This window comes from Ascaphus truei, chromosome 4 (assembly GCF_040206685.1).
Source record: "Ascaphus truei isolate aAscTru1 chromosome 4, aAscTru1.hap1, whole genome shotgun sequence".
Lineage (NCBI taxonomy): Eukaryota > Metazoa > Chordata > Amphibia > Anura > Ascaphidae > Ascaphus > Ascaphus truei.
This window is the reverse complement of record NC_134486.1, coordinates 117,004,767-117,076,855: the sequence shown is the minus strand read 5'-3', so window position 1 is coordinate 117,076,855 and position 72,089 is coordinate 117,004,767. Positions and strand designations below refer to the sequence as shown.

Genomic DNA, 72,089 nt, shown 5'->3' with positions numbered 1-72,089 from the left:
ACCTAGCTCAGCCAAACTCAGACACAGCTCTGCCCAACTCAGACCCAACACAACCAGCCATCAAGTACCAAGCTCCAGTCTAGCTGTATTGGTGTAAAGATGAAAAAAGAACTGGGAGCACTGCTAGAAAAAGGAGAGAACTGGAGACCACATAGAAAAATAACAAAAATGTATTGAGACATAAAGCCTAGTTAAAAAGAGACATCTATAACACGTTTCTCTTTCTAACTAGGCTATATGCCTCAATACATTTTTTGTTATTTTACTGTGGTCTCCAGTTCTCTCTTTTTTTCTAGCAGTGCTCCCAGTTCTTTTTTCATCTGTACCCTGCTATACCATACCCGAGGACGCATGCTGCATACCGGACAAGTTTGGTTCATCTGCTGATGGTTTAGTGAGTACGCCGACCAGTTACTGTTTATTGCTGCTTTATTTGTCACTAGGGGAGTCTTTCTGATGTCGTGCGGGTCTGCTGGTTCCCGTCGGGGACCTCAGGATCGCCGTGAGTCAGTCTGTCCCAATCTATGTGATTGCCTATTCGGCTCTTTATATTGTGGCTGCAGTTTACATGTTATTGCTTAGTGATCCTCACTCCGGTACTTATAGGGTTAACTGTGGACATCTCCGCTTAGCCATATGTTGGTCTCAAAGTTTTTCAGCACCTACCATTGAGGTGTTTTCCTCTTTTTTGCTAGCTGTATTGGTGCCTTGGTCAGGTGCAGCTTGGCAATGTCACTTGAATTTGTAATGGACAATTATCATGCTGCTACATAATATACTTGTACACCTTGGACCTGACCTGCCTTTGAACATGCCCTGCCACCACATCTTGAGCAGAGACTGAACACAATGGTCCAAAAAAACTAAAATGTACTTTTTGTTGGAGAGGATGGACTAAATGTTGAGGCACACAGAGGATCTCTTTTCAACTATGGGTAAACAGCAGCAAGAGAGAGCAAGACAACTAGAGAAAAACTATTCTCCCCCCTCACCTCCCCCATCTGCCTTATGCAATTCAGAGATGGTAGGAAGCACACACAACAACTCATACAGCGATAATTACTGTGTGGCAGCTATGAGCCCCATGCTACTGAGATCTGTTTTCCAAAGGACACCTCCAGTACCATTGAAGCATAGACACATCGGTATCTCTGTCCATGGGTATCCAGTAGATGACATTCCACTTTCAATAGTACATAGTACCAGGAGAAGTATTGCAAAGCTATATTTCACACAGAATTGGACAGCCGAGTCGATTTGTCCAGCTAATCTTCAAACCCTATGTGACTTTTGAATGATATGGCCAGTGGGCTAGACGTGATCTTTGATGGCTCCAGGGGTAAGAAGGTTATTCTTAACAATTTGAGGAGAGCTATTTAATTGAACTTGAGAAGCAGTATAAATACACTACTGCAGAATTCTAGACCGTGACAAACACAATCAATGGACTTTAACGGCATCTGAGGACTGTGGGCTGGAGTAACCAGTGAATGAAACTGACGGACTAATAATGTAAATTTTTGAATACATACAGTTTTAAATACATTAATTTATTTTTGTAATACTTAATTGGTGTGCAATTGTTAGGGGTGTTTAATTATTGATTCATCCTTTATTGCAGATTTTTTAGGTTGATCAATGTTAACACCTTGTTCATGTAGGAAACACATCCATTGATATTCATTAAAATATTTGTATCCCGCACTCAATATGAACAATAATTCTATAAGAAGTCAAGACTGTAATAGCAAAGGCAGAATTTCACTCTTTGTGCCACATATACATAATATTAAGAAAAATATTAAAGAAAAAACAGCATGGAGCTGTGATATAAAGATTAAGACATAAGTGAATAATAATACTTATACACAGCTCTATACACAGCTGAGAACACAGAAAAACAGGGTTGGCAAAGCGTGACGATAACACAAGTTCTAGCTAAAAAAAAAATAAAGAAAAAATGACTGGAACACCAGTGTTACAAAGTATGTAAAAACAGAAGTTGTTCTAGAAAATATTATAAGGGGGAAACGCTTCAGGGGGAGCCCCATCTTCAGGACTGTTCCCACCAGTGGTAACAACCTTACTACTTCCCTTAAAAATTAAAATAGCTGAATACAAAAAATCATAATAGTAATGAAGTCTTTATCCACTCATAGTCCGAATGTAGCTCACGTGTCTCACCCAGCACTAAGACAATCCAGCAATAATGAATAATTAAGATAATATATGCATTTAATTCAATTGGCATATATCTGTACCGCGCACAAATTCAATGAACGGAATATGCATATAAATTTCACATAGAATACACATGCAAACCAAAACCGCAGCACAGTTTAATTAATTCATCTACAGTATTTCTTATTTTACAGGTGAAACTTTACAAGGGACAGTCAGAAGATGTCAGTGGAAGAATATTGCATTATTGTAAGAAGATGGTATTATTTCCCAAAGTCTTTGTTATTTATCCCTGAGCTCTAGTTTATTTTAATTTAATACAAATGTCATACTTTAAAAATCCTTTTTTTTTGGATTGAAACAGTGCATGGGAATAAGAAATGGAAGGAAGCCGTAAAACTCAATTTTGCAGCCATGGCACAGTCGCGGTCCTTTGTCAGTAACATGCAAATAAATATCGGGGATTTACACTTGGTTTTACGCGGTTAAGAATACAGTAAGTCTGGCTATAGTACATCTATACTATACTGTACACATGACTACTAACACAGATACTGTAGGTGAAAACTTAAACAGAAAGTATGAAAATAGTACTTTTAGTCTATGTTTTTATGCATCTCTACAATGGGTAAATATTAATATAGATAATTTTGCACATTTTAAACTACACTTTTTAAATAGAAATAAATATATTAAACTGGTATATTTCCCTAAAATATCAACGTTTCTGATCATTAAATGGAAGATTGACTGTTGAATTACAGTACATAGAGTTAAATATAGAAATATTTAATCAGGTTCTGTGTGCATTAAAACTATTTTACAACAGTTCTAAAATACAGAAGATTTGATTTAAATACCCTTCAATGCAGATTATCACTTTTTTCGGTGGCAATGAAAGCAGACTAAAAGAATGACAGTAATGATGTGCTACATTTTCTTACACTTCATATCACAATGACAAATTAAAATATTGCAATTCAATCATTTTCATGTTCCCATTGCAACAAGAAAGAATATTTTGCTATGCTTGGAAATGCAGCAATTTCCAGTCATAAGAGACCTAGATTTCACTTTTACTATATACCTGGTGAAATGGAATTATAGGAAAAAACTATTGGAGCTGCAGTAAATTATGATTATTTTTTTTTTTACAAGAAGCCATTGGGAACTGATTATGCTTTTGTTTCTTCATTTAGAAAGCAGTACTTTCATTTGTGGCACAAAATAATGGTTACCATGAGAGACAGACAAGACTTGTCTCATTCAAGGGGAAATAATAATTGTACCATGAGAAATAATATTCGCTACCTGCTAATTGTTTGAGAGACATACAGTATATCACATGTATTTAATTGTTTTAGCTGCCATAATACTAAAGTTAGGTGAAAATGACAGATATTGAGGACCATTATTAGTCACAGGCATGGCTGTAATAATGTAACATCAATGACAAATTCCACGGAACTCAAGAAATATATCCTTGGGAATAAATATTGTAAATTGCAATGAAAGGCATGAAATGAAGAAAAACATAGACTTGGATGTAATTTTTTTATGCATTTTCAGATTTGTGTGGCTTCATTATGCCTTATCATATAAAAGAGGTGGTTTTGTCATTTTCCCTGAAGAGCTAGTAGTCTCAAGGTTTAAGCCATTTTAGCCAGAAAGAAATCACAGGTCAATTAAATAGGATTCAGAGAAGAAAGCACCAATAATGAGTTTCAACAAAACACTTCTTATTCTACATGTGCTGCAGAATCAGAGAAGGACTTTTATTAGCTCCCAGAATTCATACTGTATGAGGAAAATGCTCTTCTTCTGCATGCTGCTTTGCACTTTTAGTATATCGCTCCGGTAAATAAAACCTCATTACTTAAAAATTCACATTTACCTTAACAGAACTTGTATCCAACCCATATCTAGTTATCCATGGAGGTTTAGCTCCATTTCAAACTAACCTACCAAGGACTATTGCTTAGCAGAGCATGGAGATGGTGCTAAATCTTGGTGCTTCCGGAGAGAAGACTGCAAATCATATTAAATACAGGTTATATCTAATTAAATCTATAAAAATGCAAGTACAAAAGTTCTTAAGCTTTGGAGATTAGACGCAAACAGTAAAAAAGGGAGCATGGGGCATGTTTCTCAGTTTTTTGAAGGACGGGAAAGGAGAAAGGACCCTATCATATGGTGACATGAAGATAGCAATCATACTCTGAAGTAGTGGATCTTCCTCCTCAGAGCCTGAACATGATAAACATAACCTAGTCACAACTAAGGAAATGTGTTCTTTATATATCAGAACTCCAACTTATATTTGAATATGCACTTCAAAAAGTGGTGGAGGAGCTCAGACATGACCTGTCAACCATTGGAAATAGCACTGAAATACTAGAATATACAATAGAAAACATGGGGGGAAAAATACACAGCAACCTTGCTCCAAAAATATCCTCTTTAGAAGAATTACTTTTCATTATTATGAATAAGCAAGAGGATCTTGAAAATCTCCCCAGGAGGAATAATCTCTTGGCCAAGGGGATATCTGAAAAACAAGATCCTAGAACCTTACGATCCATCCTAAAGGACTTTATTCAGACTATTCTCCCATCAGGTGAATCCAAATATCTGCTCCTAGACTGTGAACATCGCACACCCAGGATGCTCCCAGGCATTTATTGGAACAAGGTAATTTCTCTCACATTAGAGAGTAAATGCTAAATGCAACACGGATGGAAGTAGACCTCGCTGAAACTTTCAAACAGTTAAAGATATTCCCTGACCTGTCTTCACTAACCCTGTGTCTCAGTGAAGAGGAAGCGATACGATGGTACATCTGAGCAAGGCTTTAAGCCAAAAACAAGTAGAAAACAAATCAGCTTTGTATCACCATTAAAAAGGTTACATCATATAGTTTTAAAAGGACTGTTTCATGAGGGTCAGTATTTACTCCCTTCTGATCAGGGAGTGATGTGGGCATTGTGGCCTTTGTTTGCACATCCTAATACTGTACACTTCTTAAGTGACAACAATCACGAATAGTTCAAACTTCTTACATGTACAGTAAGACCAAGGTTACAGGTGAAGAATAGCAATCCCTGTGTGAGTGTCCTCCCCCTCAGACAGAGAGACAGAGAGAACCACCTACTACTAGCAGTTGAATTGTTATAAAGCTGCCTAACAGCTACATTAAATTAAGGCCTGATTTTCCAGCTAAACTCTGGCTGAGATAACACTCTTATTGCTGGTATTAGCAGTCAGAGGTATGCTTTCCAGGCATAGCTATTACATAGTGACTTCACACTGTCACATTCCTCCCCTGTTTGTGTGTGGCTGGAGCCCCACACAGCTGAAGTCCGACCCTCCACTCTTCGTGACATAAAGCCTGCAAAATGTGCATGCTCCTTCCAAGGCCTATGCTGGATGTCAAAGGAGAAGGGCTGGAGGGCCATATACAATCAAGTTAACCTAGGATTTGTGTCATTCATGATTTATAGCCATTTTAAGGGTGCTTGATCCGTGACCAGGGTAAAATGAACCCCTGCTACATATTGCCTCAATGCCACAATTACCCATTTTATGGTGAGGCACTCCTTTTTGATAACGGAATACCACGCTTGGGAACAGCTTGCAGGTTATCAACCTGATGGGGTGGTCTACACCCCCAAATTGTTGGGATAAAACTGCTCCCAGTCCTACCTCTGAGGCATCCATTTGTATTATAAAGGGCTGATTAAAATTTGGGCTCCTAAGGGCGAGGCCCTCTGACAGGCACGTGTTAATACATCAAAGGCTCTTTAGCACTCCCAGGACCACTTCACCCGGGCCGGGGCACTCTTTTTTGTTACAGTAGATCTGTTAGTAGTAGTTGGTAGTACCCTGCTAACCCAAAAATGGAGTGTACCTGCATCTTTGTGTGCGAGATTGGGACTTCCCTTATGCTGGCAACTTACTGGTCAGTGGCCTTAACATCCCGCCCCAAATGGCATAGCCCAGATATTTGGTAGTAGCTTTCCTATGGCACATTTCTTTGGATTTGCAGTAAGCCCGTAAGGACGCAAGCACTGCCCTTAACCTTTTTAAATGAAACTGCCCGTGCTTACTATAGATGATGATGTCATCCATGTAGACAGCAGCATATTCCTTATGGGGTCATAACCTCTTGTCCATTAGTCTTTGGAATGTGGCATGGGCTCCATACAGACTGAAGGGCAGAGAGACCAATTGGTATACACCCAGAGGGGTGGCAAAAGCAGTTTTACACTTGAATTCCCCCCCTAAAGGTATTTGACAATATCCTTTCATGGGGTATAGAGTAGGTATGTACTCCACCTACCAAGGGAGTCAAGGGAGTCAAGCAATTCTTCCACCCTTGGTATTGGGTATGCATCAAATCTGGACAAGGCATGTACATTTCGGAGGTCCACGCAAGACCTCACATTTCCATCTGGTTTAGGGACCAAGACTATGGGGCTACAATATTCACTGAAGGACTCCTCAATCACATCCAAGTCCAACATTTCTAGTATTTCCCTCTTCACATGGGCTTGGCGGCCTTTTGGCAGTTTAAAGGAACGGGACCATACTTTTACCCCGGTTCTGTCTCAATCATATGGGACACTAAATCTGTCTGCACTGGATACTCAGAAAAAATATCTGTGAATTGGTTAAAAATTTCAATTAGCTGGGTCTAGGCCACGAGATGTGATCACTCGCTTACACTATTTCCGTATTAAAGAAGAAATACTGAGAGTCGCTAGAACCACCCCAAAGATAGAGCAGGATAATGTTCCACTCCTCATCTTCCCGACTTGGCTCAAACCACGCTGAATAAATGGAGAATGTTCACGCAGATCACCAACTCACTGCGGAACAATAAAATCCGCTATCGCTGGGGTTTCCCGTGCAAAATTTTGTTCACCCATCAAGAGACGATGTACATCCTACTTCACCTGAAGAAGGTGAGGAAAACCTACGATCATTGGGCTTACTCGAACCAGAGGATCCGGAGGCCTCTCAAAAGCCTCGTCATTCACCTAAGGCACAACGCCAGGCATGGGTGAAAACACCAACCTCTGGGCGAGCAAAGACCCAACCCACTTGAAGAACTAGAGCTGGATACTTACTTAACACCCATTTAAGATGCCAGACAAGCCACAACGTGGTCTGGACTTAAGGTACTCACCGAGACGTGGCCCACTCCAGTAACTCACCTAAAAACTAACCAACATTTGAGGTACCTGGAACACATCGACCAACTCGGTCAAGCCACAATGACCACGACAAGTCCCAAAATATAGGTTATTTCCTTGTTCATTGTGAAACTATTCTCCCAAGTTACCCACAAGTTCGAATCATTCAAAGTTGGACAATCAGTTTGAACTAACCCGAACACTCAAAAGGACTGACATACAATGTTTGTTTGGAACTGTTTTCTAGACAAAATTGTATTTGTAATATAAGTTTATATGTTGTCTATAATTGAATTGGTCTCCAAAAGTTCAGCTACCAATTCTCTATTACAGGTTAAAATATTAAAGGTTACGTTTTAGGTAATTTTTCCATGTTATTTATCCCTCTCCCCCTGTAAAATACGAATGCAGAGTCTGCCAAACTATAGTTGCCAGTCAACCCTACTCAATGCTTTTAAAATTGAGAAAAGACATGTTGCTGTAAACAGTTATAACGTTTAATGCCCCCCATTCTTGCTTTTATTTCCCTGATGTGTAAAATCACACACACAACCCACCCCGTACTCTATGGGGTGATTTTGTTTTCCCTTTTCGAAAGTTTAGCTCCTAAACAACGGAGCACTGCGACGTCAAGCCGCTGGGCCACTGCCCGCCCCCCTCACGTTCATTTAACCTGTGAGTGCGAGAGACTTGCACCATGCGTCCTACCATGGCTGGTCCCCCCAAACAATGTTTGGAAGCCGGGGTCCTCGGTTTACCCCTCCCCTCCCTCTCTATCCCTCCCCTCCTCCAAGTTTTGCAAGCATTTGCCACTACCATGTAATAATATGTTTATCTTTCGTTGTATATGTTCCCATACCAGATTGTTTCCAAAGACGGATGTACTGACTCTTCAGCTGTATGTAAGTTATCACTCTGTTCATTTGTATTATAGAACCTTGAACAACCACCATGCCGATTAATATAATATCCCAAAACACCAAGGGCTTAAACACCCCCCGAAAGAGACGTATTGCTCTCTCGGAAGCCAAAAGACTGGCAGGAGATATAATCTTGCTACAAGAAACTCATTTGAAAAAAGAGGATCAGTCGCTGCTGTTCAGCAATGACTACCCCCTAATCTACCACTCATCAGCTCCCACGAAAAAAAATGGCGTAGCAACACTTTTCCATAAAAATTTAAACTTCAAAGTAGACAAAATTAAAAATGATCTCGCTGGGAGAATTCTAATTATCACAGGGTCACTGGACTCCACTGATGTAACAATAGTCAACACTTATGCCCCCAATGAAAATCAAGAATCCTTTTTCCAGGAACTAACAAATTTAATTCTCTCTGTCCAGAAAGGTCTTTTAATTTTAGCAGGCGATCTAAACGCAACTATGGACCCAAATCTAGATAAATCTCCCAGTCCCCCCCCCCGCCACAAAAAATAGCCCCCCCCACTCGGGGACTTGTATCTATGACCAAGGATCTATTGTTGGTAGACTCCTGGAGATTAATCAATAGCAATGTAAAGGATTTCTTGAAAAAAATATAGAGCCCCTGGAAATTATGGAAGCAATAAAATCCCTGAAAATTGGGAAGGCCCCTGGTCCGGATGGATTCTCTAATCTTTATTACAAGAAATATTCCACAACTCTCCTCCCATTTCTTACCAAAGTCTTCAATGAGATGACACTAGGCGCTCCCCCTCCTAGAGACATGCTTCAAGCTACCATAGTGGTAATCCCCAAAGAGGGGAAAGATCCCCTGCTGTGCTCTAGCTACAGACCTATTTCGCTATTAAATACAGATTTAAAACTATACGCAAAGATTCTGGCCAACAGATTAAATAGTATCCTCCTTAAATTGGTTCATCCGGACCAGGTGGGGTTTGTCCTGGGCAGACAAGCCCTTGATAACACAAGGAGGACAGTGAATCTAATACACGTAGCAAATCTCACGAAGTGCCCATCTCTATTACTTTCTTTAGACGCTGAAAAAGCATTCGATCGATTAGATTGGCAGTTTATGTCAGCTACGCTTTCGCAGATGGGATTCACAGCCAAAATTTTAAATAGTATAAACACACTATACTCCACACCAACGGCCACTGTAAGGACGAACAGCTCTCTGTCTGACCCCTTTCCAATATTAAATGGAACCAGGCAGGGTTGTCCGCTCTCACCTTTATTGTTTGCCTTAGCCATAGAACCATTAGCATGCCAGATAAGGATGAACCCCAATATTGCAGGTATTTCTGTTGGCCAGGAAGAATTCAAAATAGCTCTTTTTGCGGACGATATTCTATTGACACTTTCAAAACCCCTCACATCCCTCCCTAACCTTTTCCCTGTATTATCAGAATTCGGCTCACTTTCAGGTTATAAAATTAATCATTCCAAATCCATGGCCCTTAGTTTAAACCTCCCTAAAGAATTAGTAAAATTACTCCAACTAAATTTTGACTTTAAATGGAATGCGAACCATAATAAATATCTAGGGGTTCAACTAACAAAACATTATTCGACTCTATACAACGCAAATTTTAAACCCTTTTTTGAGCAGATAGTCAAGGACTTAGCCAATTGGAACCCATATATAATATCCTGGTTTGGGAGAATAACCACTATTAAAATGAACATTTTACCTCGACTCCTCTACCTCTTCCAAACTCTCCCGGTTAAAATCTGTCAGAAAGATCTAAACAATATTCAGAAGAAAATTTTGAAATTTGTCTGGCAAAACAGGTGACCTAGAGTCCGCAAAGATATTCTTTATAAGTCCAAATTAGAAGGAGGCTTAGCTCTTCCGAACTTACAAAACTACTATAGAGCAGCTCAATTAGGGCAACTTGTTAGCTGGCATTCAAACCCAACCGAAAGGAGGTGGGTCGAGATAGAGGATTTGATCTGTTCCCCATGCAAAATAAAAAATCTTCTCTGGCTCAACAAAAAGTCTAGACCACCCGAGAGTCTCAAGAACCCGGTGATATCCTTTGCCTGTAATCTCTGGGACTCCCTCAAATCCAAGTTTCAACTAACTGGTTCCACTTCCCTCATGCAACCCCTATTCTCGGACCCCTCCCTTCCTTTTTACACAGAAAACCCGCTCTCCCATACCTGGGTTCAAAAAGGACTCACGAGAGTCAAGGATATTCTCACTCAAGGGAAAGTCCCCCCATTCGCTTCTTTACAAATGAATTATGATATCCCCACGGCCGACTTTTTCAGATTTCTCCAGGTTAGGCATTATATCCAATCAGTCTACAAATCAGGTCAACCCCAGGCTTTGACTTTATTTGAAGACTGGTGTCTACACCAGCCCCATATGAAGGGCATTACCTCCAGAGTATATCAAAGTTTATCCTCTATCAAGAGCAACCAAACCCCCGATAACTATATGGTACCCTGGGAAAAAGATCTTAATGTCTGTATAGATCTCGATACTTGGAAAGACATCTGGGAAGCTGCCTCCAAAAATTCATTGTGCGTTGTAATAAAAGAGAATATTTACAAGTTAATATACAGATGGTACATGACTCCTGCCAAACTGCACTCTTTTCTCCCAGGGGTTTCCCCACTATGCTGGCGTGGTTGTGGCAAAGTTGGGGATATTCTGCATATATTCTGGTCATGTCCCAAAATCCAACAAACTTGGACAGAAGTGTTCACCTTAATACACAAGATCCTAGAAATCACTGTCCCACATGACCCAGTATATATATTGTTAGGCAAGCCAATAGCCAATATTCCCCGAAAAAAAGCTAGAGTACTAACCCAAATGTTAAATGCTACATGGTGTACAATTGCCAAAAATTGGAAACAACCTGCCCCCCCATCCTTAAACCAAATAAACAATAAAATCTGGCATATAGTTTATATGGAAAAACTCTCAGCCTATCTGAATGGCTCGACCTCACAATTCTCTGAGATTTTGGCTCCTTGGTTTCGCCATGCAGGTATATCCCCATACATAGATTAGAATACTTGGAACAGAGTGGTATATGTGACAGTTAAATTATTGTGTACAATGCTATATTTTTACAAATGCTATCCCTTCCCCCCCTCCCCTATCCCCCCTTTTATATGTTATATGTTTTGTTAATTTTTCTTTTGTATGAAAAAAAATGTTTAATAAAAATTTAAGTAAAAAAAAAAAAATTTTCAATTAGATCTGCACTTTATTCTGAAGTTAACTGACCTCCACGATGTCCCTTACAAGTATTATCCTGTGAAGACTTTGTACCCATGTCTGTTTCCCCTTCCAGAGGGTGAATGAATAGAGATCTTATAATTTTCCAGGGTTTCAGGAGGTTCATGATAGAAGTAGAGAAAAAAACAAGGAGCACTGCAGTGGAAGAACTGGAGTCAGATCAAGAATGTATAAAAATACAAAAGTTTTATTCAGCAAACAATGCCCATGAGAAAGCTAAAAGGCACTCTGACGCATTTCCCGCCGACCTGGTGCTTTATCAAAGAGTGAAAGGTTTATCAAAGGTTCATGTTGTAGATTTTTTACCCCTCCTGGACCCTGGTTGAGAATTTTCATAGTTCACCTCTCGTGTGCGGCTGAGAATTTGGAATGGACCTTGCCACTTTGCTATGAGTTTGCTCTCATAAGTAAATAATGGCAACATCAGTTCATCGCCAGGTTCAAAGACCCTCATGCAACCAATTTGGTTATAATGTCTCTCTTGATGTTCTTGAGCAGACCTATGATTTTTCTTAGCAAACCGACCTACCATGTCAAGGCAGTTTCTAAGGTCTATTACGTATTGGAGGGCATTCTTTAAAGGGGAGATCTCCTCCTCCTAGGATTTCTTTAGGAGGTCCAGAATATCCTGTGTTGGCATCCATATAGTAGCTCAAATGGGGAGAACCCTGTGGAGGCTTTGGGAACCACCGGAAATAGCAGGAAAGGGATAAGTTCATCCCGAGCTCTCTTTCCAATGTCAACAAACTACCTAAGCATATTTTTTTAAAGTTTGGTTAAACCTCTCTACCAATCCACCAGTTTGGGGATGGTAGACTGAGGCCCGAAGGGATTTAACCTCTAACAATTTCAGGACATCCTGTATTAAGTTAGTCATGAAGTTTGTTCCTTGGTCGGTCAACATTACCTGGAGAAGACCAACCCTGGAAAACAGACTGTGGGCCACCTATTTAACAGTTGATTTTCTCAGAGGGAAGAATATCTAGCGGCATACTCCACAACAACTAGGATGAATTTGTGTCCCTTCTCAAAGGGTTCTAAAGGTCCTACCAGGTCTATGCCAATCCTCTTGAATGAGACTGAAACCATGGGCAGAGGAATTAGAGAGACCAATGTATGTCCTTTCTGGCTGGTCAACTGACATTCAGGACATATCTCACATAGTTTCATGATATCACCATGTATTCCTGGCAATTAGAATGGGGACAAGATGCGGTCCTTGGTTTTATCGCCACCTCTCTCACTCACGCCCGTGTGTGTGTGAGTATATCTGAAGTCAAGGCTGCTGGCAGCTTTCCGAAGGCCCAGGACTAGAGTTTTCACCACTACCCCACTGTTGGTGGCCTTGCGAGGCCCCCTCTTTCACACCTCCTCACTCTCACCCACTCTATTCCCTCCCTGTCCCTGTGTATTTTTCTCCTGCCTCTTTCACCTCACTCTTTCCACCTCACTCTCTTACCTCCCACCTCTCTCCCTCACTTCCCTCCTCTCTCACTCCTAACCTCCCTCCTCTCACTCAATCCCCCACTACCCCTTCTATTTCTCTTCCTCATTCCCTCACTCCCTCGCCTTTACTACATCTCTCTTCTCTAATTCTCCCCCCCATTCACAATCACTCAAAAACACTCTCTCACTCAATCCTGCTCCCCCATTACCCCCCCTACAATCCCCCACCAATAACCATACAAATCTCCCCACAATATCCACACAATAATTCCCCCCTCACAATCTACACACAATAATTACCCCACTAAATACACACACATTCATTACCCCCCACAATATTTTCCCTCCCTCCCACAATACATACAACAATTCCTTGATATTACTCTCCCCTCTACAGGGAAGTCCTCCAGATGGACCTCAAGGTTTGGCAGGGTGTCCTCTATGGAAGGATGACTTAAAGTGGGCCAGTCGGGTAAGGGTAGAATACTTGAAACAGGACCGTCTCAGATGGGTAGCAGACTTGAAACATAACTGTCTCAAATGGATAGCAGATTTGAAACAGGACCATTCCCTTGTGACTGCCACCTCGGACGGTTCTAGAAATGAAGTTAAAAAGGACGAGGTCGGTAATTGATAAGTAGTTTCTGATTCATCAGTATGTCAAACAAAGCAAGCTAATCAAACAAAGTAGACTAGGAAAATGGTCAGCTGACACTTCTGAGACAGAAAGCATTGGTTATGTACATTTTTAAATGCAGAATGAATCAAAAGAATTGAACTCTTGATGGTATTCTCGATTTTTTGGAAACCAAAGACAGCTGTCCATGAATAGTGTCCAATGAAGATTCAGATTTGATAGCATCATAAGAAGACTCTGATGACAGAACAGGTATTAACTCATGCGATTGTATATTAATAAAAACAAGATCATGATGAGAATCTGAATACTTGGACATACCAATTGTTAGTATGGCTGGGGACGCAGGCACATGGTGTATGAGCCCATTGGAAAACCAAAAGATTGATGCAAATGTATTCGTAGGAGAAGCAGAGCACGATGCAGAAAGCACAGAGGGTTGTCAGAACCATAAAGAGTAAGTTCCCAGTGGAGCAACTCTCCACTAAATCAACACGCAGATGTTTATGACAAGACTCTGTCACAAGTTGAATACAGTCAAATGACAACATGGATAGTGACTGAGGAGGCCCAAAGAAAAGCTCTGATACAATCCGCTAGTCAAGTTGTAGTCCAGTTACCCATAATCACTTATATGTGACATTGGAAGCAAGGAGATAGTTTTCTATTGTTGGATTGGTCGTCAGCAGGAGGCCAGTACTTTTGACAGTTGGGTGTCAGGATGCTTCAATACAGATGCCTGGGAATCAGTAGTGGGTACATCATGCTCTGCAAAGGAATCAGTGAGTGGACTAGCTTCCTTAACCCAGCAGAGGACTTGTCGCTCAAACTCATATTCCACTGGTTTGACAGTGAATTCTCACAGGCATCGTGCAATTTTCACTTCCTTGTTGCTGGCATGACAATCTGTGTCTTGTTTAGCCTCATTTATCTCCTGTAGCTCAAACTAGCAAGAGCTATCATCCACATTGGCTGTATACATGGCATCTGTTTCGCAGACGGCAGTCTTTTACTGTAGTTTAATGATGCTCATCTCTAAACTCAAAAGTGACCCTCAAGGATGAAGTAGAATATAGATAATTGACCTGAACCGAGAGATAGAGTCCTGCATAGAGAACAGAATAGTTGGGGTCACAGGCTGGGGTCGAGGAAGGTGGTTAAGGTACAAGTTTGGGGTCACAGGTTGGAAACAATGTAGGGGGAAGGCCAACAGGAACTAAGCTCTGGCAACATTCTGTAGGAAGTCCTGCCTCTTTATAGGTAGGATACCAGTGACTAAGAGGGCCCCTGCAGCCTCCATGTGGGCGGAAGCCAGGGAACAAGCTGGATGTCGTGTCTTCAGTGTGGACGCTGATGGCCAGGACCATACCCGTGATGGATTATGAACCTACCATTGCATTTCATCTGTATTTTATTAACCCCCCCAAAAAAACAGTTATGTATTGTTGTCCCTCCCTCCCACCAGTTCATTACTGAGAGATGTTAGAGTAACTGTGATTTAAATTAGGACATACAGAAACAACACAACAAGCCAAGTACTCTGCCATTGCCAATCAAGATGCTGTGGAATTGGTGGCTGGTAATCCTTGCATTACCAGATTTCAATTTGCAAATTCATACAGATTAGGGACAAGTGCAACACTGCATGCATAGCATGGCAGTTTGGGTGCTGCAGTATTGTGTTCTTGGGACCCTCCCCTATTAGATGGCTCAAATAATCTTTTTAGAATATATATGGAATATTTTAGGGTTTTTGGTTTTGTCAATAACATAATGTTGAAAATAATGATTGATGATATCAAGGTGGTGGTGGTGGTGGTGGTAACAGTGGCAGGAGATGAACATTTCAAAACTGACAAACCCAGACACTACTAACCTACCACTGCCACAAACTCTGTTCTGTGCCACCTCTGCTCATAGTTGTTGTACTAATTGACAACATATTTTCCATAGTGGTGGTGGCGGTATATGACCCTGATAATGGTGAGTGACACTCCCACAGCTATTTACAGTAGACAGCTATTGTTACATGGTATTTCTAAAGTGCCACTATAGTGCTGGTAGAAATGTTATAAACAATCTAGTAGTCAGAATCAGCGTCCATGACCATAACTTGAATGCTGGGTGCAGGGGCTATATATTTGGGAGGACAGATGTTTATTCATCTGGATAAAAGTGAGCCTTTCCAAGCTTCCATGAGACAGTGGCCATGGCCACCATCACTACCACCATTAAACCTACCACCACCACCACTGCCAAAAGCCACTTGTCTTGAAGCCTGAGAGAAAGAAAGCAGAGATGATCACCACTGGTTTTTTTTCCGGTTTCAGTGTACAATATATACCAACTGGGGCTGGCCTCTGAGAACCTTTATTTGCCTCCTTACTCTGCCTTTCCTTATTTTCCAACTCTGTCTGGACATAATCAATTAGATTTTCCCTGCAATGAGCCCCAGTGGCTCATTCACTAAACATCGATAAGTGGCTTAATGCACATTAAATGCCCTTAATGTGCAATATTGCCCGTTTTGCTATTCACAAACTTCGATAACAGGGCAGTATCACGCTCTAATGGCTTTTTATTAAGATTTAACATGCTGCCACAAAATTACCATACGACAAGTAAAAAAAAAGAGAAAAAAATTGCTTTTTTTTGCCAGAAACTTCTATTCACTGAGCAGTGATAAGCATATTGTGCTTTAAAATTTTGCAATATTTTGGTGCCAGCTAAAGGCTTTTGTGGTTGGTTTTATTTAAATGTCTTGGTTTTGTAGTTGGTTTTATTTATTTCTTTTGTATTTAAGATGATTGTTTTTTTTAGCTTGTCCATTTATTGCCATAGTGCAAAGAATGCCCATATTATATGGAGACTGGAGAGACTCGAAACTTGGGCAGGTAAATGGCAAATGAGGTTTAATACAGATAAATGTAAGGTTATGCATTTTGGGAAGCAAGAATAAACAGGTGACTTACAAATTAAATTAAATGGGGATAAATTGGGGGAATCCTGGATGGAGAAGGATTTAGGAGTGCTTGTAGACAACAGGCTTAGCAATAGTGCCCAACAGGGTTTGAGCTGACTGGGAATTTGTGTGTTAGCAATAGTGCCCAAAGTCATGCAGTAGCTGCAAAAGCAAACAAGATCTTATCTTGCATTAAACAGGCAATGGATGGAAGGGAAGTAAACATAATAATGCCCCTTTACAAATCATTAGTAAGACCACACCTTGAATATGGGGTCCAATTTTGGGCACCACTCCTTAAAAAAGACAACAAAGGAAAGGGTTCTTTACAGGAAGGGCAGTTAAAATGTGGAATTCATTATCCATGGAGACTGTGATGGCAGATACAATAGATTTGTTCAAAAAAGTTTGGACATCTTTTTAGAAAGGTAAGGTATACAGGGATATATCAAATAAGTAAACATGGCAAGAATGTTGATCCAGGGAATAATTTGATTGCCAATTCTTGGAGTCAGGAAGGTATTTATTTTTCCCCGTATGAGATTTCATTGGATGATATGACATTGGGTTTTTTTTTTTTGCCTTCCTCTGGATCAATAACTAAGTATAGATATAGGATAAAGTATCTGTTGTCTAAATTTAGCATAGGTTGATGGACGTATGTATTTTTGCAACCTTATCTACTATGTAACTATATAACACTGTCTCAATCAATGGGTAGAGGTGCTGATTTCTTTCTCCTGTTTTGACCAGGTATACTAATATACAGAAAACAACAGAGGAAGATGCCATAGCAGTTTAGAGCAAGAGGGGGAATAAGACTCTTATGCCGTGTGCTGAACTATGTATAGGCATTCAGATTCATACCCTCACCTATCTTGCTATTACTTATGTGTAGATTTCTTCATCACAGTATGACTATATTGCTAACATCTCTGTTCAGAGTCTATATGGGTTACTACACCTTGTCACAGGAGAACAGGTTTTTACATGTTTTTACTGGGATCATTCACTGAGCAAAACAATATAGTAAAACAAATGTTCAATTATTCCATAGAAACAGACGTACACACAATGGGTTACAAAATACAGAAGAAAACACACTTACTGGGGGTCTGGGCTAGAAATCTAGACTTTCCTAGGTGAAATAAGAGGTAAAACCATGTCTTTTTGTTCACCGGGACTTGTTCCGAAATGTCCTGGAACTCAAATCGGCATGAAGTTCCTGACGCCACCGCTGTATCTGCTCCGGATATGCTCCGGATATGCCGAAATCCCTTGACCGGGAGATAGTATCAAATGTCCTGTTACTCTTTTCTGCTACAATCCCAGCCGTGACCACTACTGTATGTTCTACTCAGAACTTGGCCCCAAAAGTGGGAACATTTCTCGCCTTGAAATTTCTGAAACCCTCGCTGCTATTTCTCTCTGAGCATCTTTTGGTGACTTCGAATTTGCCGCTGATGTTTTCACGCTTAGAATCTCTCAGATGGATTGGTAATATGATACGGCCTATTTCAACCTGTCTCTCCATCTAACTGCACAACATAATTGCACTAATTCATCTTCCTGTTAACCATGTATGGTCAAGACCAGGCAGCAATTAATTTGTTCTGATGAGTGGGCTTCAGAATAAGTACTTGCTGTCCTGGGATGAATTCTCTGCTATGGGCATTCTGGTATACCGAGTCTTCTGCTTAGTCTGAGCTTCCCTGAAATTAGCCTCTGCCAACCCCATAAGCATTTCTAACTGGTCCCTGAGATCTACCACATACTGAAGCACAGAAGCATCCATATTGGTTGTCTCCCTTTCCCATCCCTCATGGAATAGTCAAGAGGTCCCCGCACCCTGCGACCATATAGGAGCTCTTAGGGGGAGAACCCGGTAGATTCTTATGGTAACTCTCAGTATGCAAACAGCAAATGCTGTAGGTGAATCTCCAAGTAATTCCTTTCAGCCACTATAAAAAATCGAAAAATCTGCTTCAGGGTACCATTGAACCTCTCACATAGACTGTTTGTTTGGGGTGGTAAGGGGCTGTGCACTGGTGCTTCACCCCGCACGCATCCCAGAGACACTGTAGTAATTCACTCATGAATTGCGACCCTTGATCAATTAGAATATCATGGAAACCTACTCTAGTGAAGATAACTAACAATGCTTTTGCTACTGCCCTAGCATCAATGGTGGCTAGCACTACAGCCTCAGGGTACCTGGTGGCAAAGTCCACCACTGTGAGTATGTAACGCTTGCCAGACAAACTGGGGATCATGAGGGCCCCACTATGACCATAGCTACCCTCTGAAAGGGTTACCCTATTACCGATAGTGGGTTCAGGGGTGCCTTCACATAATCAGCCACCTTACCTACTCCCTTACCTATTCACTGGCAGGCATCACAGGACCAGCCAATCTCTGCCACAGCCCCTGATGCCCCTGGCCAGTAGTAATGCTACAACAGCTGGGCTCTCGTCCGAGTGACCCCCTGATGTCCCGCTAGTGATATGGCGTGGGCTACCTGTAAATGTTTCTGCCTATACTCCCTCGGTACCACTAACGGTCTTCTACCTGTCCTAACCCTTTCTGGAATGGTAGAATCCTGCTCTCTATTTAAGAGCCCGTGGTGCCATAAGAACCGATCTGACCCACTGTGCCAGGCAGACTTGGATGCCCTGAGTCTTAGTTGGGATCAGATCTCACTGATTCCCTAAACTGTGTCCCTAATTCTGGCCACCCACCCGTAGTCTCTAAGTCAGGTGGAAGGGGAACAGGTAAAAGGGAGATAAGTCAGAACCTTGTCGCGTCTCCGTCTGGCTTACCTGCCTGGTCTCTTGGGAGACCCTTGGAACTGTTGGTCCAAATGCAGGGGGACGGCTAAATCCTCATATGGAATTTCTGTGCTCTGGCTCCTAGTAATCGCTGCAAAAGGAGTAAATTCTGCTGTAAAAATGCAAGCAACATGCCCCAGGTCATTGTCAAGGAGGACCTCAGCATCTAACCTGGGCAATACCCCCACCTCCCTAATACCACGTCCTGCACCCCATTCAAGAAAGACCCGGGCAACCTGGATATACTGCGGTCCGCTGTCTGGCAGGGTAACCTGCATCCCGGTTCCCGGGAGCAAATCCTCTGGTCTCACCATATCAGGTCGTGCCAGGGTAACAGTGACACCGGAGTCAAGCAAGCTGTCAGCTTACTGATCACAGATGGTCACCTGGTGCAAATGCTTTGCCAGACATCATTGGATTGTAACCTGACCGGTGCCATCTGATATCTCCCCATATCCATGGCTGTGTCACAGGCTGCAGGTGAAGATTCTTCCATCGACATCCCTCGCTGGCCCGGCTGGACAGCTTCACTCTGGTTCTCTGGTACCCCTGCACACTTTTGACTGGCTTTGCAGCTGGAGAGCGTTGCCCCTGATGGGGATTCCAAGACTTTGGATGGTCCGGACAGTTTGGCATTATGTGGACATTCTTATTACACTGATAGCACCTCTGCTCGTGCTTAAACTCTGCAGTAGTTTTAGCCTTCCATTGTGGAGTGCTTTTGGCTCCCCTGGCCAAAGTGGTTGTCTCTGGGGCAGTCCCTTTCTTGCGTATCAGTGCCCGGCTGGTGACAAATTCATCAGCCATATTAGCAGCATCCGTATAAGTCTTTGGTTTGCAGTCAAAGACCCATTCCCTTAAGTCCAATGGACATTGCTGCATCAATTGTTCTTTGAAAAACAAGTCCAATAAAAAGTGTGATACTTTATGGCACCACATCCCTCCACCGTGTCCCATGCAATGCCATGCGGGATGCAAACCGCATGTAGGATTCCTGGTGGTGCTTTTCCTCCATCCTGAACATGTCTTTGTAAGCTTCTGGGGTGAGCGCATACTGAGTCAGTAAAAAGGCTTTCACATGGCAATAGTCCTTGCCATTCACAGCTGGGTTAGCCTGGAGGGTCTCAAGGGCAGCCCCTGACAATAACGGTGTCAGCCGCAAAACCCAGTCCCATTCTGGCACCCGGTACCGATGACACTGAGTTTCAAAGTTTTTCAGGTACACATCGATTTTGTCCGTGCCATCAATGAATTTCCTGAACCTGTGATGGTCCACTCGGGGAGCGGACTGCTCCCTGTTATCACGTTGAGGATGTGAGGCTGATGTCCCTTGGGCAGTTGTAAGTAGCTGAATGCTTTCTGCAAGGGTGGACCCCTCCCCCAAGAAGCAAGAAGTGCGGCAATTCCAGGTGTAGAGAGACCGTTAGCTGCAGGGGCTACCACGGCTGCACTCACTATAACTGCCCCCCCAACAATGTCCATGTTGTGTTTGCCTCCCTCCCCTTGTCCTTCCATGACCACCGGGGCTGGAATAACCTCCTGAACACCAGCTGGACAAGTGGACACTGCAGCTACAGGTGAGGGTTTATCCCCCTCAGGTGAAGCAATACCAGCTTCATGACTCTCAAGATCTCAAGCAACGTTTTTGACTTACCATTAATAGGAAGAGCATAACTCTCACACCGGGTGACAATTCTGGGTCGGGTCCCATGACCGGTACCAAACTGACTTTCTGTCCTTGTGCGCCTGGTGGCACTAAACTAAGTAACAATGAGAACCTGTGCTTTCTTTGCTTTGTAAAATGTGTGTACGTTACAACTTGTTAAAAGAGCTCGCAATCTATGAGTTTTTTCTCTGTTATAAGACCCCAAACGATTTTAAACCACAGCGCTCAATGATCCCACCGCTGCCACAAGTAAATATAGCCTGTCATGGGAAACCATGTATTTCAACCTTATTACCGGGATCATTCACTGAGCAAAACAAGATAGTAAAACAAATTGTAATTTATTCCATATAAACAGACGTACACATAATGGGTTACAAAATACAGACGAAAACACACTTTCTGGGGGTCTTGGCTACAAATCTAGACATTACTAGGTGAAATAAGAAGTAACACCAAGTCTTTAGGTTGACGGGGACATGACCCGAAATGTCCTGGAACTCAAATCGGCATGAAGTTCCTGACGCCACCACTGTATCTGCTCCGGAGATGCCGAAATCCCTTGACCAAAAGATAGTACCAAACTCTTTTTGGCTTGCAATCCCAGCCACGACCGCTTCGTTCTATTCTCAGAATTTGGCCCTGAAAAGTGGGACTTTCTCGTCTTGAAATTTCTGAAGCCGGCTCACTGCTATTTCTCTCTGAGCATCTTTTGGTGATTTCGAATTTGCCGCTGCTGTCTTGGCGCTTAGAATTTCTCACACAGATTGTCTGCTGGCTTTCTTATAGTATTTCAGCTTCATTCATGAAATACTCCAGCCAATCCGAGCGTGGGAGAAATCCTACCAGCCAATCAGACCGTTGACTGTCTATCTAAGCCAGGCAAGCACAGATTTGGATTCTGACAAGGGCATGCGCCAACTTGGCACCTCTGCCACTTGTAAGTCAGAAGCCACCCACGGAGTTAGGCTCATCACAGTCTGATTTGGGGAAAATGGTGGTCCGATGACTTCCATTCATCCCAGGACGTGAATACTTGAGCCCAGCCCCAGTGCCCAAATGGCTTTCAATTGGCAACCTCTGAGACTTTCATGTCCAGGACCCAAGCAGACTTGGTGGCACCAAGATTGGTAGCCAAATTGTCTCTCGGAACTATGGACCTGGAAGTCCCCAGCTCATAATACCATACACAAGCATACTGTAGTGCCGACGAGTATTCTAAAACAAATCTAGGGCAATCACCAACAAGACCCAGGTACACGCTGGGTACATGCTGGGTACATGCTGGGTACATGCTGCAACATTTCAGTGACATTTCTGCAGACAGACTAATGGCCCATCGGATTAACAGCGAGGGTCCCTGGCAGTCCCATTCAGTTTGAATGGGACTGCCAGGGACCCCCCGCTGTTAATCCGATGGACCATTAGTCTCTGCAGAAATGTCACTGAAATGTTGCAGCATGTACCCAGCATGTACCTGGATCTTGTTGGTGATAGCCCCAGATTTTCCAAGGCAAGTTTAAGGCAAGTTTTAGAATACTCGTCGGCGCACCTTTATGTACTATTAAAACACTATGAAGTCCCGAGGTATAATGAAAAAATGCTTAGGTTCATTCTCAGGGCTGTATCTTATTCATCCTTTAGTAAATGGACATAAAAACCCTTGCAACCTCATATATGGTTAGAGTACCCCCAGAACCCTATACTGGTTCTGGGTAACCGGGCATTGAACTGGGGATCCCTCTGTTACTGTGGGGACCCCGTTACTGTTCTGGGATACCTTACACTCCTATGCCCCACTTACCTTTCTGGTCTCTGTTGAAGCAGGAAGTCCTAGCGGTGAGTCACAAAAGCATTTCCAGAACAGGATTTTGACCAGAGCATTGTGCCAACATTTATCCAGGCTGCCTGACCTGACTCCCGTGTACATTATTGGGGAGCCCAGCAACTCTGGTCCCCAACTGTCTAGGCACTCTAATAAGACTTTCTCAGCAAAATCCCCCCTGAAACTCATAGCCTAGCAATCTCTGCTTTCAAGCACCCCTGGAAAGGTAAAATACATATACATTTTTATTGTTGCACAATCATATACATTGCAGATACAATACACATGTTCAAGATCTGACACTCTAAAACCCCAAATATGGATCAGAGGTAACCAGCCGGGCATAATACCTTTGTTGATGGCCTGGTTACCCCCTCACTGTCACACACCTACAATACACTGGCGACACACTTTATTCGAGCTCGGCTAGTCCCACGAATTAGGGTATACTCGGGTGTATTGAGGTTTGTGACTGTTTTCTGCCCGAGTGCATTGCGTTATTTTCCAGGCAGGGATTGAAGCATTTTATTCCCGCTGGCTGCAATACTGCACAGTATATATATATATATACTGCATTACAATTCATGAATTTCTGCCATCTGGTAGACACGCGAAGCATTGCAGCCTATTAAATCCTAATCATTATCATTTAACAGATCAGCCGCCCGTCAGCCAGGCATGAACCATGGCTGGGAAGGCAAACGCAACGGGGCTTGTCTGAGGTGAGGAGCGGCGCATTCCAGGTATCTGCCAGGTACATACTGGGTATTTGCTTGAATAAAGTGTGTCGCAGCAGTATAGAGGTTAACAGCTTTTGAGCAGAATAACTATGGGTCAATCAGATTCACCTATAGTATCTGAATCAAGCTACATACAGACAGCCTGATTCATACCCGGTCAAACTTAGTATTTGGAGTTCATCGCCTAACAAGGCAAGAGGTCATCAACTTTTCTACAGGTCATTGCTCATTATACCAACAATGTACTACCTTGTTCATTTATAGGATACACAGCCTACAGTACCTTTGATCTATCAAAGTGTTATCAGCAAGATCTGTCTGCTATTATCTAAGGTTAAGACTGCTTTATGTATAGGTCTGTCAGTTTGTTAATTTTGTCAATCTGTTTCTACGTTGCAATTTGGATTGCCATACTAGAATACATCTTCCCACAACTGTTCTCCACCTATTTGAAAGTGATCTTAAGCTTCTTGCTATCAAGGATTTCACCCTTGAAGATTTTTCCAGCTTAGAAAGCTGCAGATAGGTTCTTAATCATATAGCTCTCTCATAACAAACAGCAATTTATACACATTTAATTCATATTGCAAGGGAGAATAGCTATAATACCAGTCCTATTGTTATCCAGCCATCATAGCTTGGATCACAGGAGTATTTACATGCACTATTCAGAATTAGCCGCATATATTAATTAGTCACCCTCTCTTTTTAACTGATTTTAGAAGTTTGAGTGTATTTAATTGAATTAATCACATGATATATTAACGTCATTTTAATTTAATATTTTACAATCCTACAAATACCCTATACATCAAGGTATTTGTTCTAAACATATTTAACCCATTACACATCTGTTCGGCCATCGCTAGACATCAGGACTAGGGTTTATTTTGTGCCAAGAGACACCATTACCTGTACGATCATTTGTATAGTATATATCTCTCTACCGGTTTATATTTGGGTATATTTAGGAGTGCACCTTCTAAAAGGATATTTCTTTCTTTCCCTCCCCCTGTTGTTGTGAATTCTAATCGCAAGTAAAATAATATTATGAAATAAGCACAAAAAAAGGGTGAAAATGCTGCTGTCATTAATTTGTATATGGATTTCAAAGAGAAAGTCCAATGCTTTCTTATTTCCATACAAATGGAGAGGTTAATTAAACATTTAAAAGTTAATTAATCAGATATGGGCACATGATTCATTGTTGAAGAAGTTGGAATGGACACATTTTGTACTTTTACTTGCACAGAAAAATAAACCCTTTCAAAACCAGACTTATTGGCTCTTTAATTCTCACATACTAGTCCTTATTCAGTTGTAATGAGTAATGAGAGAAGCGGCATGGCCATGTAACCTCAATTTATTGGCCTGTCAAGTTCTGCTGAATGTTGATTTGTGGTAGAAGATTTATATTAAAACCTGATGCAAAATAACAATTACAAGTTTATAAGTAAAATACGCCAACAGAGGAAGAAATAATTCTGCAAGAGTACTTTTCCTTGGAGTTATCATGTAGAGTCCTATTGTTCAGCTTGTTACTTTAATTACATTTACAGCTTTAATTAGACTTGCAGTTTTAATTAGATCACATGTATGAGACTTCTCTTCTTATATATGTAGCCCTATTTTCCCCTAAACAAGAAGTCTACTTTTGCTGCCGCTACAGTACCTGTTGGTTCACAGAGGACCTAGGCCTCCGGCACTGGGAGCCTGGGGTATACTTATCTTTTGGTGCGACGCCTCCACCAGCGAGGGATCCCAGCGTAGTGGGAGGAGTCCCTCACCGGAAACAAAATACACAATATTTACACACAGGTATATTATAACAATGTTTACTAAACACATATGGAAATATAGCATCCCACATAACACGGCCCAGCAAGGCCTTCCCCAACCAATAACACCTCCCGGGTGGAACCCCCAAAATCCTGGAGTGCCTGGGCACATAACCTCGTAGTGTCCACAAGCCAATCCCCCCCCCCAGAGTATGTGTGGGATAGTGCGCTTCCCTTTGTGTGTTGAGGCCCATTGGTGTACGTGAATAATACCTCCCTGGTCTCAGGTCAACTAGTAGGAGACTCCGTGGATCTGAAACGTTGTTCTTCACCGGAATCCACCGGTTCATCTACTGCGCAGATCCGTAGGCGGATGCCTCTGGAGGGGCTTCCAGCTGGAGTGTACCCCTTTAAAATAGTCTCTGCTGGAGTGTCCTAGCTTTTCTCACAGGCAGCATGCCACACTTCACCTTCAGAGATAATGTCCAGCAGCTGATGCCTCTCACTAACACACTACTGGGGAAAGATCCCTATCTAAGGCCTTTCCGTGCAGCATACACAGCATACACCAGTTACAGTGACTCATGGGATATATTATGAATTTTACTTCAAACACGTTATATGGTTTTTGTGCACCTATGAATTATGCATAATATTTAGATATTTAGATCATTTTTATATTTTTTCAGATTTGCATACCCAATTCCCCCGACTTTACTTAATTTTATTTTTATTAAGTTGCATTGTTCTTTTATGCATCTTTATTTTAATATTACACAACACCTAATGGTTGAGGTTTACCATGTTTCTATGTTTATACTATCATGATTTTACCCCCCATTATAGATGTATGTGTATATAGGTCACATGTTAAATTATTTTGTCACTATTTGTAAATTGTTTGATTGCCTGATTCAAAACTAGTTGTTTGTTTAATTGGCAACATTTGTCTTACTGCGCATGCACCTAGAGCCAATTCATTACGGACGTGTCTACACCTACCAGGTGCGTAAACTCCCTCTAGACATTCTCGGGAGATTCTGCGCATGATTGGTTGGGTGACGTCATGTCCGGTTGTGTCCGGTATTTTAGGAGGCTGGGCATCGAGTATCGCTACTCTTTGACAAAGCCCTAAGTGGGTGAAACGCGTTAGAGCTGCGGGGGGGGGGCTTCCCTTCTCTTTTTAATCCATGAATTAATTAATAAAGTATTTTTGTTACACAGTCCAGCCTTCGCTATTTTTTGCATAGCAGTGCCCGCTGTCTCTCTCTCCCCTCCGGTGGGGGTTGCCTTTCCTGCTCAAATTACACAGCTTGAAGCACGCAAATCCGGATGGGTTCAAGATTTCAGTAAGTAATTTATTACTCTATCATCACGTTGGAGCTTCCCCAGGTGAACTGGTTTATACAGTAGCGGGACTTATGTATGGGGTCCGGGTGGGTTCAAGGACTTCCCCCGGATAACCCTTTCTTTGTCAGCGCCAGACGACTTCCCAACTAGGGGTTAATTCACTAAAATAAGCTCAACATCTTCATGCTTCTGAGTCCCAATATCCGGATGAAGCAAAAATACTGAAAACAGTTATCTATGAACTGTGGGATTGTATGCTCTGCAGCACCTGTCAATTGAGGGGATTGTTTGCCTCAATGTTCCTTCATAGTAGGAGACTCCGTGGATCCGAAACGTGGTTCTTCACCGCAATCCACCGGTTCATCTACTGCTCAGATCCGTAGGCGGGTGCGTCTGGAGGGGCTTCCAGCTGGAGTGTACCCCTTTAAAAGAGTCTCTGCTGGAGTGTCCTAGCTTTTATCACAGGCAGCATGCCACACTTCACCTTCAGAGATAATGTTCTGCAGCTGATGCCTCTCACAAACACACTACTGGGGAAAGATCCCTATCTAAGGCCTTTCCGTGCAGCATACACAGCATACACCAGTTACAGTGACTCATGGAATCTACCTTGGACCTGGGGGGAATCTGGCCATTACCTTCACCTCTCTGTCCAGATCCCGACTGAATCGTGTCTCCAAACGCGCGAAATGTATCTCCACCTCCCTCTTCCAGGAGCACTAGTGCTCCTCTTGCAACATATGAACAGCTGCCCCGAAGGCTGCTGGGGCTTGTAGTGCCTTGGCAGTGTTTTTTCCTATCCGCAGCTGGGTGCTTGCTGCTTCTGCGTGAGCTATCATGGCCGCCGGTTGCTTGCTATGCATCCACTCGCCTCCCTAGCAACCCGCTACTGTCCCCGCAGCTACCGGAGGTACGATGAGGGGCTGAGGAAGCGCAAAGAGACCGGGGGACCAGAGGGCACCTGGTTACATATACTACAGTATCTGTGTACTGTGTATACTATTTTATACTATGTTTGTCATAGATCATATCTGCTTTAAAAAAATAAGTCTTTTCGCAAGTTCACTTTTCAGAAATGTGTTCGGTTCGCAAAACTTAAAAAAGCCTTTAAAAAGGAGTGTGAAAGCACCCTATTTGGCCTTATACCACTAAGGTTTGCTTTGAAGAAGTTCATCTAGAGCCTGATAATATGGGGAGAGAGATACATTAAGCACTATACATTACATACTAATTAATGAACATCCAACATTTTAGTGTATAATTGATAAGTACCCTGATAGTGTGTGTTGCCTCTGCTCCCAAAAAATACACTAGTTTTCTTATGATGTGTATTTAACCCTCATAGGGGGTTATTGATAAAACTGCAAAAGTGCCAATAGGGAAACTATCAGAAGAAAACTCCAATTGACTTCAATAGGAGTTTTCGTGTGGTAGTGCCCCAATCAGCACCATCGCTGTTTAATAATTAACCCACATAATCTTATAACTATGTTTAATTCAAGAAATGTTTGTATAGTTTATTGCCTTGCTTGTGTACTCTTTTCTGCTGCCATGCAAATTTTATGCAAAGTGTATCAGCTTCACAGCTAAACATGCATAGACAAAGGGATGATAATTTGCTGTGGCTGACAAGGTTTCAGTTGCACTTCTCATACCTATACATGCTGTGACGGTCTACTTTAAATAATTCCAATTGTCTCCCAGATGACAAGACTTAAATACTTTAGAAATATCTACACTGATTTTTTTGCACTAAGTAATAACAGTATGATGCCGATATTTAATGACTAGTGATGATATGAGATATGGTCAATTTCTCTAAATCCAAACAAACATTAATAATTATTACTCGCCTGAAAAACAGTTACCATGCAAGGTCAAGAAGACTGATAAAACTGTAACCCTTTTAGTGATGAGGGTTTTTGTTTTTTGGGTGCAAGAATTGTCAACACAGAGTAATATTGTTGAAAAGGGTGGGCAGTTCAGGTAGACTGGTACCCTGGAATAATTTTTTTTTTAAAAATCCTCAAAATCCGGTATTGTTAGATTACCCTAATCTAGAGTTTAGGGCTTTCACACTTTGTTTAAATTCAGAAAACTGCACGTAACTATGGACATAAATCAGAGGGCGAAACAAATCAAAACCCCTTTTTTGTCTCAGATTCGTATTCAGTTCCCTTCCTCCTGCACCCTATGATCTGTAGTCCCCTGTGTGGCTTCGGGAAAGCCATTGTAATATCCTCCAACATGCCCTTAAAAATGTCCTCTAAAAAATATGCCCCAGACATACAGTACCTACTGTACCTTCTCCAGTTCGGCTATATGGCCTGCAGATGTTACGTGTAATTCAGAGCTGGCTCCCTGTATCTCCTGCTCACATTGTCTTTTGTAATATACAGTAAAGGATCCAAGCATCAAAACAGCTAACAGGAGTGAGACTAATCTAATATTAACCCTGTAGACAGTTACAGCTTTACCAGAGTAGTTTTTCTCCCTCATTTATCTTTCTCAATTGTCATTCTTTCCTCAATGTCACCCACTCTCTGTTCTGGAACCAGTTGCATGTTTACCTGCTCTGAGGGTGAAATCTCCTCTGTATAGTCGCAACAATGTGTCTACTCACTGTGGTTTCCCTTAGCTTCTCCCAGTTGCTTTTGCAACATCTCACTGCTCAAAACTTGAGTTGGTTTAGCCCTCTTCCCCTGCCTTTCTCTGTTTATGAGTATGCCCCATGTGCTTTTTCCTGCCTAAACAGGAAAGTGTGCTTTCTTTTACCATCAACAGACATAGTGAGTAGATGCACCTTTCACTGGTCCCTTAGAAAAGAATTCCTTTTCACCTTCTCCTGACAGCTATTTTTATACTCTCTGTACCCCACCCCCACTTCCAATAAAAGTGACAGAAAATGGAATGACTCTGTGTACATTTAAGGAGATGAGTTTTGCTACCTGAACCTACTCACTTGCCAAAGTGGGCTTGGTCCAGAATACTCTCTCTACAACCCACATGTCACATACTTTCTCTACCCCCCACCCCCATTTAACCTACTCTCCCGCTTACTCCTATGTCCTGTATTTTCTCCCTCTGCAATTCTGAGCTGGATCCAGATGGCATTTTCTCCTCTAATACTAGAGGTCCATTCATCAGAGGAGATGGGGCTTTCAGGAGCTCAAATCTAATCTGTGGTTAACCCCTGCATAATCTTACAATGTCACCAAAGGAGGTACTCGTGCACCTTTTACCCTCTACTCACCCTGATGTCACGGTCTCAACTCTCCCTTCCCCCTACAAAACCTTCTCCTTCCCCCACGTCACCTTCAGTGATGGGCGACTGTATCAATGTACACTGGCGACACACTTTATTCGAGCTCGGCTAGTCCCACGAATTCGGGTATACCCGGGTGTATTGAGGTTTGTGACTGTTTTCTGCCCGAGTGCATTGAGTTATTTTCCGGCAGGGATTGAAGCATTTCATTCCCGCTGGCTGCAATACTGCACAGTACATATATATATACTGCATTACAATTCATGAATTTATGCCATCTGTTAGACACGCGAAGCATTGCAGCCTATTAAATCCTAATCATTATCATTTAACAGATCAGCCGCCCGTCAGCCAGGCATGAACCCAGGCTGGGAAGGCAAATGCAACGGGGCTTGTCAGAGGTGAGGAGCGGCGCATTCCAGGTATCTGCCAGGTACATACCGGGTATTTGCTCGAATAAAGTGTGTCGGTGCAGTATAGCCGTGAACTTGCTGACTAACTTTTCTATTTCTTCATAAAACTATAAAAGTTTGTTCGAACATTTTGTTATTCCAAAAATTCGCAAATGTCTGTAATTTCACCTATGTCTCTATTTTGTAGTGTTTTCACTGCAGGTTTCTTATTTTCATTTGTCTAAGTGACATTTTTAAACTTTCTTCACTTTAAGCAAAATTTCACTCCAGGATGTGCTGGAAAGCTGTGTATTATGGCAGACATAAGCATAGAGGGGTTCGTGTAAAAATGGATAAAAAGTAATGAGTGACTTACACTGTGTGCTCATTTGCATGTAATTACTCAGAATCCGTGGCAGCAGTGAAAGCATTGTACAGGTAGTCCTCATTATCAAAGTTTCACTTTACAACGAATGGCATATCCAACGCATTACAATGCAACCCTAGGGACTGTTTGTCAATGCCTGAATGCGTTATCCGACGCCTGAATGAGTTATCCAATGTCACCGCCACTGATTAACATGGGACTTGCTTTACAATGGTTTCACTATCCAACGCTACTTCCAGAATGGATTCCGTTGGCAAACCGAGGACTGCCTGTATACTAAGTGACAATGGGGAAAGACAGGGCTGCAGACCTGCCTGAGACATGCAAATGTACCTAGAATTTGTATTTTTATTTGCTGTACACTCTAAGGTGTAGGGTTTTTGTCCATTTTTTTAACCACCATAACTTTTTTTAATTTCTGGTTATACTTTTGTCTAGTCAAATTTTTACATAATTATGGGAATTTTTGCTTTTTATTAATAAGAGATAACGGCAGATAATACTTAATGTAACTGTTTTTATTCATCCTTGTCACACACTGCACCTTTAGACAGTTCAGGTAATATAGATACCAGCTCATATTGTAATATCCCACATTCTATATACCATAAGCATGAGGGATTTAAAGGTATCTCTGTGTTTAAACAAATGAAATGAGCTATTTAGGTGCAGGTGAATGACGTTAGGCAATCATGTCCGCTTTCGCAGGCTTTTTATTTAAATGTCCAGGTTCAGACCTCACCTCCCCACTCAAAGACGAAGCGCTGCTCCATAGCGTGAAACACGTTGAGGGGGAGGCTATGGTGTAACCTGGGTTCTCTGTGTATGCTGTTGGAATAAAGTTTTTTCAATTGTACACGGGAAGTTGCCTGGATTTCTGCCTCTGCAGTAGCGCCGGATTCTCCTTCACTTCAGCATATGTTCATCTGCCGGACGCACGCAAGAGTAGCTGAGGAAGATCAGAGCAGGACCCAGATCGGAGACTACATGGAGGTAAAGCCATTCCTTCCTAGCCCATATTTCAAATAGTGGTCTTCATTGCCTCGTCACACTCCGCTCTCAATTGGCTATATTGACACTCATGGATGCCCGAACTCTACACTTGAGAGCAAGACAGCTTCCCTGTTCCATGTACCTTATTTGAGGCACCTGGGGTTCGGGCAAGACAATCCGTCAACACTCCAGGTATCCTCACAGAGTTTTAGTCGTCCAAGTTACACCACCATGAACTATGGAAGAAACAAGCTTCCCCCTTGTTTTAGGATAAAAGTCTGCCGGAGACTTTATTTATTGCATAGCTACAGCAAGAGATACACATGCACATCCATACCAAGGTCTGATTAACATAGGCACTGAATCGTATCCTTATATATTTATAGAAAACAAACAAGGCGTAATCATAAAGGTACACAAATTAGCATATATTCTTGCAGAGACAAGCTAAAAGATAGATATAACAGAAGAACATGTTTGTTCTATTTGCAAGGGCAAAAACCTGATTAGCGGTTTCCTGTTTAACTTTCACCGAGTGAGAAAAGAAAGATAACAGGAACCAGCAAAGAGAGAGAGAGAGTTTACAGTTAGATAAGTAAAAACAACAGTTAAGCAATTTCTGAGGTTAAAATTGAAAGGGACATAAATATTTTCTTGTAAAACTTACACATTTCTTCATACCAACATGCTTTACCCATAATACATTGCTATATTTATTTATTTATAAAATATTTTACCAGGAAGTAATACATTGAGAGTTACCTCTCGTTTTCAAGTATGTCCTGGGCACAGAGTTAAGACAAATAATACATGGTTACAAATACAGTTACATAATGAACAGGATATACATTATATACAAGACATTTGCATGCACAGTTAAAGAAAACAAATATATATTATGGGCGTATGAAACAGTTACAGACCAGATTAAAATGTGAGACAGCCTTGGAGTTGAAAGAACTTAAACTGGTGGTGGATGTGAGAGTCTCTGGTAGGTTGTTCCAGTTTTGGGGTGCACGGCAAGAGATGGAGGAACGTCCGGATACTTTGTTGAGCCTTGGGACCATGAACAGTCTTTTGGAGTCTGATCTCAGATGATAAGTGCTGCATGTGATAGGGGTGAGGAGCATGTTCAGATAGCTGGGTAGCTTGCCCATAAAGAATTTAAAGGCAAGACAGGAAATTTGAACTTTGCGCCTAGACTCGAGTGATGACCAATCTTGTTCTTTGAGCTTTTCGCAGTTATGTGTCTTGTAGTTGCATTGGAGAACAAAATGACAAATTGAATTGTAGAGGGTGTCAAGTTTGCTAAGGTGAGTTTGAGGTGCCATGCCATATACTATGTCTCCATAGTCAATAATTGGCATTAGCATCTGCTGTGCGATACGGTTTCTGACCAGGAGACTTAGGGAGGATTTGTTCCTGTAAAGTACCCCTAGTTTGGCATAGGTCTTGTTTGTCAGGGTATCAGTGTGCATCCCGAATGTTAAGTGGGAGTCAAACCATATGCCCAGGTATTTAAAACTACTGACAGGGGTTAGGGTGGTGTTAGCGTTGGTTCTAATCTGGAGCTCAGTTGCTGGAAGCTTTAAAAATTTAGTCTTTTTCCCAAATACCATTGTTACAGTCTTGTCAGTGTTTAAAAATAGTTTGTTGTGGGAAATTCAGTTTTCGAGTCTCAAAAAGTCAGACTGAAGTATGTGTTGAAGGTCAGAGAGGCTATGGCTGTGTCCATATAGGATTGTGTCATCTGCATACATGTGTATTGAGGCTTCCTTACAAGCTGTGGGAAGATCATTGAGAAGATAGGGGCCCCAGAACAGAGCCTTGTGGGACACCACAGGTGATATCCAGGGGGTTGGAGTTAGAGCCTGAGATGGACACATGTTGGGATCTACCTGATAGGTAGGACTGAAATAGTTTAAAGCATGCTTCCCTATTCCAGAGCTCTGGAGTTTGTTAAGCAGGATAACATGATCAACTGTGTCAAAAGCATTTGCAAAATCTAGGAATACTGCACCAGTGAGTTGTCCCCGTTCCATTCCACACTGGATTTCATTGCAAACTTTTAGCAGGGTAGTTACGGTGGAGTGTTTGGGGCGAAAGCCAGATTGGAATTGGCTAGGGAAATTTGTCTTGGTATAGTAATCGCTTAATTGGGAGTGGACACATTTTCCATGACTTTGGATAGAATTGGGAGAAGTGAGATTGGCCTGTAGTTTGAGACAGTGTTTTTGTCCCAACTTTTGACGATTGGGACAACTCTGGCAGTTTTCAAGGTCTTAGGGATATGGCCTGCCGACAGGATAGAGTTGACTATGGAAGCAATTGGTATGGCAATGACTGGGGCACCAAGTCGTAGGAACCTAGATTGTAGTAAGTCAGGTCCACATTGGCTGCTTAGTTTTAATTTGAGGAGCGCTTGTGTAATCTCCTCTTCGGATACTGGGCCAAATTGAAAATTGTGGGCAGTGTTCAGATGGGGTGGGGCTATGTGGGTACTCCCAGGATGAGATTCAGGTTTGTGGTTTGGGCTACGTTTCGCTAATAAGTTAGTGGCACACCCCACAAAGTAATCATTGAATGCATTTGCAATGTAAGTGGGGTTTGTCAGAGTAATATCCCCCTTAGTGATATTACTTGGTTGTTGATGGTTTGGAGGCTGGAATATATTGTTGATAACCTTCCAGAAGTTAACTGGGTTTGATGTATTCTGGTGGAGATTGTCAGACTAATATTGTGCTTTTGCGTGCCTTGTTTGCCTTGTGCACATGTTCCGCAGGCAACAAAAGTTAAGTGATTGAGATCCTTGGTAGTGCCAGTTGCTTTGTAGCTTTTCCACAAGGTATCCCTGAACTGGTAAAGTGCTATAAGGTCAGTTGTAACCCATGGAACGTGGGCCCCCCCCGTACCCTTATTTTGCGTTGTGGAGCATGGGTATCGCAGAGTTTTAAGAACTCGGATTGGAAATAGTCGAGCGCAGAATCAGGGTCGGTAATCAAGTCGATTCTGTGTCATGGGCAGTTGGTAAGGTCATCCAGAAACTGTTGTGGGTTAAAGTTTCTAAATGTTCTAGTGAGGAGAACTTTAGGGCTTGAATGGGGCGGTTTAATTTTCCTTACACAGTACACTATTGCATGGTCACTAAAAATATCAGGAAGGATGCCAGAGGATTGAATTCTGCTGGGGTTTGAGGAGAGAATCCAGCCTAGCAAGGAATGGTCATGCGATTTCAGGTTTGTCCGTGTGGGGTTGGGAAATGATTTGCGACAGGTTAAGTGACTTGAGTTGTATCTGGATTTTGTGGTTTTTAGGGTCAAGTCAATTGAAGTTGAAATCCCCAAGAACAAGCAGCTCACTCTTCTCATTCAGAGAGGAAAAGGAGCCAAGAAACTGGGTGATATCAGTCAGGGATTGTAGAGGGGCTTTAGGGGGGCGGTAGATGCCAGCAAGCAAGATGGGCTTAGAAAAGGGCGGGCAGATTTTGCCATCTAGAATTTCAAAAGAGGGTGGGCTTGGGGGGAAATTTAACAGTGTAAATTGTAAGGTGTCTGCAATATAAAATAACACCCCTCCTCCTCTCTTTGATCTATCTCTCCTAGAAATGGAGTATCCCTGAGTGGCGATATTTGCATCGGGGGTTTTAGGGGTTAGACATGTTTCTGTAAGAACGATGGCTTTGGGTTTATGCATAAGGCACCATGCCCTTAGTTCGTCCAGTTTGGGCAGCAGGCTCCGGATATTTATATGGGCGACAGATAGCCTTATTTGGAATTTAAAGGTGTAATTCTCAGGGGTATGACAGAACTGAGCTGAAATGGGAGGACCTGGGTTAGGTTCAATATCACCTGCTAAAGGGAGTAATAGTATGAGTAGAAATGTGGGTAGTTGTTTGCAAGTTGTAAATTTGTGATGTTTGCCATTTGAGTGGTTGGTGTGCTGGTTTTTAGAATTCTCCACAAATATTCAGTAGATAATGCAAGGCTTTTGAGTAGTCCAGGGTGTATGGTGATGTTGGATGTGGGCCAGGAGGGAGGAGTTTGTAGTGGGTAGAGGGAGTAACATCTCCATGAGGCCAGGAGAAAGAAAAAAGTTAAGATAGATAGCAGATTCATTATGCCAGAGGTAGGCAGTGTTGCATGGAGCTGTTGTGAGCAAAGTGAGTGTGTGCAGACTAAACAGCAGGGGTGTGTCTGTTCTTTGTCAAATGTTTTGCTGCATTATAATGCTAGAGTCAATTAAGGGTTTCAGTGGACTGAGTGGGTGTGGGATGTAATTTTGTGCAGTCAGTTTTGGGTGAGGCTGCAGTGAAATAAGTTGTAAAGGGGTGGGGGGTTAAAATATGCAAGCTGACAAGCATGGGATCATAGTGTGGTCATATAAACTCACCGTTTATTGCCTTGAGTGTAAGAGTTTGCAGAAAGATGAAGTCCCCAGTCACCTCTAGTCAAACTATAGTCTAACTATATATTGTCACTTAAAATGATCACTTTCAATGCTTCACTCTTAAGATGCCAATGCAATCCCTGCCAATGTAGGGGGATAATTGTTTTATACATCTAAAGCAGTCACATGACCCTCCCCCCGCCCCAATAAAACAGCTTGTTCCAGTTGGTCAATTAGCAGCACATAGTTAAGAGGGGAAAAAAATCCACCTTTTGATATTCAAACATACCAAGAGGGATCAATAGTGCAAGCCGGGTTGGTAATTCTTTTAAAACAGGACTTGCAGATCAGGGACATACCAAGAGAGATCAATAGTACAAGCCGGGTGGGTAATTCTTTTAAAACAGGACTTGCAGATCAGGGACATACCAAGAGAGATCAATAGTACAAGCCGGGTGGGTAATTCTTTTAAAACAGGATTTGCAGATCAGGGACATACCAAGAGAGATCAATAGTACAAGCAAGCATATTAGAGCAAGACTATAAAGTTTATTATATTCCTGTCACGGTGGAATAGAACTTATACCTCAAACACTCTGGGTTTAGATTGAACAAGACTTTTGGTAAAATAAACTTGCAGGTTTATTTTGTTTTTAGTACTAGTAGAGAAACAGAACCCCAACGGAGAGCACTCAACAGTGCACAATATACAGTGAATGAGGTAGTGTGGGATGTAATATGTATAGTTAGTTGATTAAAAAACCATTTATTGGAGTCTTAACTCAATTAAAATAAAACGGACGCTAAGTACCAGGGTGATAGGTGCTAGTAGGCCAGAAAAGCGCAGCGAAAATAAAAAGCACCAGAACTCATGTGTAAAGTGTTGGCTGTTACCCTTGATGATATATGCAGGGTAAAGTCAGATGTTATGAACAAACACAGGTGTCTGTGTATATAGTAGGTAAATCACAGATACAGCCACCTGTATTAATCAAGTGTCTAGCTTATAGGTGATGGTGACTTGTGTTATATGTACCAGATCGTTATATACTCAGGTAAGTAAACCAAGTGAGTACACACCTCAATAGGTTTATGCAGGGACCGTCATCAATTACCAGTGTTAGAGGTAATCCATATAAGCAGATCGCTGCTTGAGTCCCTGGGTGGTGCTACTATATCAAGGCACCATAACTGTGTAAGATCGCACACACTCGCTGAAAACTCCCCCAACGCCAGTCTCCTGGGGGGGGGGGGTGTATCTATTGTAAGCAGACAAACGATGGCTGTAGAACCGGTGGATAGAAAAATGTAGATCACAAGTAGTGTCTACTAACACTCAGATGCAAATAAAAAACAGCACGAGGTACTGGTAGCATAAAAAACCCGTAACCGTGGCCAAACTGTGTCAAAATACAGTACACACATCTGCTAATGCCTGGTGTGTCAAAGGTCTGCACGGTTTCTGCCTGCATGAACTAGTATCGAGCTAATGCTCATATGTAACTCTCTGTGAGGGAGTTACTCTGGGTCAGGACGCGCTCCGATCACGAGCGTTGGTCCCGCCCCCTTGACGTGATGACGTCACTGCCGACGTACGTTTCGTACGTTTCGTACGTTTCGCTAGGCAAGAAGCTTTCTCAAGGCTGGGCCCAGCGAAAACGAAACGTACGTCGGCAGTGACATCATCACGTCAAGGGGGCGGGACCAACGCTCGTGATCGGAGCGCGTCCTGACCCAGAGTAACTCCCTCACAGAGAGTTACATATGAGCATTAGCTCGATACTAGTTCATGCAGGCAGAAACCGTGCAGACCTTTGACACACCAGGCATTATCATACAAAAGAAAAAGGACCCAGTCTTGCAGCACTCAATCACTCGGAATGTAATGTTGTAAATTTAAAATATACTTTATTGATAACCTTGAATAAAAAATAGGGGGTTAAAACGTAATTAAATGATAATAAACAGCTCGTGACTGTATCCTTAATACCCCACCTACGGTAAGGTGGGTAGGTGTAAATAGAGTCCCTAATAAATATTGGGGATCAAACGCTATGGATAGTAGCTACCTAGAAATATAGGAAAAAGGAGCCTCTGAGAGCCCACTTGAAGACACTCTCCTTGCGAGTGTATCCAGGCGTATGATATGCACTAAATTGATACACTGAGGATAGGTACAGTATTATAGTATGGCATAATGTGCGCTTGGTTAGACCTATGTGATGTCTGTCCCTGATATAGATATGCACTGTGTGAGCCAGGTCTATGGTAAGAACCTGTGTAGCCCCCACTATTGATCATAGGTGCAGACTCATGGACATACTATGTAGAGAGATACAGGATAGTATGGCATTAGCTAAACCATAAAGTAATCCTATAGACACCTAAACTGTAGGTGAGGTAGGTTGTTGTTAACCAGGGTAAACCTTAACTTGTATCAATATAGGTTGTCAGTGTTATCTGCTGTTGCTGCCCAATGGACGCTGTATAAGGAGCCAGATGCAGATACTAGGTATATACAGTATATGCAAATACCCTTACGTGAGCGTGATACTGTGCTGCGCACAAAGGGTGAATAATGGCATAGAGGCAACCTCCAACGTGTCTGCAGTGGCACAGGAGGGTTAGCACTAATCAGTGAATGTGATGTTGTAGGCTGTAACCCCCTGCGATGCTGTTCAGCAGATAATGGGTTAATGTATAGTACAAAAGCCAAATGTTCAGCTCAAAAGAGTGTAACATGCACAGGCAGGGAAGCTTAGGATGTACACAGACGCTGATAAATATCAGAATGCTGTCATTTAAATAAATGAGCTTCCCGCGTGTGCAGGAGGTACGTTGCCTAGGTTGCAACCTACCTCCTGCACACGCGGGAAGCTCATTTATTTAAAATGCAGCAGCATTCTGATATTTATCAGCGTCTGTGTACATCCTAAGCTTCCCTGCCTGTGCATGTTACATGGGATCGCGCTATACAACACTATCGCGGGATCCTCCAGCCTGAGGGGCTATTGAGTTACTCACCTTCAGACAGGCAAGTCCTCGAGAACATCAGCGCTGATATAACCAAGATCAGCGCTGATGTAGGGGACTGTGCGTTATAAGTTAGTTCCTTCACTTGGTTACAGATACAGGTCAGCTGATCACTGAGAGGGAGGGTGGTGCGTATATGGGTTTCACTAATTAAACCTAGGTTCAACCATCCTTACACCACACTCTTTTGAGCTGAACATTTGGCTTTTGTACTATACATTAACCCATTATCTGCTGAACAGCATCGCAGGGGGTTACAGCCTACAACATCACATTCACTGATTAGTGCTAACCCTCCTGTGCCACTGCAGACACGTTGGAGGTTGCCTCTATGCCATTATTCACCCTTTGTGCGCAGCACAGTATCACGCTCACGTAAGGGTATTTGCATATATATACCTAGTATCTGCATCTGGCTCCTTATACAGCGTCCATTGGGCAGCAACAGCAGATAACACTGACAACCTATATTGATACGAGTTAAGGTTTACCCTGGTTAACAACAACCTACCTCACCTACAGTTTAGGTGTCTATAGGATTACTTTATGGTTTAGCTAATGCCATACTATCCTATATCTCTCTACATAGTATGTCCATGAGTCTGCACCTATGATCAATAGTGGGGGCTACACAGGTTCTTACCATAGACCTGGCTCACACAGTGCATATCTATATCAGGGACAGACATCACATAGGTCTAACCAAGCGCACATTATGCCATACTATAATACTGTACCTATCCTCAGTGTATCAATTTAGTGCGTATCATACGCCTGGATACACTCGCAAGGAGAGTGTCTTCAAGTGGGCTCTCAGAGGCTCCTTTTTCCTATATTTCTAGGTAGCTACTATCCGTAGCGTTTGATCCCCAATATTTATTAGGGACTCTATTTACACCTACCCACCTTACCGTAGGTGGGGTATTAAGGATACAGTCACGAGCTGTTTATTATCATTTAATTACGTTTTAACCCCCTATTTTTTATTCAAGGTTATCAAAAAAGTATATTTTAAATTTACAACATTACATTCCGAGTGATTGAGTGCTGCAAGACTGGGTCCTTTTTCTTTTGTATGATATTATCACGTCTCCATCCAGTCAGCACCTCATTGTGGTCTAACACTAGCTGTGCGGGTTCCTTTTGCGTGTAGCACACCAGACATTAGCAGATGTGTATATGTTGACACAGTTTGGCCACGGTTCCTGCTTTTTTATGCTACTTGTACCTCGTGCTGTTTTTTATTTGCATCTGAGTGTTAGTAGACACTGCTTGTGATCTACATTTTTCTATCCACCGGTTCTACAGCCATCGTTTGTCTGCTTACAATAGATACACCCCCCCCCAGGAGACTGGCGTTGGGGGAGTTTTCAGCGAGTGTGTGCGATCTTACACAGTTATGGTGCCTTGATATAGTAGCACCACCCAGGGACTCAAGCAGCGATCTGCTTATATGGATTACTTCTAACACTGGTAATTGATGACGGTCCCTGCATAAACCTATTGAGGTGTGTACTCACTTGGTTTACTTACCTGAGTATATAACGATCTGGTACATATAACACAAGTCACCATCACCTATAAGCTAGACACTTGATTAATACAGGTGGCTGTATCTGTGATTTACCTACTATATACACAGACACCTGTGTTTGTTCATAACATCTGACTTTACCCTGCATATATCATCAAGGGTAACAGCCAACACTTTACACATGAGTTCTGGTGCTTTTTATTTTCGCTGCGCTTTTCTGGCCTACTAGCACCCTGGTAATTAGCGTCCGTTTTATTTTAATTGAGTTAAGACTCCAATAAATGGTATTTTAATCAACTAACTATACATATTACATCCCACACTACCTCCTTCACTGTATATTGTGCACTGTTGAGTGCTCTCCGTTGGGGTTCTGTTTCTCTACTAGTACTAGTTCATATCCACCCCTGATTGTAGCACCACAGATTTTACTGTTCTAGCAGTTGCGAGGGTATATTCCTTCCCTTCCCCCTCCTCAGCCTTTCCCTGAGTTCGTGGTCTTTATTTTTTTTTTAGACAGACAGACACAGTTAAACAACTAACAATTGACATAAACACTTACTGGGTAATGGGGAATTAAATACTCTGATGTCCAGGAGTAGCAGTTCATTCAGTCACACAGGAATCACGAAATCAACACGAAGCAAGACTATAAAGTTTTATTCTACAGTAGCCACAGTAGCAATCAATGTGTCGTGTTCTAGCCTGCAGTACCCATGTTTATCCACTGGAACTGATGTTACTCTGCTTGGTATCTCAATGTCATGTTCTAGCCTGAAATACCTATGCTTATCCACTGGGACTTCTGCTACTCTGCTAGCTCTGTTAAAGAACATCCCAGACTCTGAAACCTGACACCTCTGCACCTGTGCGCTACCTCTCAGCCTACTTATATAAACTTCCCCTTCCTGTCAATCATTGCCTGTTCATACTGGTTTTGCATATCTCACACTTGTATGTGCCTTGAGAAAGCATGAGATACGCGAAACGCATGCGTTGGCATCTAGGGTGCATGTGCATGACCCTGAAGCTTCCCGCATTGAGTCAGCTGGCTACACTGTATGCCGGCAAATGCAACGTGCGCTACTTTGTTGCTCCTTATGTTTGACCTAATTGTTTAGAAGCAACTACAGTAGGAACCTGGTGGCTAATATACTATCAGCTCAGTAGAAGTAGGGTGCAACCGGTGTATCCCTACTATTTAAATGTGATTTTGGTACCTCCTTTATGCACTGATCTTTTATTGACCAGCTCTGATTAACAGGGCTGGTGTCGGATCAGTTCCTGTTTGTACTTCTGGTAACATTACTGTGGTATTTGATCTATTTGCAATCTCTGAGCTGGGGCACTACTATATTTACCAGCTTTACTTTACCCTGAAGGCATTCACTTTGGAGATACACGAGCAGGCAACATATTAAGTTGTTTACCTACTGAGTACCTTGTGGTGAGACTAAGTGTATTCAATTAGGACCTAGAGTTACTATCTATGAGGCAGTACTGTATGACCCTAGCTCTAGGTCTATTATATATATATGCAGGAACATCCTTTCCATAGGAACTGAGCTTCATTACTTTTTCTACCCTTACAGTGCAACACTTACACTATTCAGCAGTGTGAACTTTACCATGTACCCTACCTTGAGTTTTCATTCTTTCTACACTAGCGAGGCAAGGGTTCCTTCCACTACACAGTAACACTACCTGTTGTGCTGGTAATAACTGGTTATCATGCATTTTACCAACAAGGCAGACCTGGTTAGGGCCTGAGGTATTATTTGTCACTACATTGATTGAAGTCAGAGAGTGAATCACTTATTTTACACCACTATTTGATAGTTATAACCCCACTTGGGCTCCCCCCGAACTGTGGTCCTTTTGATTCACTTGTTCTTTACTGCGTGAGACATATTCATGTTCATTTGCAGTAACATATTTCTGATCCAGAAGATTTAACTGAGTGTTTATACTTAGGATCACAGCGTTTAATATTCGTTTTAATACCCTCTATTTTAGTTTGGTTTATAAAGTTTTATGTTTTAACTATATCATTATACATTCATTTTGGTGCATGAGTGCCCATACTAGGTTTCTCTTTCTTGTCTGTTCTGCTTCATATACCTACCTAGGAAGTACCTACACTATACCTCACGATTGGCAGCTGCAGGGGTCAACCTACTTGTATATGGTAATCTGGCAGGGCCAGGTAGCAAGGGTTGTTAATCTGGGTTCAAATCACCTACCTCTCTTTATCAAGTGTCGCCTTATGGTGAGTTATATCCTGCTCTAAGCAGAGAACACAAACCAAGAATGTTGCACTTGAAAAAGCCTCGGCCACACCCTCACATATTATGATATATGGAGGGTAGCGTGAGATTATTATTTATAAAGAAAGGGTACTCAGAGTTTGTATAAGAAAAGGTTTATCCTTTATTGTATTACAACAATATTCAGAAATATCAGAAATATCAGAACAAGCTTCTTATAAGCCAATGGCTAACAGTTACAGTATGTTACCAATCCATTCCTAACTATGCAGAGATTATAACTAGATATGCATTGTCAATACTCACAAACCAAAAGATATTATGTCAGGTCAGGTCAGCCAGTCCCAGTCTCATCTGTGTGACTTCACACTTAAGTTCGGTTCTCTTTCTCTCTCTCTCTCTCTCTCTCATCTAACATGGAGTCGGGCCAACCTAATATAGAGTGTATTAGTTACTGCGTACGTGTGTCATGTGTCATGTGTCCATACTCTGTGGTTTGTGACGTATGATGTTTACGATCTTAGGACTTGTATTTAGTAACCTTGGATTTCATAAGTTACTGTTCAAACCACGGCGTGTTTACCGTTATAAGTTCCCCTTTTATGTCTTTGTAACCTGTCCTAATATCCTGCCACTTCTGAGCAAAATAAACTATTATTTCTAAGACAAGAAAAACCAGGATTTTAACAATATACTCTAAGCTATACTAGGCCTTACTATGATACTACGTATATAAGTACCTGTGACCTGTATTCATTATGCGTTATATGCCAGAAAATACCTGTAATCCATAACACCCTCTCCTACACATAATTATCATATTTTTGCAAATGCAGGAAAAACTATCAAAGCAGAAAATATTCATTATGTGTACTATTGGAAGACAGTGTCACAGCTCTCTGATGTTGATGAGCTTGAACTCATAGGAGTATGTGACTGATCGCCAAAACACCCACAACTGCGCATATGTGCACAAGTTATTCCACGATGGGAAGGTATCAATTTGTAAAAATCACCCAATTGTAAAGCGGGTTGATGTTGGCTTTCATACACACTCAAGAGCGTAGTATTCCAACGGGCACCAAAACAATGTTGATGTTTATTACCTGAACATGCAAGCAAAGTGGTACAATTATATGACCCGTGGCTGACAATACTGATATGACCTTCTTCAATTGTATAAAAAGACATTTGAAATATTTGACGGTGAATGTCTCTACACTTGAAGTTGGGTTGATCACCAAGAGACAGCAAAGATTTCACTTGCCAAAAATTACATAACATTAGCAAGCTACGCGGTAGCAATGTCCCATTAGGTGTTAAAACAGAAAACGGTCCAGAGGAAGCAAGAGAGTCCTGATACATAAAGTCTCTCATCGTATCGTGAACTGCATGCACTTTGCGGGGTTTCCGATTTGGCAAAACCAGTTCATCTAAGTACATCCTCATGGAGGTCTGATAGGAACGTGGTAGACGCAAGATTTGTGAAGCATCTTTCTTTTCGTCTGTGTCCTTGCAACAAAGCATACTGCAGCAGGTTAGATTTGACCTGTGTGCTTAAAACAGTATATTAGTATCTAGGTAAAAATATAAGAATATATGCTATAAAGCAAAATGTGATTAAGCTGAACGCCTCTTCATCTTCATCTTCGGAAGAAATGAGAAAATACGAAGCAAAATAACAAGGATTATTATCCCTAAAATAAAAAACAATATTGGTTTTAAATAACCTAGGATTCCAAACGCATTTCCCAGTCCACTAAAGATACTTTTACCAGTAGATTGTAGGCTAGTGCCTATCTTTGTCAAAAAATTACCTGTCATTGGCCAAAAAGTTTTCAATGACTCACCCAGTGTAGTTAACCACTGGGGAAAATCACCTGGGTGCAAATCAACACGTAGTAATTCACTGTGAACTCTCTGTAAAAGGGTATGTACTATATCATGTGTGAACTCTATAGTAACCTTCATCTTCTTTAAATGTGCCAAATAGGCTGTCATGTGAGGAAGGATCAGTGTGATAGCTGGTACCTGGAAATGTACTCCAGATGTGAATTTCTGATGTAACAGAGGTGGAATAAGTGTAGTACCATAACACTGTATACTCCCATTAACCGTGACAAGTGATGCCTGAAAAGGAGGAATATCGCAATCCTTTTCTGTAGATAACACTATGTAACTCCCATTATCTAGGCTGTGAATTAATGTAAAAGGGGTTTGAATAGGCATTACAGTTATCGGGCAGTTGCTACCTTGCATTTGATCATTGCAAGGCATGTGCTGTATAATGTCATCACAAATCAAGTAACCTCTATCAACACATCTTATAGTGCTGATGAAAAATTTACGATCACATTTCACAGACATGTATTGAAATGGTTGCGCAACCTGCATCCTTGCGAAATAAGAACCTGTGTGTATTATGTGTCCAAAATTAAGCAGTTCCCAATTTGTTGTATACACATCTCCTGGAATAAATAATTCATAGTATATAAAAACTTCCCATAATGAGTCATCAGGGTTATGAACCCGTCTGTGGTTTCTTTCTCGTATGTCATAAACTGTGGTTTGTGAAACATATGCCAGGATTTCAGATTCTTTTGGACTTAAATTGAGAGTCTGTGTGATCAAAGTGAGATTTAAAAGTGATATGTCAACCTTTTTACTTTGCAATGTTAACCTGATAGAAGTAATGTGATTAAGAATAACCAAAGCTTTAATTTCTTCAGATAACACTGTTATATCTGAAATTGTGTAGGAAGCAAATTTTATCATGTGATCTCTTAACAACAAAATACCTCTCCTTAATTCTTCATCATTTGAGTCAGAGATTTGACTTATAACAGAAACAGAACCACTCAGCAGGTGTCCTGTGGTTATAAGAATATCATCGTTAGTAAGCAATTTTCTTGCAGATGTTTTACTTGAAACTTTACATTCATTCATGAACTCTGTGTCATTTTCATAATACACTATGGCATTAATCGTTGCATTCGTACCCCACATTGCCTCTGAGTAGGGCATGTTAACAATATTACGTGTGGTGCACGTGTCATACTCACAGGGTTTATCATCTGGAGCTATTTGAACATTCATCAAATCGCTCATTGCCCTGATTACCGTGTCAACATTCATATGCAAACTATCATTGAGACATTTCTGGAACAGGGAGTAGACTTTGTAATTAGGTTTCATAATCACTATTCGCTCCACACACCAAAAACCTCGTAACCCAGAAAAATGTAAAAATCCTTGATCAATCATTTTCGGTTGCCAGTTAAAATAGCCTTGCGTGAGATTGTAATAAAAGGAACACGGTTTACAACCGTACTTGAATACTGTAGTGTCCTTATCACAGATTCCTTCATTAATCAATTTCTCCAATGTGATACCACACGCATTCTTGAAACCTTTACATGAATGGCTGTAGTATGTCGTATTGGTAAATGTAGCAAAGCGTGGTTGAGTGCAAGTGTCCCATGCTGTAGGTTCACGAAACAACATACCATCACCTTTTGTATTCCATTCTTTCGGAAGTGCTGCTGTCTTTAGCTGTCCAGTTTTAGCATCTTCCATCACATCTTGAAGTTTGTGTAACAGGTCCTCAGCGGTTATTGATGAGTTCCACCATCCTGAGTAAATACTGTCAGTACAAAAAACAGCAGATATATACGGTCTTACCCCCCCAGGTATTCTGTACTCTTCTTCTTCAGCACCTTCCCAGAATGCCACTCTTGGATCAGTCTGTCCATTGGGAACGAATCCGTTCTGAGTAATTTGACCTGTATTCAGATAGAAAATAGGGTATTGCTTATACCTTATATTGTCCATGGTCACACCAGGCCGAGGGCAATGATCAGCTTTCAGCTCCTTCGTTGGCCATTTACGTGTTCCTTGAAAGTCAATGAAATAACAATGTCCAAATTCAGCATGACAACGTTGTTCACGGTAGCTTTGCTGCTTCCAATGGTCATGAAGGGGTAAATCATATTTCAGGCTTGTAGATTGCAGCTGTTGCATCTGTGCATTCAGATGTTGTGTCACCAGCTTCCTTCCTTCTGGCGTAGTTATACCAGCTTCTTTAGCTAGCACAGTAGAATCAAACAGCACAACCTGTGAAATCCCCAAAGTCTTTCGTTTCTGGATGATAGGTTTAGGAAACGGCTTCCAATACACACCTTGAGGTATACCCACCGACTGTATGTCCACCGGTTTCAAATCGTAATGTAGTCCTCGTTTCACGATGCCGGAGTCTGGTGTGGTAATACCGTGTGCTGCTGCACGTTTCCAGTCGATGATCTCTCCTTCTTGCTGAGTCACAAAATGCCATTGTAACCTGAAAATAACGCTGGCCGATATTGCTAGAAAAGCAAAACAGATTGAGAGACACAAAATAGTCTTTAACAGTCTTTTCTTTGTGATCACCTTAGCCACTGTTTGATAGGCCTTCTGGTAAATGTTGCGTTGATCCGGTATGGCAGGTAACACATATATATGTCTTTGGTCACTGTCAGGGAAGTCAGCTTCAGCTTGTAGGACCTCACCTGCGTGAATATTTTCCACATCCTGTTGTCTTGCAATCTGTGCTTCGAGAGGCTGCAGCTCGATCGAAGTCTGTCGCAGATACGGTGTCTCCTCCATCTTGAACAGTGACATTACTGCAATGTGCTGTAGGCTTAAGATTATCGATACTCACTTTTCTTTCTTTTCCTTTTGTATCTTGGATGATAAAGGTTCTTTCATTTATCTTTTTAAGTATCGTGGTAGGTTTCTTCCACTTAGGCCGCAACGGCTTTACCTTAGCAACCCTCTCCTGGACCGAATGTCCAATCTGCGGCGTCCAAGCTGCAGGATTACGTGGTGTGTGGGCTGTATGGGAAAAAGAATCCCTCAATTCCTGTAAAATTAATATTTGTTCAAGTCTCCCTGGGACAGAAATAGAATCATTAGTAAACGGTGTATTCATAGGAGTACCATATAATAGTTCATGGGGTGTTTTACCAGTTACTGAGTTAGGAATATTATTTAAGCCAATTTGAACCGTAACTAAGAGTGGATACCACTGTGTAGGACGATTAGATAGCATTTTGGTTAAAAGTCGTTTTACCTCGTAATTTCTACGCTCAGCGATCCCAGCGCTTTCCGGGTGCCACGGTGAGCTGAAGGCCCAATCAACACCTAATGTTGCGGCCCATTCCTTGGTTTCTGCTGCTGTGAAAGCAGGTCCACCATCGGAATGAAAGGCCTTGGGCTTAGCCACACTTACTAAGGTGTTGAGACAATTAAGCGTAGAGCTAGATGTCGTACTACGAACGGGGTATAACCACGTAAACCTTGTACAAGCATCAACACAAACCAAAACATGTTTGTAGGAATGTGATGCTGGCAAAGGTCCAATATGGTCCAAGTATATTAAATCAAACGGTTTGTTCGGTATTGCATTAATAATAAATGGTGGGGTCTGATGATTAGGAGCGTTCACCAACCGACATGGTTTACAGTTGCTTAGAACTGTCTTAACTGTTTTCCTCATGTTCGGCCACCAGTATTTGTGTTTCAGTGTCAACAAAACATTTTCTCTCCCTAGGTGAGGGTGTCCCACACTGTCGTGTGCTTGCGTAGCGATCTGCATTCTGCTTGCTACAGGGGGAACAATGAATTCATTAGCATCAATTACAACCATGCAATTATTGTCGACTTGTTTAAATGAGTATTTCTTAGGATACCCAGGTGGATTAGGCCTGGTGGTATCCAGACAAGCATACAACTCTGCATCGAGACTGGCTGACTTTGACTGTGCCCTTGTTAACACTTTGTTAACGGCAAATTTCTGACTTACAGTTTGCGCGAGACTATCTGCAAACTGGTTACCCATAGTATGAACCGATGAACCAAGCGTTCTGTGCGCTGGCTCGTGTACAATTTCAATATCAGGCTTTTGATCAAGATAGGCCGCAATGGCCTTCCACTTAGCTATATGCGTTAGTGGTTTCCTTTTGGCATTTAAAAATCCATTTGATCTCCAAATTGGTAGGTCCTGCAATGCTGAACGTGCTAAATAAGCGGAATCTGTAACTATAAGTACATGTCCCTTAACTGTAAGTGCTTCTTTCATAGCAAAAGCTAATGCATGAATCTCTGCAAACTGTGCAGAGTGGTCTCCTACAGGTAATTGCCAACTATGCAACAAATTCATATGTGCATCATATTTTGCAATTCCTGAACCTGCAGATTTATTCACTCCTTCTTTGCTGGAGTCTACAGCTGAACCATCTGTGTAGAAAATGCATGTGTAAAAATCATTTGGGTGTGTTTGATTTTCCCATGTTACCCCTTCAAAGGGTGATGGGAGGTCATCTAATGTAGTTAAAGTTTTATCATGCACAAAATGTATTTGGGGATCTTCTATAATGGTATACCATTTTAACCAGCGACTTCTTAACGCCTTCCTATCCGGAATGGTCTGTTTCTGCAATGTTGCTAGTGAAGCTACTGAAGTGTATATATAGATATCCTGTCCCTGTGCCAAATCACGTGATTTTAGCACTGTGAGTGTAATCGCTGATAATAGTTTTTCAAGCGACAAATATCTCTTCTCTGTGTTTGTAAATACATAAGATAATAATGTAATTGGTACTGTCTCCATAGCATTGTAAATTCTAATGTATGCAGCTAGAGGTGAAATGTTGACATAAGCTGACAATGGTTTTGTCGGGTCGCGCTGCGCTAAGTAGGAAGCATCATTAACTGCTGCTAATAACTTTCGCAATGCCTCATCCTCAACTGTTAACCATTTAAAAGGTGTTTTCGGTCTAGTCTGCTCTGACTTAATCTCGCGTGATGTTGCGTGATGTAATGGTTCAATCAGTACATTAAAATCTGGGATAAACGTCATTGAAAAATTCAGTAACCCAATAATGCTTCTTAACTGTTTTAGTGATTTAGGAACACTGATGTTGGAAACTTTTTCTCTGTAATTAGTAGAGAGGCCTCTGCCATTTTCAGCTATTTCAAAGCCTAAAAATGTCACAGTTTCTCTTGCAAGCTGAGATTTCTTTAGGGAAACAAGGTAACCTGCTTCTGTCAATGTAATTAACACTTCTGTCATAGCTTTAAAATGCTCTTCTTCTGTGTCATGTGATAAATAAACGTCATCAACATAAATTTCTGTATTGGCAAACTTAGACAATAGTGAGACTACGTCTGCAGTGAATAAAGCTGGACTATTTACAAAACCTTGTGGTAAGCGTGTAAAAACCAATTGTTTACCTTGCCAGGTAAATGCGGTTAGCCAATAACTCTCAGGCGTGATTGGGTGGCTAAAATACCCATTGCTTAAGTCATACGTAGTTTTAAAGCGTTTACGCTGTAATCCGCTTAAGATTGAAGGTGAATGTGTGTTCTGTGCTGCCACTGAAGGTGTGACTCTGTTCACTTCCCTATAATCTAACACCATTCGCCATGAACCATCTTTTTTAGGCACTGGATATACTGCAGTATTCATTTGGCTATACTGTTCAAGCAGTACTCCTTGTTTAAGTAAATCATTGATTACAATTTGTATGCTTGGTAAGGCGGCATGATTAATTTTATATTGTGCCTGTTTCTTTGGAAGTGTAGAACATGTATTAATATTGTGTACGATTTGTTTTCTAAATCCGACCTGATTTTCCCACTGTTGAAAAATATATTTGTGTGTCATTAACCAATTATACAATTTTGTTTTATCATTAAAAGCACTTTCATTGCATTGATCTGTGATAATTTTTTCCAAGTCAAATTTCACAGTCAATTCCGTATGCTTGCGGTTTTCTGTAACTTCCTCTTTTATTGTAAAGAAGGAAGCCACATCTTTGTATGCTATAAGAAAGTCACAACCTAATCTGTCATGTTCAACTAATTCAATAGAAACTCGCCTGTCATTAATTTTTAAGTCTAAATAATATGAAGGATAAGTGCCATTTCCCTCAATTGTTTGTATCGTGATGTCGTGTACATAATTTTCATCTATTAAAATATCAGTTCTTACAAGGGATATGTCGGCTTGTGTATCTAATAGGCCAGTGTAATCTTTTCCCTTGTAGTGAATGTTTAACGTTAAGTTTGTCATTCCTCAAAGAGGAAGTCTGTAGGGAGGTGAGTTATCTTCCCAACAAATTTCTCTGTGCTCGCCGGTGTCGTCGCTGCTGCAGCCTGTTTAACCTCACGTTGGCTGTTCGTTAATCCTGAAGTCTGCGTAGCAAAACCTGTACGCTTGTCACGAAATTTAATTTCGCTAGCCTTGCCTTGCCCATATCTGTCAGGAGTTTTAATGTATTGTCTCAGATTATATCTGGACACTGCACCCTCATTACGAGCTTGCTGTTCAAAGCGTGTATTTTGTTGTGTAGTCTGTGGTGTAGGAGTGTTTTGTCTTTGTGTAGGAGTCTGAAAACTTCTATTATCTCTTTGAAAATTACCTCTTCTGTCCCACTGCTCGTCTCTAGGATAAACTGGAGTCTGATATTGGGTGAACGGAGGTCTCCACTTTCTCTCTTGGACAAGAAAATTTCCCCTCTTTTCTGCGTTCGATCTCTCAGGTTTCCTGTCACTGGCTTGTGGCTTAGTTAATCCAATCGGATCACCAGTGAGCGATCTGCCGACAAGAGTGTAAGTATTTTTCAGAATCTCAGGAACCATAATTGGTTTTTGTTCCACTGGTACACCTTGAATTTGTCTTTCAAGGTCTAACAGCAAACCCTGTCCCTTAATCAAAGCCTTCAGACAACCCCACACAATCTCATGGTTGCCTTGTGTAAAGCGTAACCCTAGAATATAAGCTGCTACAATCCCACTAGTCTTATTAACTTGTCCTAGCGTATCTGCCAGTGATGAGATCGTAACTTTTCCATGGGTTTTCTCATACACATTGCTGATGACTGAATCCCAGTCTCGTGCTTCAGCTAATGTGATTGACAAACCCGCTGGTAGCAGGGAATTCACCAAAGCAAGTTTCTGATTTGCGGTCGGTGTAGGATATACCCCATCTAAACAATGCGTTCTCTCATTAAGCCACAATGCAATGTCTTTTGGATTAGTTGGCAACTTTCCAATAGTAGCCTTAATGTTCGCCATGGGAATACAAACTTGTACCCGAGCTGGTACATCAATTAACGCTGGAGCAGCTCCTCTAATTGCGAAGAGGGCATTAACAATTTCTCTTAGCAGCGTGATTTCTGCAGTTGCATTTCCGCGCTCTGTCAGAACGTCGCGTGCTGCTGGTGTTAACTCAAGTAATGTAACTGGTGTAAATAAGTGTGTGCGATTCTCCCCATATTTCGCACCAGAATTAATAGGACCATGTCTGTCCACGCCTGTAGCAATCACAGGCTGTTGTCCCAAAATGACAGTCGCTGCATTATGTGTCAAATTAATGATCGTGTGTATTAACGGATCATATGCCTGTTGTACGTACTGATATGTGTTTGGATCAGTTGTGGTGTCTATTGTTAGATAGCAGTATCTTGCCCCAGGTCCCCACGGGCCAAATTGAATTTCAAATGCCAGAGTTTCACCGTCAATCAGATTTCTCTGATACTGATTCCTCATTAAAACATTCAGATCTGCAACTCGTGCAAAATCCGTAACAGCCATGATATACTATATATATATATAATGAAAATTGTACCTTCTCTTTTATAAAGAGGAAATAGCATACACGTGTACTTTCAAGATTAAATGGGTAACGTCAGATTTATTATACAACTCATGAGTAATTAACCACGTTGGAGCGCCATAATCTGGGTTCAAATCACCTACCTCTCTTTATCAAGTGTCGCCTTATGGTGAGTTATATCCTGCTCTAAGCAGAGAACACAAACCAAGAATGTTGCACTTGAAAAAGCCTCGGCCACACCCTCACATATTATGATATATGGAGGGTATCGTGAGATTATTATTTATAAAGAAAGGGTACTCAGAGTTTGTATAAGAAAAGGTTTATCCTTTATTGTATTACAACAATATTCAGAAATATCAGAAATATCAGAACAAGCTTCTTATAAGCCAATGGCTAACAGTTACAGTATGTTACCAATCCATTCCTAACTATGCAGAGATTATAACTAGATATGCATTGTCATTACTCACAAACCAAAAGATATTATGTCAGGTCAGGTCAGCCAGTCCCAGTCTCATCTGTGTGACTTCACACTTAAGTTCGGTTCTCTTTCTCTCTCTCTCTCTCTCTCTCATCTAACATGGAGTCGGGCCAACCTAATATAGAGTGTATTAGTTACTGCGTACGTGTGTCACGTGTCATGTGTCCATACTCTGTGGTTTGTGACGTATGATGTTTACGATCTTAGGACTTGTATTTAGTAACCTTGGATTTCATAAGTTACTGTTCAAACCACGGCGTGTTTACCGTTATAAGTTCCCCTTTTATGTCTTTGTAACCTGTCCTAATATCCTGCCACTTCTGAGCAAAACAAGCTATTATTTCTAAGACAAGAAAAACCAGGATTTTAACAATATACTCTAAGCTATACTAGGCCTTACTATGATACTATGTATATAAGTACCTGTGACCTGTATTCATTATGCGTTATATGCCAGAAAATACCTGTAATCCATAACACCCTCTCCTACACATAATTATCATATTTTTGCAAATGCAGGAAAAACTATCAAAGCAGAAAATATTCATTATGTGTACTATTGGAAGACAGTGTCACAGCTCTCTGATGTTGATGAGCTTGAACTCATAGGAGTATGTGACTGATCGCCAAAACACCCACAACTGCGCATATGTGCACAAGTTATTCCACGATGGGAAGGTATCAATTTGTAAAAATCACCCAATTGTAAAGCGGGTTGATGTTGGCTTTCATACACACTCAAGAGCGTAGTATTCCAACGGGCACCAAAACAATGTTGATGTTTATTACCTGAACATGCAAGCAAAGTGGTACAATTATATGACCCGTGGCTGACAATACTGATATGACCTTCTTCAATTGTATAAAAAGACATTTGAAATATTTGACGGTGAATGTCTCTACACTTGAAGTTGGGTTGATCACCAAGAGACAGCAAAGATTTCACTTGCCAAAAATTACATAACATTAGCAAGCTACGCGGTAGCAATGTCCCATTAGGTGTTAAAACAGAAAACGGTCCAGAGGAAGCAAGAGAGTCCTGATACATAAAGTCTCTCATCGTATCGTGAACTGCATGCACTTTGCGGGGTTTCCGATTTGGCAAAACCAGTTCATCTAAGTACATCCTCATGGAGGTCTGATAGGAACGTGGTAGACGCAAGATTTGTGAAGCATCTTTCTTTTCGTCTGTGTCCTTGCAACAAAGCATACTGCAGCAGGTTAGATTTGACCTGTGTGCTTAAAACAGTATATTAGTATCTAGGTAAAAATATAAGAATATATGCTATAAAGCAAAATGTGATTAAGCTGAACGCCTCTTCATCTTCATCTTCGGAAGAAATGAGAAAATACGAAGCAAAATAACAAGGATTATTATCCCTAAAATAAAAAACAATATTGGTTTTAAATAACCTAGGATTCCAAACGCATTTCCCAGTCCACTAAAGATACTTTTACCAGTAGATTGTAGGCTAGTGCCTATCTTTGTCAAAAAATTACCTGTCATTGGCCAAAAAGTTTTCAATGACTCACCCAGTGTAGTTAACCACTGGGGAAAATCACCTGGGTGCAAATCAACACGTAGTAATTCACTGTGAACTCTCTGTAAAAGGGTATGTACTATATCATGTGTGAACTCTATAGTAACCTTCATCTTCTTTAAATGTGCCAAATAGGCTGTCATGTGAGGAAGGATCAGTGTGATAGCTGGTACCTGGAAATGTACTCCAGATGTGAATTTCTGATGTAACAGAGGTGGAATAAGTGTAGTACCATAACACTGTATACTCCCATTAACCGTGACAAGTGATGCCTGAAAAGGAGGAATATCGCAATCCTTTTCTGTAGATAACACTATGTAACTCCCATTATCTAGGCTGTGAATTAATGTAAAAGGGGTTTGAATAGGCATTACAGTTATCGGGCAGTTGCTACCTTGCATTTGATCATTGCAAGGCATGTGCTGTATAATGTCATCACAAATCAAGTAACCTCTATCAACACATCTTATAGTGCTGATGAAAAATTTACGATCACATTTCACAGACATGTATTGAAATGGTTGCGCAACCTGCATCCTTGCGAAATAAGAACCTGTGTGTATTATGTGTCCAAAATTAAGCAGTTCCCAATTTGTTGTATACACATCTCCTGGAATAAATAATTCATAGTATATAAAAACTTCCCATAATGAGTCATCAGGGTTATGAACCCGTCTGTGGTTTCTTTCTCGTATGTCATAAACTGTGGTTTGTGAAACATATGCCAGGATTTCAGATTCTTTTGGACTTAAATTGAGAGTCTGTGTGATCAAAGTGAGATTTAAAAGTGATATGTCAACCTTTTTACTTTGCAATGTTAACCTGATAGAAGTAATGTGATTAAGAATAACCAAAGCTTTAATTTCTTCAGATAACACTGTTATATCTGAAATTGTGTAGGAAGCAAATTTTATCATGTGATCTCTTAACAACAAAATACCTCTCCTTAATTCTTCATCATTTGAGTCAGAGATTTGACTTATAACAGAAACAGAACCACTCAGCAGGTGTCCTGTGGTTATAAGAATATCATCGTTAGTAAGCAATTTTCTTGCAGATGTTTTACTTGAAACTTTACATTCATTCATGAACTCTGTGTCATTTTCATAATACACTATGGCATTAATCGTTGCATTCGTACCCCACATTGCCTCTGAGTAGGGCATGTTAACAATATTACGTGTGGTGCACGTGTCATACTCACAGGGTTTATCATCTGGAGCTATTTGAACATTCATCAAATCGCTCATTGCCCTGATTACCGTGTCAACATTCATATGCAAACTATCATTGAGACATTTCTGGAACAGGGAGTAGACTTTGTAATTAGGTTTCATAATCACTATTCGCTCCACACACCAAAAACCTCGTAACCCAGAAAAATGTAAAAATCCTTGATCAATCATTTTCGGTTGCCAGTTAAAATAGCCTTGCGTGAGATTGTAATAAAAGGAACACGGTTTACAACCGTACTTGAATACTGTAGTGTCCTTATCACAGATTCCTTCATTAATCAATTTCTCCAATGTGATACCACACGCATTCTTGAAACCTTTACATGAATGGCTGTAGTATGTCGTATTGGTAAATGTAGCAAAGCGTGGTTGAGTGCAAGTGTCCCATGCTGTAGGTTCACGAAACAACATACCATCACCTTTTGTATTCCATTCTTTCGGAAGTGCTGCTGTCTTTAGCTGTCCAGTTTTAGCATCTTCCATCACATCTTGAAGTTTGTGTAACAGGTCCTCAGCGGTTATTGATGAGTTCCACCATCCTGAGTAAATACTGTCAGTACAAAAAACAGCAGATATATACGGTCTTACCCCCCCAGGTATTCTGTACTCTTCTTCTTCAGCACCTTCCCAGAATGCCACTCTTGGATCAGTCTGTCCATTGGGAACGAATCCGTTCTGAGTAATTTGACCTGTATTCAGATAGAAAATAGGGAATTGCTTATACCTTATATTGTCCATGGTCACACCAGGCCGAGGGCAATGATCAGCTTTCAGCTCCTTCGTTGGCCATTTACGTGTTCCTTGAAAGTCAATGAAATAACAATGTCCAAATTCAGCATGACAACGTTGTTCACGGTAGCTTTGCTGCTTCCAATGGTCATGAAGGGGTAAATCATATTTCAGGCTTGTAGATTGCAGCTGTTGCATCTGTGCATTCAGATGTTGTGTCACCAGCTTCCTTCCTTCTGGCGTAGTTATACCAGCTTCTTTAGCTAGCACAGTAGAATCAAACAGCACAACCTGTGAAATCCCCAAAGTCTTTCGTTTCTGGATGATAGGTTTAGGAAACGGCTTCCAATACACACCTTGAGGTATACCCACCGACTGTATGTCCACCGGTTTCAAATCGTAATGTAGTCCTCGTTTCACGATGCCGGAGTCTGGTGTGGTAATACCGTGTGCTGCTGCACGTTTCCAGTCGATGATCTCTCCTTCTTGCTGAGTCACAAAATGCCATTGTAACCTGAAAATAACGCTGGCCGATATTGCTAGAAAAGCAAAACAGATTGAGAGACACAAAATAGTCTTTAACAGTCTTTTCTTTGTGATCACCTTAGCCACTGTTTGATAGGCCTTCTGGTAAATGTTGCGTTGATCCGGTATGGCAGGTAACACATATATATGTCTTTGGTCACTGTCAGGGAAGTCAGCTTCAGCTTGTAGGACCTCACCTGCGTGAATATTTTCCACATCCTGTTGTCTTGCAATCTGTGCTTCGAGAGGCTGCAGCTCGATCGAAGTCTGTCGCAGATACGGTGTCTCCTCCATCTTGAACAGTGACATTACTGCAATGTGCTGTAGGCTTAAGATTATCGATACTCACTTTTCTTTCTTTTCCTTTTGTATCTTGGATGATAAAGGTTCTTTCATTTATCTTTTTAAGTATCGTGGTAGGTTTCTTCCACTTAGGCCGCAACGGCTTTACCTTAGCAACCCTCTCCTGGACCGAATGTCCAATCTGCGGCGTCCAAGCTGCAGGATTACGTGGTGTGTGGGCTGTATGGGAAAAAGAATCCCTCAATTCCTGTAAAATTAATATTTGTTCAAGTCTCCCTGGGACAGAAATAGAATCATTAGTAAACGGTGTATTCATAGGAGTACCATATAATAGTTCATGGGGTGTTTTACCAGTTACTGAGTTAGGAATATTATTTAAGCCAATTTGAACCGTAACTAAGAGTGGATACCACTGTGTAGGACGATTAGATAGCATTTTGGTTAAAAGTCGTTTTACCTCGTAATTTCTACGCTCAGCGATCCCAGCGCTTTCCGGGTGCCACGGTGAGCTGAAGGCCCAATCAACACCTAATGTTGCGGCCCATTCCTTGGTTTCTGCTGCTGTGAAAGCAGGTCCACCATCGGAATGAAAGGCCTTGGGCTTAGCCACACTTACTAAGGTGTTGAGACAATTAAGCGTAGAGCTAGATGTCGTACTACGAACGGGGTATAACCACGTAAACCTTGTACAAGCATCAACACAAACCAAAACATGTTTGTAGGAATGTGATGCTGGCAAAGGTCCAATATGGTCCAAGTATATTAAATCAAACGGTTTGTTCGGTATTGCATTAATAATAAATGGTGGGGTCTGATGATTAGGAGCGTTCACCAACCGACATGGTTTACAGTTGCTTAGAACTGTCTTAACTGTTTTCCTCATGTTCGGCCACCAGTATTTGTGTTTCAGTGTCAACAAAACATTTTCTCTCCCTAGGTGAGGGTGTCCCACACTGTCGTGTGCTTGCGTAGCGATCTGCATTCTGCTTGCTACAGGGGGAACAATGAATTCATTAGCATCAATTACAACCATGCAATTATTGTCGACTTGTTTAAATGAGTATTTCTTAGGATACCCAGGTGGATTAGGCCTGGTGGTATCCAGACAAGCATACAACTCTGCATCGAGACTGGCTGACTTTGACTGTGCCCTTGTTAACACTTTGTTAACGGCAAATTTCTGACTTACAGTTTGCGCGAGACTATCTGCAAACTGGTTACCCATAGTATGAACCGATGAACCAAGCGTTCTGTGCGCTGGCTCGTGTACAATTTCAATATCAGGCTTTTGATCAAGATAGGCCGCAATGGCCTTCCACTTAGCTATATGCGTTAGTGGTTTCCTTTTGGCATTTAAAAATCCATTTGATCTCCAATATGGTAGGTCCTGCAATGCTGAACGTGCTAAATAAGCGGAATCTGTAACTATAAGTACATGTCCCTTAACTGTAAGTGCTTCTTTCATAGCAAAAGCTAATGCATGAATCTCTGCAAACTGTGCAGAGTGGTCTCCTACAGGTAATTGCCAACTATGCAACAAATTCATATGTGCATCATATTTTGCAATTCCTGAACCTGCAGATTTATTCACTCCTTCTTTGCTGGAGTCTACAGCTGAACCATCTGTGTAGAAAATGCATGTGTAAAAATCATTTGGGTGTGTTTGATTTTCCCATGTTACCCCTTCAAAGGGTGATGGGAGGTCATCTAATGTAGTTAAAGTTTTATCATGCACAAAATGTATTTGGGGATCTTCTATAATGGTATACCATTTTAACCAGCGACTTCTTAACGCCTTCCTATCCGGAATGGTCTGTTTCTGCAATGTTGCTAGTGAAGCTACTGAAGTGTATATATAGATATCCTGTCCCTGTGCCAAATCACGTGATTTTAGCACTGTGAGTGTAATCGCTGATAATAGTTTTTCAAGCGACAAATATCTCTTCTCTGTGTTTGTAAATACATAAGATAATAATGTAATTGGTACTGTCTCCATAGCATTGTAAATTCTAATGTATGCAGCTAGAGGTGAAATGTTGACATAAGCTGACAATGGTTTTGTCGGGTCGCGCTGCGCTAAGTAGGAAGCATCATTAACTGCTGCTAATAACTTTCGCAATGCCTCATCCTCAACTGTTAACCATTTAAAAGGTGTTTTCGGTCTAGTCTGCTCTGACTTAATCTCGCGTGATGTTGCGTGATGTAATGGTTCAATCAGTACATTAAAATCTGGGATAAACGTCATTGAAAAATTCAGTAACCCAATAATGCTTCTTAACTGTTTTAGTGATTTAGGAACACTGATGTTGGAAACTTTTTCTCTGTAATTAGTAGAGAGGCCTCTGCCATTTTCAGCTATTTCAAAGCCTAAAAATGTCACAGTTTCTCTTGCAAGCTGAGATTTCTTTAGGGAAACAAGGTAACCTGCTTCTGTCAATGTAATTAACACTTCTGTCATAGCTTTAAAATGCTCTTCTTCTGTGTCATGTGATAAATAAACGTCATCAACATAAATTTCTGTATTGGCAAACTTAGACAATAGTGAGACTACGTCTGCAGTGAATAAAGCTGGACTATTTACAAAACCTTGTGGTAAGCGTGTAAAAACCAATTGTTTACCTTGCCAGGTAAATGCGGTTAGCCAATAACTCTCAGGCGTGATTGGGTGGCTAAAATACCCATTGCTTAAGTCATACGTAGTTTTAAAGCGTTTACGCTGTAATCCGCTTAAGATTGAAGGTGAATGTGTGTTCTGTGCTGCCACTGAAGGTGTGACTCTGTTCACTTCCCTATAATCTAACACCATTCGCCATGAACCATCTTTTTTAGGCACTGGATATACTGCAGTATTCATTTGGCTATACTGTTCAAGCAGTACTCCTTGTTTAAGTAAATCATTGATTACAATTTGTATGCTTGGTAAGGCGGCATGATTAATTTTATATTGTGCCTGTTTCTTTGGAAGTGTAGAACATGTATTAATATTGTGTACGATTTGTTTTCTAAATCCGACCTGATTTTCCCACTGTTGAAAAATATATTTGTGTGTCATTAACCAATTATACAATTTTGTTTTATCATTAAAAGCACTTTCATTGCATTGATCTGTGATAATTTTTTCCAAGTCAAATTTCACAGTCAATTCCGTATGCTTGCGGTTTTCTGTAACTTCCTCTTTTATTGTAAAGAAGGAAGCCACATCTTTGTATGCTATAAGAAAGTCACAACCTAATCTGTCATGTTCAACTAATTCAATAGAAACTCGCCTGTCATTAATTTTTAAGTCTAAATAATATGAAGGATAAGTGCCATTTCCCTCAATTGTTTGTATCGTGATGTCGTGTACATAATTTTCATCTATTAAAATATCAGTTCTTACAAGGGATATGTCGGCTTGTGTATCTAATAGGCCAGTGTAATCTTTTCCCTTGTAGTGAATGTTTAACGTTAAGTTTGTCATTCCTCAAAGAGGAAGTCTGTAGGGAGGTGAGTTATCTTCCCAACAAATTTCTCTGTGCTCGCCGGTGTCGTCGCTGCTGCAGCCTGTTTAACCTCACGTTGGCTGTTCGTTAATCCTGAAGTCTGCGTAGCAAAACCTGTACGCTTGTCACGAAATTTAATTTCGCTAGCCTTGCCTTGCCCATATCTGTCAGGAGTTTTAATGTATTGTCTCAGATTATATCTGGACACTGCACCCTCATTACGAGCTTGCTGTTCAAAGCGTGTATTTTGTTGTGTAGTCTGTGGTGTAGGAGTGTTTTGTCTTTGTGTAGGAGTCTGAAAACTTCTATTATCTCTTTGAAAATTACCTCTTCTGTCCCACTGCTCGTCTCTAGGATAAACTGGAGTCTGATATTGGGTGAACGGAGGTCTCCACTTTCTCTCTTGGACAAGAAAATTTCCCCTCTTTTCTGCGTTCGATCTCTCAGGTTTCCTGTCACTGGCTTGTGGCTTAGTTAATCCAATCGGATCACCAGTGAGCGATCTGCCGACAAGAGTGTAAGTATTTTTCAGAATCTCAGGAACCATAATTGGTTTTTGTTCCACTGGTACACCTTGAATTTGTCTTTCAAGGTCTAACAGCAAACCCTGTCCCTTAATCAAAGCCTTCAGACAACCCCACACAATCTCATGGTTGCCTTGTGTAAAGCGTAACCCTAGAATATAAGCTGCTACAATCCCACTAGTCTTATTAACTTGTCCTAGCGTATCTGCCAGTGATGAGATCGTAACTTTTCCATGGGTTTTCTCATACACATTGCTGATGACTGAATCCCAGTCTCGTGCTTCAGCTAATGTGATTGACAAACCCGCTGGTAGCAGGGAATTCACCAAAGCAAGTTTCTGATTTGCGGTCGGTGTAGGATATACCCCATCTAAACAATGCGTTCTCTCATTAAGCCACAATGCAATGTCTTTTGGATTAGTTGGCAACTTTCCAATAGTAGCCTTAATGTTCGCCATGGGAATACAAACTTGTACCCGAGCTGGTACATCAATTAATGCTGGAGCAGCTCCTCTAATTGCGAAGAGGGCATTAACAATTTCTCTTAGCAGCGTGATTTCTGCAGTTGCATTTCCGCGCTCTGTCAGAACGTCGCGTGCTGCTGGTGTTAACTCAAGTAATGTAACTGGTGTAAATAAGTGTGTGCGATTCTCCCCATATTTCGCACCAGAATTAATAGGACCATGTCTGTCCACGCCTGTAGCAATCACAGGCTGTTGTCCCAAAATGACAGTCGCTGCATTATGTGTCAAATTAATGATCGTGTGTATTAACGGATCATATGCCTGTTGTACGTACTGATATGTGTTTGGATCAGTTGTGGTGTCTATTGTTAGATAGCAGTATCTTGCCCCAGGTCCCCACGGGCCAAATTGAATTTCAAATGCCAGAGTTTCACCGTCAATCAGATTTCTCTGATACTGATTCCTCATTAAAACATTCAGATCTGCAACTCGTGCAAAATCCGTAACAGCCATGATATACTATATATATATATAATGAAAATTGTACCTTCTCTTTTATAAAGAGGAAATAGCATACACGTGTACTTTCAAGATTAAATGGGTAACGTCAGATTTATTATACAACTCATGAGTAATTAACCACGTTGGAGCGCCATAATCTGGGTTCAAATCACCTACCTCTCTTTATCAAGTGTCGCCTTATGGTGAGTTATATCCTGCTCTAAGCAGAGAACACAAACCAAGAATGTTGCACTTGAAAAAGCCTCGGCCACACCCTCACATATTATGATATATGGAGGGTATCGTGAGATTATTATTTATAAAGAAAGGGTACTCAGAGTTTGTATAAGAAAAGGTTTATCCTTTATTGTATTACAACAATATTCAGAAATATCAGAAATATCAGAACAAGCTTCTTATAAGCCAATGGCTAACAGTTACAGTATGTTACCAATCCATTCCTAACTATGCAGAGATTATAACTAGATATGCATTGTCAATACTCACAAACCAAAAGATATTATGTCAGGTCAGGTCAGCCAGTCCCAGTCTCATCTGTGTGACTTCACACTTAAGTTCGGTTCTCTTTCTCTCTCTCTCTCTCTCTCTCATCTAACATGGAGTCGGGCCAACCTAATATAGAGTGTATTAGTTACTGCGTACGTGTGTCACGTGTCATGTGTCCATACTCTGTGGTTTGTGACGTATGATGTTTACGATCTTAGGACTTGTATTTAGTAACCTTGGATTTCATAAGTTACTGTTCAAACCACGGCGTGTTTACCGTTATAAGTTCCCCTTTTATGTCTTTGTAACCTGTCCTAATATCCTGCCACTTCTGAGCAAAACAAGCTATTATTTCTAAGACAAGAAAAACCAGGATTTTAACAATATACTCTAAGCTATACTAGGCCTTACTATGATACTACTATATAAGTACCTGTGACCTGTATTCATTATGCGTTATATGCCAGAAAATACCTGTAATCCATAACATTGTGGTTTGCCAGGTTTTCACTGACGGTCAGAGCCGTATTGTAAGCCGGTGCTGGTACATTGCTGGGTCAGGACAGACAAATCTTACATGGATTAAACCCAACCTTTCTCCTTTGGGAGGAAGGCAGCGCAAAAAAAGCAATCATCATTAGTTAAGGTTTGCCTCCACCCACTAAATTTTGGTGAAATTTTGAAAAAAAAATCATAGATCGAAATTAAATATCCATATATTTCTGATAAAGTCACCCTCTTATCTGTTCCAGCATTAATTGCAGAAAATATTAAAAATGCATAACTAAGGTCAGGCTTGGTATACATGTATGAAGTTGACATGGTGTCCATTCAACAATTGTGCAGGGATAGCAATGTTGTACCCCAGTGGTTCCCAATCTGTGCGCCGCAGCACCATGGTGCGCCGTGGCTTGCCTAGGGGGGCGCTGCTACCATCCCTCCAATTATCCCTGCCCACCATCCCTCCGATTATCCCTCCCCACCATCCCTCCGATTATCCCTCCCCACATCCCTCCTTAATGCCGGCCACGGCCGCAGGGGATTGGCTGCCGGTCAGAGGAAGCCGGGGGTGGTGCTTCTGCTTTGTGCAGAGCACACGGTGAGTGTGTGTGTCTGCCTTCCTGCTCCTGTCTCCTCTGTCTGCTAGTGGCTGCGCGGTGTCCTGTCCCCTTCTGCCCTGGGTGATAGGAGAAGGAAGTGGGGGTTCTGGGGGGAGTTGTACATTTGCCTGTCCTGGCGGTGGGTGCAGGGGGAGGCTGGGAGCAGCCTGCATGGATCTCATGCCTTTCCTGCCTTTCCTCCTCCTCCCCCCCCCAGTCACTCACATCCGTCGTGATTACGTGAAGAAACGCATAGGGTGTATGTCGCGTTGCTAGTGTGGTATACTATACCTTCAGCATCCTGGACTCATAGACATTATCGGCTATCATACACGCATCCACGGAGTGCACAGCCTTTCCCGGAACCCATTGTGCAGCAGATTTGATTCCGGAGGACACCAGGATTGATGGTGCTTTTCCCTGAGTTCTTGCTGGACGGAGACCCAGAGGAGCCTTGCAACTGCATGCGGTGGAGACAATGTATGAGCAACGTAGCTGAGTTCCAGTTGGTGCATGAGTATATTTCATACAATGCTATTTTATTTCTGTTGTTTGTGAGTTCGAATTTGTTGGATTTTTTATGGGATATTAAATGCCATTTTTTAGACTTATTGCACTAGGATCGGGCGCTTTCTTTTTTTTTTTTTTTTACAGATCTGCTGGGAATTTGTTGGTTCCATGTGGAAGGCTGCCAGTATCCTGATTAGAGTATCATCTTACTACTGATCTATGTATCTGTTGGACTTTATTCATATATGGTTTATGTATCTTTTTATTGTTGTTTATTCATTTGTATATCCCCAGTATACTTACTATTCCCAATATTTCTGTCACATACACATTATATAGCCAAATGTAATTGGTCACTAAACACACTGACATCATATTGAAATACACACATATATTTTGACAATATACTGTACATATATTCTATTTAATTCTTTGCTATATATAATTTATAATTACATTGGTAATTCACGTATTACAATATAGCCCATATCAGCAAGGGCAATATAGGTTCATTCATTTATACGTACAGGCATACCCCGCTTTAAGTACACTCACTTTAAGTACACTCGCGAGAAAGTACATATCGCCCAATAGGCAAACGGCAGCTCACGCATGCGCCTGTCATCACGTCCTGAACAGCAATACCAGCTCCCTACCTGTACCGAAGCTGTGCGCAAGCAGGGAGACTATAGAGCCTGTTACAGATGCGTTATTTACATCAGTTAAGCACATATATAATGATTGCAGTACAGTACATGCATCGATAAGTGGGAATAGGTAGTGCTTCACTTTAAGTACATTTTCGCTTTACATACATGCTCCGGTCCCATTGCGTACGTTAATGCGGGGTATGCCTGTATACCATTATGTTAAATATATATACCCATTTATAGGCGCAGTCTTTTTGTTTGGAAAATATATATACATATATATAAATATATATAAATATATAAATATATATATATATATATATAATCAAAAAATAAATAGATGATACCGTTCGGTGGCTAACGAAATGCTTTTATTTGTGCGAGCTTTCGAGATACACTGATCTCTTTTTCCGGCGATGTTACAATGAATGAAGCAAGGATAACTTGAAAACAGTGTCTCTTGGAATGTTATCTGTGCTTGTCCTTCCCCCGGTGTGGATGTGTTTTATGGCTAGAGGTGTCAAAGGGTAACTGAAAGCAAGTGAAGAAAGAGTGTGTATGTGTATCAGTGTGAATAAAAATGAATGGAGAGCCCACAGTATAAACAGTGCTCTACACAAGGTGTGTGTGGAGTGAGAGGGATATAAATGGTGTGGGTGGGAATATATATATATATATATTCTACTGTAAGTGCTATACCACTGTCATCTTGTCATCTGTCCTCCCCTTGCTCTTCCTCACCTTTTGGATGCTGACTGGGTTACTCTGCTGAGAATTTACTTGATCGGATTGACCACAGTCTGCTGACGCTGGCTAAGTATACAGGGTGGTCTTATCCCGCATGAGAAGTAAGGTATCCAACAATACAACTAAATGCGGGACAAGACCATGCCAGGATGTATGATGCAAAACCTGCGCAATGCTCCACACAGTGGACACAATACACATACTGTACCACACAGAAATCTGGAGTACAAAATCACAGGAAGGTTTACCTGTTTCTCCAGCAGTGTCGTGTACCTCATCATGTGCATGAAAAGCCCAAGGGGCTGCTACTACATAGGTGAGACGGGACAGGTGCTTAACAAGAGAATGAATCTGCATCGCCACAGCATCACACGTGGAACAAGAGACAGTCCTGTCGGTGAACATTTCTCTGACTCTGGCATAAAATGAACGATCTGAAGGTGGCCATACACAAATGTATGTATGTATGTATGTCTTTATTTGTATAGCGCCATAAAATGTACATAGCGCTTCACAGTAGTAATACATGTCATATAAATAACAAATATAAATAACAGATCATGGGAATAAGTGCTTCAGACATACTGTAAAAGTAACATTAAGGAAGGAGTCCCTGCTCCGAGGAGCATACAATCTAATTGGTAGGTTGGGAGAACGTACAGAGACAGTAGGAGGGAATACTAGTAAATGTGCGTCTGCAGGGGGCCAAGCTTTGTGTCATGTGTCCATGATTATCCAGTGCTACTCATATGCTTCTTTAAGCAGATGTGTCTTAAGGTGGGTCTTAAAGGTGGATAGCGAGCTGGCTAGTCGGGTATTGAGGGGAAGGGCATTCCAGAGGTGTGGGGCAGAAAGTGAGAAAGGTTTAAGGCGGGAGAGAGCTTTAGATACAAAGGGGGTAGAAAGAAGACATCCTTGAGAAGAACGCAAGAGTCGTGATGGTGCATAGCGAGAAATTAGGGCTGAGATGTAATGAGGGGCAGAAGAATGTAAAGCTTTAAAAGTGAGCAGTAGAATTGAAAGAGAGGGGTTTCAGGAGGGGAGATGCGGAGACAGATTTAGGAAAGAGTAGAGTGATTCTGGCAGCAGTGTTTAGGATAGATTGTAGGGGAGACAGGTGAGAGGTAGGAAGGCCGGACAGCAGGAGGTTGCAGTAATCGAGACGTGAGAGAATGAGGGCCTGTGTCAGAGTTTTAGCAGTTGAGTAACAGAGGAAAGGGCGTATCTTTGTGATATTGCGGAGGAAAAAGCGACAAGTTTTAGAAACGTTTTGAATATGAGAGGAGAATGAGAGAGAGGAATCAAGTGTGACCCCTAGGCAGCGTGCTTGGGCTATTGGGTGAATGATCGTATTTCCAATAGCAATGTGGAAGGATGTAGTTGGGCCAGGTTTGGGAGGTAGTATAAGGAGCTCTGTTTTTGCCATGTTAAGTTTCACTTGGCGGATGGCCATCCAGGATGATATTCCAGAGAGGCATTCAGAAACTTTGGTCTGTATAGCAGGTGAAAGGTCAGGGGTTGAAAGGTAAATTTGTGTGTCATCAGCATAGAGGTGATATTTAAACCCAAAAGATGTGATTAGGTCACCTAGAGAGAGTGTGTAGAGAGAAAAGAGAAGGGGTCCCAGGACAGAGCCCTGGGGTACCCCCACAGAGAGATCAATAGAGGAGGAGGAGGTGTTAGCAAAAGAGACACTGAAGGTACGATGGGAGAGGTAAGAGGAGATCCAGGATAAATTACAAAGGTAATTTAAAACACCAAAAGTTGCATAAATACAAATTTATGCATCTGTTCAGGACACTTAGCGGTGGCCTAAACAGATACCGAAGTTTCATGAGTCATTACTGACACAAGTGAACTCTCCTTCCATGAGTGCTAAAGGCCATGTCTATACATACTGCGCTATTTGAATGCACACACAGCTGTCTGATGCACATGCAAATACACAATGTAATTCCATCCCCATACACCAATAGGGACCACATAGTATCTACACACAGTTATAGTAATTCAACACCCTCTTACATTTCTACACCTACCCACACCACTATATACATGTCCACTCCATACACACCTTTTGCAAAGTGCTGTATACTCTGTGGGTGCTTTACAAAGTTATATTTACATACACACACACATACATACCCTTACATCACTTACATTCAGGGACCATTTAACACCTCAAGTCATAAAACGGATACTGTACATGGGAAAGGGATAAACTTCAATCACAGATCACATTCCAGTATGCACTGTTTTAAAGTAAAAACCCTTTTTTGGCTTCATTCATTGTAACACCGCCGGAAGAAGAAATCAGTGTATCTCGAAAGCTCGCACAAATAAAAGCATTTTGTTAGCCACAGAACGGTATTGACTATTCGTTTTTTATTATATATGTAACCCGGTTTCCATCCCCCCCAACAATCTCACATAGGGTGTCCTAGGGTGTCTCAAGTTCAGGCTACATGTCTGTATGTGGTGCGTACCTGCTGGCAACAGGGGGCCCTGAGTCTCCCGCGATGACATGGGGAAAACAGGACAGGTTTCTGGGGTTGTGCCTCCGTTCTCTTCACTGGTGCAGCGCCTCCATCTCCTGCAGCGCCCAGCAATATGGGGTGGAGTACCTACAAAAGAAATGGTCTCTCCCTTCTCCTGAAAAACTCCACTTTCAGGCAGGAGATTGTATAAAAAGTGCAGTCTCTTTATTCTTCCTTATTCACAGCATTTACAGGCAGACAATTGCACACAGCCAGCTGTCTCCCAGCAGGATGTTCCTGACTCCACTCTGGGCCTAGGGCCACCCAGAGTGGGTCTAGCTCTTCACCTACCCCCTATGCAGGGTAGGAGGTATATGGTCCACCTATTGCACTATAACAGCCCTACTCATTCTCCTCTAACACTGTCACTGACTAACACTCTACTGCCACTAAATAGGAAGTGAAATGCCCTAAGTAGTTTCAGCAGGCACCGACCCTGTGTCTCTTGATTAGACACAGAGTCAGGTGACCTGCCTGCACTGCCTCAGGGCACTTGCTTGAGGTGGGGAAAACCCATGATAACTCCTGGAAAACCTGCCCTTAAGCAGGTCCTATATATATATATATATATATATATATATATATATATATATATATATATATAGTAGCTGTTTAAAAAAAGGTCCTTGCCTTTCATGTTTTGTAATAGCAGTTTATTGGGATGAGCATAACAAGAAAAAGGAACACATTTGCTGGAATAAACAATGCATCACCTCTGGTTGTATTAATATTTGAATATGTTGTAACACGTTATGCAACTAGTAATAAATAAAACCACTGGTTTGATAACCAAAATGATAAGAGCAGCAAGTAAATAACTCCCAAACAGCATGCAGTCTAAATAGTATATTGGGAGACTTGCAGGCCCAGTAGGTGTAAAACTGCATTTATTACAAATACAAGCCAGAGAAGTCAAGTACAGGATCAGGTCACTCCTTGAAAGAGGTGAATTTTCAGCTGGGCATAATAAATGGAAAGAGCAAGTAATTGACGAATATTACGCCAGGGTTCTATAGGTAAGAAGAGATGAGTGAAACAGCTTTAAGATATGAGCGGACAATAGAGGTAAAAGTTTTCTAGATCCCTGGATCTAGCATAAGAGATGAGAAGGGGTGTAAGGAGAGATCAGAGTTGAGATACTGTATATAGTACTGTATTACGGTGCAAAGAAGAGAACAGCCTTGGATGATCTATATTTTTTTATATGAGATTAATAGGAACAAAGGAGAGAAATTTTAGGGCAGAAGCAGAATCTAGAAGAGAAGGAGATGATATAATCAGCAGAATTAAATAGACTGTAAATGAGAGTGGTGTGCAGCAAGGTAGCCAGATAAAAAAAATGTTGCAGTAAATAATACAGGAAAGATCAAGTATATGCATTGATGTTTTAGTAGGTCTTTGCATGTAGTTGATTGCGACAGATCTAATACAGAGTATTATTCCTGGTATTGTCCAGGTAAATAAGAATTTCAATCAGATTTAGAACCATGCAGCTGATTATGACAGATCAATTATGATCATTCTTCCTAGTATTATACAGGTTATTAAGAATTTTAATAAGTGTTAGGACCTGTGAATTATGGTCATGCTTTGGAGGGGCTCACAGGCTTACAATGCTTTGGCCAAAGTGTTAAACTAAATGACCCTTTTATTCAAGAGATATATTGGTATTTTACTGTGTTTTTTTGCCATTGGATGTAGCACTGGGCTCTGTTTGTCTATGTTTGTAGTATATATTGCCATGCCCAGTAGCACTCCTTTTTGACATTTAAATACATACACTGGCGACTCACTTTATTCGAGCTCGGCTAGTCCCACGAATTCGGGTATACCCGGGTGTATTGAGGTTTGTGACTGTTTTCTGCCCGAGTGCATTGAGGTATTTTCCAAGCAGGGATTGAAGCATTTTATTCCCGCTGGCTGCAATACTGCACAGTATATATATATATATATATATATATATATATATATATATATATATATATATATACTGCATTACAATTCATGAATTTATGCCATCTGGTAGACACGCGAAGCATTGCAGCCTATTAAATCCTAATCATTATCATTTAACAGATCAGCCGCCCGTCAGCCAGGCATGAACCCAGGCTGGGAAGGCAAACGCAACGGGGCTTGTCAGAGGTGAGGAGCGGCGCATTCCAGGTATCTGCCAGGTACATACTGGGTATTTGCTCGAATAAAGTGTGTCGGTGCAGTATACAATATAAATGTAGCCATGCTGTAAAATGGACTGCAGTCATCTCTCCTGCTGACAGTAAGGCCTGGTAAGTTATCGGCATGCCAGCAGTAATTATGGAGGTTTGCCCTTACACCCTGGTGAGGTGCCCTATGTATGGATGGGAGTGGCCACATACTCTGAATCCATAATTAGTGATGTCAGAGTTGTGCCTGCCTCCAGAGGATACATAAGGCACAGCACTGCTAAAAAGTTAGGGTTGGTTGTAGATGTTAAAGCAAGGAGCAAGTCTGAGTACAGACTTGGGAAGAGGCGGCTCACTAGACTGTGACCAGGGACCTGGCACAGGGAATATCTCCCTGAGGGGAGATAGGGAATCCACCAGATTGGGAAGACATACCTTTCAGAGGGCAGTGCAGTGAGCATGAGCGGCTGAGCACAACCACTGTGAGGGGCAGCTGGCCCAACTCCCCTCAATAAAGATGACCTTGAATAAAGACACTTCACTGTGTGAGTCTGGAATTACTCAGCAGGGGAAGGCATCACCAAGAAGAAGTTCCTCATCTGAACCATCTCCTTGCGGACGCAGAGACCCTGATGAGGTGGAGGCGCTGCACTGGATATAGGTAGGACTCAGGCACACTACCTCAGCTGCCTGTCTGGGTTGGCAATCCCCACACACCATCATGCGGGAGACTCAGGAGTCCTGTTGCCAACAGGTGCACCACCAGACACGACCATGTAATGGGGGCTGGTTAGACCACAGGGGCCAATGTGAGATTGGGTGGGTCAGGCCAGGTCAGAAAATCCGTTACATTTGGAGGCGCTGCTGAGATACCTGTCAATAGTACAGGCTTTTGCTAGGTCACTTGGAAACAGGGAGAGTGTCTGCTGCCATTTTGTGCTGTGTTGGGACGGACCTAGGAGTAGTCAGTGGGCTGAAGGAGTTGTCAGTTCGCAGGGACGACCTAGGGGTCTGAAAGGAGTTTGGGGTTTGGAGCTGGGCTATAGCTGTCCTAGTCACCTTGAGGCAGTGCTAGTTGGTAGGATGCCTAAAGGGATAGCCTGTTAACGTGGTCAGGAATTCTGGAGAGGGTCTGCGCTAGGCTAGCCAACAGTAGGTAGACGCCCCAGTACTGCATGGAAGAGCCAGAGTACTCTAGCCCATTCCAGACCACTTACCGAAAGGGAGCACAGACTGGGAGGAAGGAGATACAGCAGACACAGAGAGAGTGAGCCTAGCCTGAGGTAGTGCAAACACGAGTCCAGCCTACATTAGGTACACAAGGTGGTGCATCGAGGTAATCTTTATTGTACCGGTGTGGTAGCTGCCC

The 72,089-nt window shown here is 41.6% G+C and overlaps 2 protein-coding genes across 2 annotated transcripts; both read right to left on the bottom strand.

Annotated features, from left to right (window-relative positions):
• Positions 1-15,814: 15,814 nt before the first annotated feature.
• LOC142492289 (uncharacterized) lies at positions 15,815-53,135 on the bottom strand. The gene is made up of 6 exons (XM_075594960.1): positions 51,524-53,135; positions 47,609-47,933; positions 46,571-46,707; positions 19,834-20,337; positions 19,439-19,559; positions 15,815-15,935 (listed from the first exon to the last, which is right to left on the bottom strand). Exons 1-6 carry the CDS (start codon positions 52,695-52,697, stop codon positions 15,815-15,817), a joined length of 2,382 nt encoding a protein of 793 aa, XP_075451075.1. The 5' UTR covers positions 52,698-53,135.
• Positions 53,136-54,303: 1,168 nt separating this feature from the next.
• Positions 54,304-61,450, bottom strand: LOC142493055 (uncharacterized). Its single transcript, XM_075596495.1, has 2 exons — positions 61,346-61,450; positions 54,304-57,755 (listed from the first exon to the last, which is right to left on the bottom strand). Exon 2 carries the CDS (start codon positions 57,540-57,542, stop codon positions 54,507-54,509), a length of 3,036 nt encoding a protein of 1,011 aa, XP_075452610.1. The 5' UTR covers positions 57,543-57,755; positions 61,346-61,450; the 3' UTR covers positions 54,304-54,506.
• Positions 61,451-72,089: the final 10,639 nt, after the last annotated feature.

Coding starts and splice junctions, on each gene's coding strand:
- LOC142492289 (XM_075594960.1), bottom strand. CDS start 52,697: ATGGCTGTTACGGATTTTGCACGAGTTGCAGATCTGAATGTTTTAATG. Junction 47,934..51,523: donor CGAGCAGTGGGACAGAAGAG/GTAATTTTCAAA, acceptor TTTCCCATACAG/CCCACACACCACGTAATCCT. Junction 46,708..47,608: donor TGTGGAAAATATTCACGCAG/GTGAGGTCCTAC, acceptor TTGTACTGACAG/TATTTACTCAGGATGGTGGA.
- LOC142493055 (XM_075596495.1), bottom strand. CDS start 57,542: ATGTCACTGTTCAAGATGGAGGAGACACCGTATCTGCGACAGACTTCG.